General features: G+C 47.2%; 1 protein-coding gene and 1 pseudogene across 1 annotated transcript; both read left to right on the top strand.

Annotated features, from left to right (window-relative positions):
* The first annotated feature begins 12,273 nt into the window (after positions 1-12,273).
* On the top strand, positions 12,274-12,712 carry LOC132218041 (large ribosomal subunit protein uL23-like; annotated as a pseudogene).
* Positions 12,713-17,102: 4,390 nt separating this feature from the next.
* Positions 17,103-58,238, top strand: NOX5 (NADPH oxidase 5). Its single transcript, XM_059668607.1, has 17 exons — positions 17,103-17,237; positions 24,672-24,795; positions 26,332-26,482; positions 30,261-30,471; positions 31,822-32,056; positions 33,321-33,474; positions 33,698-33,876; positions 35,170-35,352; positions 36,889-37,021; positions 40,369-40,511; positions 43,294-43,458; positions 45,066-45,110; positions 45,421-45,545; positions 45,815-45,899; positions 47,003-47,102; positions 56,867-57,033; positions 58,049-58,238. The coding sequence occupies exons 1-17, from the start codon at positions 17,188-17,190 to the stop codon at positions 58,178-58,180; spliced, it is 2,382 nt and encodes a 793-aa protein (XP_059524590.1). The 5' UTR covers positions 17,103-17,187; the 3' UTR covers positions 58,181-58,238.
* The last annotated feature ends 13,165 nt before the right edge of the window (positions 58,239-71,403 follow it).

Genomic DNA, 71,403 nt, shown 5'->3' with positions numbered 1-71,403 from the left:
CTATATATCTATACTTGATTTCAGAGAGGAAGGGAAAGGAAGAGAGAGAAACATCAATGATGAGAGAGAATCATTGATCAGCTGCTTCCTCCATGCCCCCTACTGGAGACCGAGCCCGCAACCCAGGCATGTGCCCTGACATGGAATCAAACCATGACCTCCTGGTTCATAGGTCAACACAACCACTGAGCCACACCGGCTGGGCCAATGTTGCTTATTTTTAAAAATAATTTTGCTATGGAAAATTTCAAACGTGCAAAACTAAACAGTTTCAACAATTATCTATTAATGACCAGTCTTATTTCCCTAAACCCCTACCCCTTCCCCTCTTCCATATTTTATGTTGAAATAAATATTTGATAACCTTTTCATCTGTAAACATAACTGTGAAGCTCTATAAGCTTTATTAAAAACCACTTCTACAATATCATTACATAAAAATTTAATAATTCTTTAATATCATCAAATATCCAGTCAATGTTAACATTTCTAATTTTCTAATTTTTTAAATTTAGAATTTGTATGAATCAAGATCCAAATAAAGTGCACACACTGAGACTGGTTGATTTGACTCATAAATCTCTTTTAATCTAAAGATTTTCCTCCACCTCTGTTCTCCTTGAAATTTATTTATCAAAGAAATTTGTCATTTGACCTATGGTTTTATACAGTATGAGTTTTGCTGATTGTATCCCTATAATGCCATTTAGTATATATTTTCCTGTCCTCTGTATTTTCTATAAATTGGTAGTTGGATCTAGAAACTTTGTCAGACTTGGTTTGTCTTTCTTCTTTTTCTTTGTTCCTTTTTTTTTTTCTTGTCAAGATTGTGTTACGTTTTATCATTTGGTTGTGGCCCCTTTTGAATTTTTTTCAACCTTGGGTCATCATTACCTAGATATATTAGTTGTGCAGTCATTTCTGCACAGAGGCCTCTCACACAAACTGCTTTTCACAGACAAGCCTGCACTGAATTGCCTACCTGCACTGTATTTCTTTCATCTAGTCAGCCCTTATAAAGGAGTTCCTGGAATCCTATTAGAACTAATAGGACTGAGGCTTTCCCCATCCAATCAGAGCTGTGCAGCCCTGGCCAATCAGAGGGGCTCTGTTCTGACCAATCAAAACAGTGCCTTTTGGACCAATCAAGTTGTGAGGATTTGGATTCCTCGGTTGCATTAGGATGGACCAGTTATGGAGCAGGGGTGGGGATTCCTGTCCATATACACTGAGTGGCCAGATTATTATGACCACCTGACGTTTGTAGGCAAATTAGCCGGACACTGCATTGTATGGGATATGGAAGCCAAAGGCCTGTTCGAACACCTTTGCTGTCTGCAGTTACCAAGATAAAACATCTCCAATTCGCACAGGAACACAAGGATTGGACAGTCGAGCATTGGAAAAAAGTCATGTGGTCTGATGAATCACATTTCCAGTTGCATCATGCAGATGGCAAAGTGAGAATTTGGCGGAAACAGCATGAAAGCATGCACCCCACATGCATGAGTACAACCCTTCAAGCTGGTGGGGGCAGTGTTATGGTTTGGGGCATGTTTTCCTGGCATGATTTGGGCCCTTTAATTCATGTGGAACAACGTCTGAATAGCACAATATACCTAAGTATCGTTGCTGATCAAGTTCATCCTATCATGTTGATAGCATATCCCAATGGAGATGGCTTCTTCCAACAAGACAATGCACCATGCCAAGGTGCTCGTATTGTGCAGGAGTGGTTTCAAGAACATGAGGGAGACTTTGCCTTGCTTAGGTGGCCCCACAATCACCAGATCTCAATCCAATTGAGCATTTGTGGGACGAAGTTAAAAGAGCCATCAGGCAGCTGGTTCCACAACCATCAAATCTCACAGAACTGGACAGTGCTATTCATCAGGCATGGTGTCAGATTCCTCGCATCACCTTTCAACATCTCGTGGAGTCAATGCCAAGAATGATCGCTGCAGTATTGAAGGCAAAAGATGGCCCAACGAAGTATTGATGGGGTGGTCATAATAATCTGGCCACTCAGTAATCTGGTGGCTTTTCTTTACAAAACCCTAGGCACAGAGAGGATTCCTCACCATCACTCAGCCCTGTTCTTTGGTTACACCCTTGAGTGGGGGTGAGCTACAGCAGTAGTTGGCTCATACCAATATACCAACCTGACCCATCCATAAATCAGACCCAAGTTTTCCTTCTGCCTTTATCAGGTTGTGTGGACCCCATGAAGTTTGAGGTAAAGTGTTGCTGCAAAAGATGTGGCCGTCTTAGAGGTTTTGCTCACTTGTTTATGTAGCTTATCTGTGCCTTCTGTGTCTACTTGAGCTCAATCCTGAATATATCATTTCCATGATACAAAGGATTACTGCTGCTTTGGTCCATTTCTTGACATGGTGGATCTGAAAATATGTATAACTCCAGTTTCATAGTTGCTTATGTTCCACAGTTAGGTGCTCATTCTTTATTAAGATTCACTTCAGAAAAAAAAATTCACTTCAGGATCTCCTTTTCAAACAGGACCTCCTTTCGGAACAGGACCTCCTTTTCTGCTGCAGCAGATAGGGCTTTGCTCTGGAAGCTGAGGTCTGAATTACAGAAGTTTTGTTGGGATTTGCCAGAGACTCTTCATAGTGTGCTTATCTACCATGGATATCTCTAGCACCTTGGCGAGGCTGGATTATAGCATCTAAATGTCAGGGCTGCTCAAAACCTGGACTTGCAATAGAGCTCTCTCTTAATCAGAGCCTCACTCAAAACTGATAGCCTTCTAAGGTACCCAATAAATGGGTTGTAGCAATAGTCCCCAAAGAAGTACATGTTGTCTACAAAATCCAGAAGCCAATTAGGTGCTGTGTTTGTTTCTAAGTATTAAGGGGTGAGAGATACAAAGAGTTGATCTTATGGAAGGATGAATTGGCATGATCAGACTATTCACCTGATCTGACCGACTCCTGAATCGTGATAGAATAAACCTCCTACCCTCTGGCACATTTCCTTAGACCATCTCACTTCTTGTTTACCAAATATAATTAACATGACATTTTATCAGTATAGACCAGCAAGATATAGTGTGGAATGTTAAAATGATCAAAGTCTCTCTGGACTGTATTGTGACAGGGAACAGGAGCGTTAACATAGCCTGGGGCAATGCCATGAGCACATCTGTACACACTTCTGTTCTTTCCATGTAAATATTATTGTAATTTGCTCTTTTATATTGATGGAGATAGAAAATACTGCATTTCCCAAAACATTAGTCACATACTAAGTATTATATCTGTTTTAGTAAACCTTTAACACCTGGCACAATAGCTGTAATTAGAGATAGCACTTGGTTGAGTTTTCAGTTAGTACACCATTATCCGCCACAATCAGCGGATCATTGATCAGCTGCTTCCTGCACTGGGAATCAAGCCTAAAACCTGGGCATGTGCCCTGACCAGGAATTGAACCGTGACCTCCTGGTTCATGGGTCGACCCTCAACCACTGAGTCACACTGGCCGGGTTGTTTTGCTTTGTTTTTAATATAAATGTTTTTTAGGCAAGGTACCTGTCCTACTCTATGGGAAGATTTTCCTTCTCTGTGGAAAGAGTTACGAGGTGGACCTGGTTGCCAAGCTGCATCCTTAGCTGTAGCAGAGGTGAGAGTCCACCATCTCAATGTTAGCTGGACAGCTAATACTAAATTACTCAGGAGCAAAAGCAGTGCTTATTGCCAAGTAATCTGGCTGCTGTGAGCATCTCTGTGCTCTTGCTTTGAAGAAAGGACTAGGAGTCTGGAGGCAGGATTCTGGATTTGCCTCTCCAACAGTGGTTGGAGGCTCCTTCCCTCTCTCCCCAGCTATGCAGAAGCTAGCTGAAGAGGCAACCAGCCTGGGAGGCCCTTTCCTTTGACTGGGAGTCCTCAATCCTGGATACTTGGTGGCAGGAGATCGGGAAAGGACCAACTTTTTGCATTTATTTTTCTTTCATAACTTCTCAGAGGCCATGCTGACATTCTTGAAGTGAGGACTAGGTGTTGGGTGAGATGAGTTTTCTGATGCTCCAACTAAGGATCTGAAGAGAATGTGTCAACCAGGAGCCTTTAGGTTTCATTTTTAGGCACAAAAGGCCCTTCCCTGCCCAGGTTCCATAGATCTGTGCCAGTGTGGTGCTGAAAATCAATATATCCTCGGAAAGCCTAGAATATGACAACTTGGGAATACAGGAGAATGCCCCAACTCACCAGCAAATAAGGGATTTTAAAAAAAAAACATCAGTATGAAATCTCTTAGACTCTCAGTGTATTAAAACTGAGGATCCACCAGGTAGGCTGATCTATGACCCTCAGTTTATAGATGATAAGACAGGTCAGAAGAGGGGTGGGCCTTGCTCAGGATCACCCTGACTAGCCCCAAGTTCACGCACTGCCCTCACCACCAAATGTTTGGATAAAGGTCAACAAACTCTCCTTTTCTTGTTCTTGCTGCCCCTCAGAACTCATCTTTTAAATGTTGTGCCTGTATTCTTTTTCATCTAGTCCTACTGCCACTGCCCTAGTTAAAGTCTTTTTCTTTTGCCAAGATGGTGATGATGATAATAACAGCAGCAGCTACCATCGATTGAGTCCTTCCTCTTCATCAGACCCTATTCTAAACGTTGTAAGTATGGACACTTAAATGTAGCCCTTTGAGGGAGATACTAGTATCACTTCCATTTTATAGATGAAGAAACTGAGGCACAGAAGTTAAGCACAAGGTCATAGAGCTGGTAAGTAGTGGAGCAGATTTGAATTTGGGCAATGTGACTCTGAAGTGCATGCTCTCAACTATTTTATTATACTTTTTAGTGTATATTAACATAGTGGATGACATTATTTCCCCATTTTACAGACCAAGAAACTGAGTTTTGGTAAGATTAAGGTAGTTCATAAGGCTAGTAAGGAGCAGAGTTGGTTCTCAAACCAAAGTACTTGCTCTTAAATACTTGTGATACATTCTCCTTGTCATAATAATTTCCACACATCAAATCGACTAAACCTAAATTTCCAACAGGAGAGACAAATAAGCTGTATTTTTAACAAGTCTAAGGACCACTGCTATGTTGATGTCCAAACCTTTAACACAGACAGCTGGGGGATGAGGACATGTGCTGGGGGGTGGGAGCAGTCAGGGAGAGGTCAATTGGGGAAAAAGGAGACATGTAATACTTTAAACAATAAATAGTTTGATTTAAACACATGTATATATTTATTATTATTGATTTCAGGAAGAGGGAGAGAGATAGAAACATCAGTGATGAGAGAGAATCATTGATTGACTGCCTCCTGCATGCCCTCTACTGGGAATTGGCCCAGCAACCCAGGCATGTGCCCTTTACCAGAATCGAACCCAAGACCCTTAAGTCTGAGGCTGACGCTCTATCCACTGAGCCAAAGTGGCTAAGGCACCTGTAAAGAATTTTTATAAGAATTTATTTGAGTCAAAAAGAGGATACACCTGAAAGCAAGATCAACAGCCTGAGCTCCATGCTTCCAAGAATAGCAGTGTGCAGCCCCTCTTTATGAAGGTAAGGAAGACTTCGTAAGGGTGGGAGGAAGCCCTGCAGGAATGGGATTACAGGGTAGTTGAGATTATGTACTTAAGGGCCTGACAGGGGGTATTTCAAAGGTGTGTGAGCCTAGATGCACAGAAACAGTGGATGGGGCTTGCTTATGAGAAGTTATATGCTTGGAGTGAGTCTGAAAAGGGGGGTGGGGCAGCCTCTAGTTGCCATGGCAGCTATTGCTCTTGGTGATACAAGAGGCAGGCCTGGCTTGCCCAGCCTTCCAGACAACAGCATTTCCACATCAACCTGAGTCCTGAATATTTAAAAACTGTCTGTAACACTAGTGTAAGTCAGCAGTGTTCCTTCTGGAAAACACTGCATTCAGTGCTTTGTGCTGCAAGGTGTCCACTCTCTACAGACAAATGTTCTTTATCTAAAACATCTTTACCCTCTGCCTTGGAGCACCAAGTGCCCATTCTACTCCCCATGGGATAATCTGGCTTAACTGCCTCCATTGCTTTCTAGACACAAAGTCCCATTCAGAGGTTATCTTAGGGGCAGCCTCCTTCTCACACCAGGCTCCCTCCTGGCCCACTCAGCCTCCTCTCTCAGACCCCGAAACAGGAAGAACTGTTTATTGCTCCGTATGGGCTAGAGAACCCATATTGTCTGTAAGAAGAAAATTAGGCTACCCTCCAAGGAGGTGGCCTCCAGAAAGCTTTGATTTCCCCTGGTGAGTCAACACAAACAATAAATGTCATAAATTAGTTTCTCCATAAATTATTGTGCTACATTCAATGCCCATAAGTTCTCTTTCAGTTCAAGTATCTTTTGCTAGAGTAAAAGTTAAGTGGAGTGAGAACTGGAGAACTAAATTAGTCTCTTGAGGAGGAGTGTGCTGGGAAGGGAACATCTGTGGTGGCCCCTGACGGTTAGGGAGTTCACCTGGTGAAGAAATGAGGCGGCTATGATATGCTCGGTGCTAAAACCCAGGGCCTGAGTCTGGCCAGAGATTTCCCAAACCGTACCATGCTGCTGTGGCCCTAACCCTCCGCATCGCCAGGATTTAAGAAGCAGTTTCCGGTGAGCTCAGAGCCTGGAGGGACCAATGCCCTCTTGTCAGCCGGGTGGAACGTTTGGTCGAGATGGAACCTGCAAGATGACAATATGATACACTGAGCCACCAGATGTCCCCCTGCTTCTCTGGGGGAACCCATGTTCTGGGAGTAGGGCTGGGGCCACTACCCTACAGTAAGACCTTGTCATTCATGTTGTGATTTCTGTGGCTATAAACTATATCGAGTTAAAGGAAGAAAAGGAAAGGGGATGGGAAAGACATGGCAATGTAGAGGAAGGCAGGGAAAGGCGAGTCTGCTTTGGAGAAGATCTTCCGCCATGACCTGCCCGTTTAGGAATGCACGGTCAGATCACCCTGTGAGGTCACTTTTTTGTCCACAAAGCTCATATGTTCTTCCTCTGGGACTCCCAAAGCCTGATGATTCTTGGCACCTCTATAAAGCAAAGGGCCAGAATAACATTTTTATTTCGTCCAATGAAAAGTCTGAATTTATAGCCTTATTCCCAGAACCAATTTGTAGGAAACCAAATTAAGATAAACGGACAGCATTCCTGACTCAGTCTAATAATTTCTTCCACTTATACTGCAAATACTCCTCCCAGCCTTTTTCCTCCTTATCTCTCGGATGCAGAGCCGGGGCTCACATCCTATAGTCACCGCCTCAGAGTGGAGGCTGGTGCAAAAAGCCCTGAATTAGGGAACCAGGGCTCTAGTCCCAGATCGGCCACCTCCTGGGTTACCTCCAGGAAACAGAACCACTTGTGGGCCCGAGTTTCCCCATCTAGGAAGGAAACGTTGCACTGAATATTTCACAGGAAAAAAATCAGCACACACATTTTGGGGAGGGGGCCAATTAAAATCCTACCCACACAACTAAAATTAGTTTTAAGTGTTCAGAAGCGACTGGAGTAAGTAATTTCCAAGACTGTACTCGGACCTCATTTCCATAATTTCTAGACTTGAAGAGTGAAAGTGGAGGTAGAGTGGGAGGATGGCAGTGGACTTCTTTTTGCAACGGGGTCCCCACAGCAGCCCTCTCCCATCCGCTGCCCTTTTTGACGAAAAGGAGTGCGTCTCACACATGTCTCCTGAGCTGTTTCTGATGGCTGCAGAGGAAGTGGGGCCCCTTGCTAAGGATGCAGAAGGCTAGGAGGGGAGTGGGCAGCCTCAGAACTCGTCCCCACACTATTGGAGCCAACTCCTCCAGGAAGGAGAAGGAAAGGGGTAAGGAGCTAGCATGGATCCAGTGCCACCTGCTAGAGGTGCACTTATGGCAGTGATGGTGACCCTATGACACGCGTGTCAGAGGTGACATGCGAACTCATTTTTTTGGTTGATTTTTCTTTGTTAAATAGCATTTAAATATATAAAATAAATATTAAAAATATAAGTCTTTGTTTTACTATGGTTGCAAAGATCAAAAAATTTCTATATGTGACACGGCACCAGAGTTAAGTTAGGGTTTTTCAAAATGCTGACACGCCGAGCTCAAAAGGTTCGCCATCACTGACTTGAGGTGTCTCCAAGGAGCCCCTATTACAGAGCAGGAACATTTTGAGGTCTGCGTCATGGCCTAGCCGCCTCAGCCGCTGACAGCCTGTCAAAGTCTCTAGGAACTGAGCTCCCACACCTGAGCCACGGCCCACAGAGAACAGATCAACACTCCTGGGCAACAGGCCCACAAAGAGCAGACGGATCACAATTAAGAACAGTCCTGGCCTTCAAGTGACCCAGAAACGAGTAGCAGGAGGATGCTGAGTAGCTTGGCTAAAACTGCGCAATGAGCTTTTGTCCCTTGGCTTTGCTTGCTGTGGGCACCTGAGCACGGATGTAGTTGTCCCCTTTGAACATTGGACTCTGCAGATGGTCGTGGCCGCTTCTCTCTTGGGCTTCCTGAGTGGAGGAGCGGACACTGGCCAGTCAATAAAGGCTCTCTAAATTTTAATCAGTCTGGAGTTCTGGTCATGCTGTCGCTCGCACTCCACAACACCCCACGACTTCGTAGATAGGTCTAAGCGACCCTTCAGGTAAGAAAAATTCAGAACAGAGAAAGGAAGCAAGTTGGTCCCAGGCATCAAATGGTGGATCCAAGAGCCACTCTGTGGGTGGTTAGTGAGCTGGGTGTCGGGATCATAGCCCCTGTGTGGGCAGTCGGGGTCATGTGCACTCAGTTATTTCTGCTTCAATAGGACTAACCAGGGTTCTCTTTCTGGAACTTGGGAAGCAAAGAATGTGGTTGAGAATAATCAGAACAACCTTCGGAATGAGTGAGAGTGAACTGAGTGTCAGTTCTGGGCCAGCTATTTCCTCCTCTAGTATTTCACCGAATCCTCGCAGCTGTGTGGCCTGGTAGGCAGGACAGACGTGACTCCCATCCTACACGGAGCTCAGGCTTAGCGAGGGTCAGCGGTCCATTCAGGGCCAGCCCTTCTCACTCGCTCGCTGGCCCCACTCCCATCATGGGGCCTTCTGGTCACACTTGCCAAACAGCTCACTGTCTCACGTGAGTTCCTTGAGCATAGGACCCTGTGTAAGTCCTCCCCCTCCTGCATCTGGCCCAGCGTGGGTGCAGGGGTGATGATCAGAGCCAGAGCACGAGTGTTTTCCAAACGATTGTAAAATATTTGAAGTTGTGAACTTCCCCCACCCCAGCCAAAGCCTCTCCCTTTTCCATGTGTATGTGCCCGTGTACCAGAGTTGCTCCCGACAGCTAAGTGGGAAAACAAGTCTTTCCCTTTAGCAGGAAATCATACCTCAGTGGGGTGCTAGACAAGAGCACTGTGCTAGGAGTCCAGTACCAGAACAACCACAACCCTCTGGATGCCTCCGTTTCCCCATCTGTGCCATGAAAGGTTCCCCTAGTAAGCTGCAGGCCTCTACAGGGCCTAAGGGCTCCAACCCTTTTATGGGTGGGGCTCCCAATACATCCCAGAGTCAGGCCCAGAAGGAATTCTTGTTTAGCCTTGTCATCCACAAGCTGCCCCACACAGGCCCTGTCTCTGTGGTCTTTCCTGCTTTTCTACTTAAAAATGGTCCTCACTCAGCTTTGATCAGATCAAAGGGACACATGCTGCTGCAACTTGCTGGTCAGAGGCTGTCACTGCAAACTCTTGCCTGCTGGTCACAGTTGAGTTTTACCCAGTCCTGTGGGGGTACCTACAGAATGTAAACTCCATGAAAGCAGGAACGATGCCGCCCTTGATCATTAATTTATCTCTTGAATGGCATTGAATGTTTCTGGAAGGAAGGAAAGGAAGGAAGGAAGGAAAGGAAGGAAGGAAGGAAGGAAGGGAGGGAGGGAGGGAGGGAGGGAGGGAGGGAGGGAGGGAGGGAGGGAGGAAGGAAGGAAGGAAGGAAGGAAGGAAGGAAGGAAGGAAGGAAGGAAGGAAGGAAGGAGGGAAGGAAGGAAGGAAGGAAGGAAATCGGGAATGAGTGGAGATGGTTCCTGCCATCTAGAGCCAACAGGCTAGTTGAGGAGAAAGGCACACACAAAGGTTAATAACTGAAGGACCAGGTTACCATACAGAGCAAAAGTATAAGGTGTTGCAAGACAGCATGTGTTCAGGCCAAATTTGTGTGTAGACAGTAAGGGCTGCAGGAACACAGTGTGACTCTGGGGACAGCAGAAAGGCACTGCAGGTAAAGGCGGAGGCAGACTCCATCCGTGCAGTCTCAGTGTTGGAAATGAGCAAGGCACGCTCAAGCTCTCCAACAGAGAAAAGGGAGCCTGGGCAGGACTAGCTCGACTCAGAGAGTCTGATAAACAGAGGTTCAGAAGTCCATCCTGTCGGCTCCGGTTGGGAGTTCCTGGGATGTGTCTGCGGAAGCATCTTGACGGAGAGGTTTGCAAATGCTGATGCTCACCTTGACCCCACAGCTCCCAGAGAAACCTGCTCCCGGAGGCAGGCACAGTGTTTGCTCTCCACGCTTTTCTCCAGCCAAGGGACAGTGACTCAGGACCCGGGAAACCGACGAGGACCAACTCAGCACCCACTGGTGGAGTAGCCCCCACTGGTGGGCCGAGCCCCAAAGGAAATGTAGGAGGAGGAAGACGGGCCCCAGCCTTCCGGGGCTTAAGTAGGAGACACAAAAAACCGGTGAAACTTCATGTCCTCTGACATTTTATGTACCAGTCAGAATACTAATGGGACTTGGAATGATGTTAGGTGACCTAACTGCCCTGTTTTCATGAGGAGTTCATTTCAACCCAGAGGGGTGGGGAATAACAGTATTTCATCTCATTAGAATCAACTGTAGTTACATTAGGGCTCTGCTTATTTTGTTTCTTCTTTTTTATATATAGATAATTTTTTATTGCTGAAAGTTTTACATGTCTCCTTTTCCCCTCATTGACCCCCATCTCCAACCCGCCTGCTTATTTTTCTTCTCCTTTCTTTCTTCTTTCTTCTTTCTTCTTCTTCTCCTCCTCCTCCTCCTCCTTCTTCTATTTTTGTTAATCTCACCCAAGAATATTTTTCCCATTGGTTTTAGAGAGAGTAAAAGGGAGTAAGAAAGAGAAAAACAGTGAGAGAGAGAAACATCAATGCGAGAGAGACACATCGTTTGGTTGCCTACTGCACATGCCCGGACCAGGCAGGGGATCAAACCTGCAACCGAGATACGTGCCTTTGACTGGGAATTGAACCCAAGACCCTTCAGTGCGAGGGTCGACACTCCAGCCAGGGCCTGCTTATTTTTCTTGACCCCAGGGATACCAAACTGTTGGATAGGCCTCCAGGGGGAAAGTTATCCTCAGCAAGTGGCCTGTAAACAGCTCCTCGTGAGCCTCTCTCCTAGACATGAGTTGCATAGTGTGGAGAAGGCCAGCTCATTGGCTTTAAAAATATCTGTCCCTGTTTGCTCGGACACAGAATCTCCACTGAGCAGGCGAGGGACTGGGTCCTGGAGAGAGGAGGTGACTTTCCCAGGCCATGCAGTGAGTTAGGCTAGGCGTAGAGGCCACCCTTCCTGACTAATGCCTGGAGCTGATTGGTCCTCTCTTCCTGCTGATACCCCTTAGAACAGAAGTCGGACCTTGTGAGTTGGTGACTGGGGTACAGAGTTTCCTCTGCAGCGGTTCTCAACCTGTGGGTCGCAAACAATGAAAATACATCCTGCATATCAGATATTTACATTACGATTCATAACAGTAGCAAAATTACAGTTATGAACTAACAACGAAAATAATTTTATGGTTGGGGGTCACCACAACACGAGGAACTGTATTAAAGGGTCGTGGCATTAGGAAGGTTGAGAACCACTGGCTTATGGGATGCTAATGTAGCCAGCCCACTTCAGCCATTTACTACATATTGATTGTGGGACTATTATGGTCTGGGCACTCTTCTAGTCTCTTGAGATTAATTTGCAAACAAAACAGACACAAGTGCCTACCTTCATGGTGCTGACATTCTAGTGTGTGTGTGTTGGGGGTGGGGGAAGGCAGATATACAGCAATAAACATAATAAAGAAGCATGTGATATAGCATGTGAGAAGATGATATATGTCTGGAAAGAAGAGAGGAGAGCAGGGTAATGAGGACCAGAAGCTTGGGGTAGGAGTCATGTTCTTGTTGATGCTCTTGAAAACCATGAAACTAAATTAGCTAATTGAGGGAGTTAACGTAGATGGGGGAGGGGGAGGAGAATGAGGCCTTTTTTCACAAAGATGGCACTGAAAGTGAAGAAGGAAGTTCCTCTCCCTCCCAAAGCCAAAGCCAAAAAGCAAAGGCTTTGAAGGCAAAGAAAGCAGTGTTGAAAGGCGTCACAGCCACACAAAAACGAAAATCTGCACGTCACCCCCCTTCCAAATATCCTCGGAAGAGTGCCCCCAGGAGAAACAAGCTTGACCACTGGGCCATCATTGAGTTCCCCTGACCACCGACCGAGTCAGCCATGAAGAGGATAGAGGACAACAAACCACTGGTGTTCATTGTGGATGTCAAGGCCAACGAGCACCAGATCGAACCGGCTGTGAAGAAGCTCTATGACACTGACGTGGCCAAGGTCAACACCCTCATCAGGCCTGATGGCGAGAAGAAGGCATATTTTGACTGGTTCCTGACTATGATGCCTTGGATGTTGCTAACAAAATTGGGATCATCTAAATTAAGTCCAGCTGGCTAATTCTAACTATAAAAATTTTAGGCTAAAAAAAAAAATAGAGGTCTGAAGACTGAGCCCAACTTTCAAAGGTCAGATAAAAGGACAGCAGGCTGCATCAATGAGGCAGGACACTGAGAAGGAGTCAGTGAGTTAGAAAGGAAACCAGGACAGGGCAGGATTCTGGAAATCAAATACAGAGGATTGAGAAGGAAAGAGTTCTCACCTTTGACCAATGCCGCTGAGGACTGAGAATGACCACTGGAGTTGGCCATGAGGAGGTTATTGGTAATCTTATTGAGAAGGGTTTCTTAAGGACATGGAGTCTGATTGGAGTAGGTTCCTCCCACACAGAAAGAGAAATGAATAAGTAGAGACTGAGTATAGGTAACTTCTTCAGGGAATTTTACTCTTCAGAAGAAATTGGTCAATAACTGGAGGAAGAATGATTGAGCAGAGAAGGGGGAAATGATGCAGGAAGCAAGGAGATAATTGCTGGTCACGATCTTTGAGTGGGTCAGGGGATGAGGGGGCTCCAGGGCACAGGTGATGGGCAGCCACACGCAGGAGCACAGGCAGGTGACCCATCGTCTCCCCTGCCTTTGACCACACCTCAGTTGCTTTTCCTGGCTCATTCTGCCATAGTATCTACACCTACAGAAAACAGGGAAAACCCATGAGCTACAGACTTGGGACTTAAAATGAGGCCTAAGAATAAAAGAATAATCTGAGATAGGACTTGAGCAAAATATGTAATGCCATTGACCAAAAAATAAAAGTACTTTATTTTAAAAATCAACCTATTGGGAGCATGGCTATCTAAAAGACGCTCTGTATCATCAGTGTAGAAAATATGCTCCACTTCACCCAAGAAATGAGGAAAAGATGCTTTCATGATTTTTCCTTTGACAATGATGCTTCTAATCAAGAAAGGCAAATAAAATCTGCAAGATATCCCTCTTTTTGTGTGTGTGTGTCTAGTTGACAAATAAGAGATAATAAGTATTCATAGTGTTTGGTGAAACAGGCATTCTCTTCAAACAAGGGGGAGGGTGAAAATTGGTTCAAGATTTTTGGGACACAATCTGGCTATATTGAAAGTACAACAGCTCTCTTCCCACTGTCTGTAGCTGGTGTCTTTTTGGAAAGTACTTCCTAGTACAGGGTTGATCTCCTGGGCCTCCAAATATGCAAGACCACAGAGTCCAAACAGTACCAGCCATCTGAATTCCCTGCAAAAGAGGGAGAGCAACCTGTGAGAGAAACAGCAAAATGGGGGTAATATCGTCAAGAGAACAATCTAGAATGGAATCGAGAGGCCTCTAGGGAGCTGAGCTCACACCCTCCATAGGGAACCGAGATAAATTATAAATGGCTACCTCCTGATACAATTCCTGGAACTGGCTCTGCGTCACCGAACTCTCTACTGACAAATAAAATTTTCACCTAGCAATAGTCATAAGCCATCAATCATATATAGTACAGAGTAAGTGAGCTTGCCAGCACTAATCACAGCTCTTTCAAAACAACTTGTATAACTCTCCCTTTGGGAGTCCCCCTTTTTCTGTCTTTATACATTCTGTCTCTCTTTCCTCCTTGGAACACAGCTGGAACAAATCTGTGTCACCCAATTGCAATTCCTAAGACCCCCCCCCCCCAAAGCTTTTGTTTGCCTTGAGTTCTTGGTCAAAATTGATTGACAACTCCTTCTCTCGTCAGATACCTCAGACCAGAGGTCAAGGGCAGGCTGAAGAATAGAACCATGCTTTCCTCTCCCTCCTCTCCGGTGCCGCTCCGAACGCTCCACTTACACCGTTCTCTTCACTGGCCCCCTTGCTACGAGCAAAGCAGCTCTTGTGAATGAGTTCATCAGACACAGCCCCACTCTGAATTCTATACTGTGTTACCTTCTGCCTGTAACAACAGAGAAACACTCAATTTTAGCGGTGATTTTATCTGGGTGGGTGGAATTTTTAAAATATCCTTTTGTGTTTTTAGGTATTTTTCTAATTTTTTTATAATTAATGTTTATAATTTTTGTAACCATATAAAAATGTTATTGGGGAGAAACTTCTGTCCTTTCAGTGTGTTTGTTAAAAGATGCTTTTAAAAATAAAATTTCAGCTCGGCCGCCATGGCTCAGTGATTGAGTGCCAACCTATGACCCAGGAGGATACAATTTGATTCCCTGTCAGGGCACATCCCCAGGTTTTGGGCTTGATCCCCAGTGTGGGGTGTGCAGGAGGTGCAATGATTCTCATCATTGATGTTTCTATCTTGCCCCCCTCTCCTTTCTCTCTGAAATAAATTAAAAAATAAAAATAAAATAATTTTTCACAATTTTAACATCTTCCTTTTAAAAACTTGCATTTTGTCCAGATACTAGGATATGAAGTAGTTTTTCATCTGTCTGAACTTTGGCAAGCATCTGATCATGTTGCTCCATTGCTTAACATTTAAAAAAAAATTTAAAAAAATATAGTTTCATTGATTTCAGAGAGGAAGGAAAAGGTAGAGAGAGATAGAAACATCAATGCTTAGAGAGAATCATTGATCGGCTGCCTCCTACATGCCCCACACTGAGGATCGAGCCTACAACCCAGGCACGTGCCCTGGTGCAGAATCAAACCCAGGACTCTTCAGTCCTCAGGCTGAGACTCTATCCACTGAGCCAAACCAGCTAGGGCTAAAACACACACACACACACACACACACACACACACACACACACACACACCATCACCACCACCACTACCACCACCACCACCACCACCATCACCACCAAAAAACAAAACCTTTTAACTGATTTTTTTGAAAGAGGAAAGCAGAGAGAGAGAAAAACATCAATCAGCTACCTCCTGCATGCCCCCTACCTGCCTCCTGCATGCCCCCTACTGGGGATGGAGTCCACAATCTGGGCATGTGCCCCAAGAGGGAATTGAATCTGCAACCTTTCAGTGCACAGGACGATGTCCAACCAACTGAGCAACACATGCCAAGGCCATTGCTTAACATTTTTACTGCTTCACCAGCTCCCAGAGAGAATCCTAGTTCTTTAACTTGCCTCATTCCAGACCCTTCATGATCTGACTGCTGCTTCCCGCTCCAGTTCTGCTTGCAAGCTTTTCCCCTCCCATAGGATTTGGTTATACCTGAACTGCTTCGGTTCCCTAAACACAGAATGCACTCGCAACTTCACGCCTTTGTCTTCCAGCTGCTCAGAATTTTCTCTCCCTTTTCCACCTGGCAAACTCCTATTCACACTCTAAAACTCATTTCAGATCAGTCACTTCCACTGGAAAGTGCTATTCCTCTCTTTTTGGCACACTTCTGTATCCGCCTCTGTCGTGTTGGATTATTTTGCTCATTTTTGTGTACTCAGACAGGACCTGCACATGGTAAGTATTTTGTAAGTATTAGTTGAATGGCGGCTGGTTTGTTCATTCCACACATGCACTTGGAGTCCCCACTATGTGCTGAGCACAGTGCTAGTTTCCTGAGATTCTACATTAACAAGGCACAGACCTTGCTCATAATCCAGTGGGGTAGTCAGAGAGGAGCACATAATATTACAATGACAATGATATACTGGCAACTCTTTCACCTTTTCTCATTCTTCCTTTTCTCCCTTAATTGGCCATAACTTGAAAGCATAATTCATATTTACCGCTTGGCTCAATTGTTTTTCAAAAGAATTTTCCATTTACTACACTTCATTTCTGAAAGTGTTTAATAGAATTTTTTCCTATTTCTGTCTTTACTCTAGTATGAGGAAGAATATTTGAACAGTCAAAGTAGCCTTTCCCCCGCCCCTCTCCTCCCCCCTCCATCCCCACACAAACACATTGTTGCTTCTCAAGCCAGTGAGCACGCTATGACTGGAGGCATGCATGTCAGGACCAGTGACCACAGGTGTGCTTGGGGAAGGGTGGAAGAGAGATGGAAGTGAAAAAAGGATTGGTTGAAGTCTATGACCTTGAAGGGCTTTCCAATCCTGATTCTAAGACAAGGCAAACTTAAGCTCAGATCATGAGTCCGAACTCCTAACATGCTGTCATCACAGTGCAAACCCTTGTGGGAGAAAAACAAGATGCTCTTCATTTCCTCCTGGCACCGAGTAGGGCCTCCCTTGAGTTGTGGGTGATTTTTTCCATGGTATGTTTCTAGTTCTCACATCTGTACACTCTCCTTGAGGGAGGGAAAGTGGAAGATATTGGACCAGGAGAAAGATAGCCAAAATTCCTCCCAGTGAATGTCTTGCCCCACCTCTGCACCGGCCTTCACTGTTGGAATTTCTCTGGACCAAGCCAGCCACTAGCCATCACATGAATGACAGATGAGCTATGGGTGTGGCCAACTATTTAGGAAGTCAGGAAAAGGAGGAGTTGGGGGAGAGGTGAGTTGTGGGATCCAACACCCAGGCTGCTGTATGGACAGCAGCTTCTCTGGGACCTGTGTTCTCTAGAAGACAGGAGAAAGGATGAGCATACCAGGAGACCCAGCCCAGCCAGACCCTGAAGGCTGCAGAAGGTGAGTGGCTCTTTGTCAAGCTTTCCATGTCAGGGACAAGGGAAAGCAAGGGTTCTTGGCCTTTTGGGGCATCTACAAAGAGTGACTGTGTCTGCCTGGGACAGGAAGGAAACCCGAGCTCTGCTCTTGCCAGGTTACTACCAAACTGTGCGATCTTGGGTAAGTCACCAGTCTTTTCTGGGCCTGTTTTTTTCACCTGTAAAATAAGGAATTGGCCAAGGCAGAATAATAACAAGAGCTAGCCTTTATATAGTGCTTGCCAGTTGAACTTTCCTGAATAGCATCTCATTTGGTCCTCAGGGCAGTCCTTAGTTGGAGGGATGCTTGTCGCATTTTATAAATGGGGAATCTAGAGTGCAGTGGGTGAGCAACTCAGTTGGTGTGAAGCCAGGCTGGACCTGTAATCCTGGTCTCCTGGGGACAGTTCTGACCTCTGTGAACATGTTATTCCCTGGAGGTCTGGACTCTGAAGAGCCCCAGCTCTTGTCAGGACTTCATCTCCGTCGGTGCTGCCCTCCCCGCCCCCCATGCCCTCATCCACTACCTGTCACCAGCTGTTTCAGTCTCTTCTCCGTCCCTTTCCCAGTTACCTTTCTCATTCTGCAGGCTGACACTAACATTTCTGAGAAGAGGGAGGTGAACCCCAGATACGCCACCTCCACCCTCCTGAGTTAATTAGCACTTTTACGCAGTGAATTTTCCAGGGTTCTCTCTGCTTTCTGGAATGTCTTCCTGTGAGGTCTTGCGAGGTCAAGAAAGAGTGAGAACTGATGAACCCTCAGGGCAGCGGTTCATTTCTGCAGATGTGACCCAGTACTGTGGGTCCAGGGTGTTGGTTAAATGTGGAGATTCTTGGGCCCCACCCCAAAGTTGCATTTTAGCAAACTTTCCCTGTTTCTGACAAGCACACATCAGGCAGTTTGGGAACAACTATTCTTTGTTATTGTTTTCTTTTTTTACTTTTTTTTTGGGAGGGTGGCAGGGGTGGTGGGACCACTATTCTCTAGCAGACCACTGCTCTGCTGCAGAGGCTGTGGAGAGATTTCCTAATAGTCGCTCAGTATCCTTATTTTACTGGAGTAAGCCTTTCCTGATGACGGTGGATTATTAATTTTAAATTAGAGTTCAGGATTTAGGTTGGTTATATTTTAGTTTGAGTTTTGCATCTCTATAAGTTAAATTTGTCTAGAATTTTTTTTTGTACACTAGCTTTGCAAAATAAGTTGGAAATCTTACTATTATTTTCTACTAGAGGCCCAGTGTACGAATTCGTGCACAGGTGGGGTCCCTCTGGGTGGCCTGCAGGGATCAGGCCAAAACCCTCATTCCAATGCCACCTGCAGCTCCTACCTGCTGTTCCTGCTCATCCCAGCCCCATTTGCCTGCCGCAGGCTTGCACCCAATCAGTCCCATGAGCCCTGTGTCTGGCACCCTCCCAAGGGGAGTGGCCTGTGGAATTGGGCCGGGGAGAAACCACAGGAGGGCTCCAGGGCATGTCTGGCCCATCTCGCTCAGTCCCGATCAGCCAGACCCCAGATGCTCCCACCAGTCAGAGCATCGGCTCCCTGGTGGTCAGTGCACTTCATAGCGACTAGTCGATCAGTTGACTGCCTGCCCCTGGTGGTCAGTGCACGTCAGAGTGAGCAGTTGAGCAGCCTTAGCAAATCATTAGCAATTATGCTTTGATTGGTTGTTCAATTTTTCTGCCATTTGGTCTATTTGTCTTTTATTATATAAGACTAGAGGCCCAGTATATGAAATTCATGCACTGTAGTGGGGGTCCCTCAGTCTGGTCTGCCCCCTCTCACAGTCTGAGAGCCCTCAGGGGTGGGAGGCAACCCGGCAATCAGGGGGAGGCGATGCCCCCATCAGACCTCTGCTGCTGCCACTGCCAGCAGCACAAGCCTTGGGCCGCCCTAGGTGGCTGGGCAGCTGACAGCCGAGGCTTGCCTGTGCCTTGGGCCAGCTCTGAGCGACTGGGCAGCCACCATCTGAGGCTTGCCTGCGCCTCAGGCTGGCCCTGGGCAGCTGGGGGACTGAGGGGACTGGGGGACTCCGGAGGCAGGTGCGTGGCAAAGCCAGGCCCGTCTAGGGGCAGGCCTGGCCTTGCCGCATGCCTGCCACCCTGGCAGGGCTGAGGGGACTGGGTGTCACCATCTTGTGGTTGTGGGCCCTGCCATCTTTGAAGGTATGGCAGTCAATTAGCATATTCCCTCCTTATTGGCTGTGGGCACCCCCATCTTTTGCAATGGTGTGAGGGTCAATTAGCATATTCCCTCTTTATTAGATAGGATAGTCTGAGATAGTTTGATATTGGACTTATTCTTTGAAGATTAGATTGAACTCAGTTATAAAAACAAGGTAGGTCTAACATTATTTTAAGTGATTGGCATTTAACTGCCTTTCTAATTTCTTAAATGATTATTGGTAAGTTCAGGTTGTTACTTCTTGAGATTAATTCATTCCTCTAAATTCACCCACATTTGCACTTGATACACTTATATTTCTGTAGCCCTACTTTTTCTTGAGTTCTATAGTCTTTGTTAATGATAATGTTTTTGTTTTGTTTGTTTTACTTTCTTTCTTTAATCATGATTTTCCATTTAGTCTTTTCAAAGAACCAATTTGTAGTTTTCCAAGTACAAGTCTTTTACCTCTTTGGTTGAGTTTATTTCTAAATATCTTAATTTTTTTGTAAATGCAATTATTTGTTTAGTTTATCTTTCTGACCATTCATTATTGGTGTATAAAAATGCCTTTGATTTCTGGGTGTTGAGTTTGTATCCTGCTACATGTGCTGAATTCCTTTATTAAATCTAGTAGTTTTTTTGGTGGAGTCTTTAGGGTTTTCTATGTACTATAACATATCATCTGCAAATAATGAGAGTTTTACTTCCTCCTTTCCAATTTGGATGCCTTTTATTTTTTTCTTGTCTGATCTCTGTGGTTAGGACTTTCAGTACTATGTTGATTAAGAGTGGTGAAAGTGGGCACCCCTGTCTTGTTCTTGCTCTTAGGGGAAATGGTTTTAGTTTTTGCCCATTGAATATGATGTTGGCTGTAGGTTTGTCATATATGGACTTTATCCTGTTGAGATATGATCCCTCTATTCTCACTTTGCTAGGAGTTTGTGTTTTTTTTAAAAAAAAATAAAAAATGGGTGTTAGATTTTGTAGAATGCTTTTTCTGTGTCTATTGATATGATTATGTGATTTTTGTCTTTCAATTTGTTTATGTGATGCATCATGTTTATTGATTTGCAAATATTGTATCAGTCTTCCATCCCTGGAATAAATCCCACTTGATCATGGTGCATGATCTTTTTAATATATTGCTGGATCTGATTTGCTAATATTTTGTTGAGGATTTTAGCATCTATGTTCATTAGGGATATTGGCCTGTAATTCTCTTTCTTTGAAGTGTCTTTATCTGGTTCTGGAATTAGAATAATGCTGGCCTCATAAAAAGAGCTTGGAAGTGTTCCTTCCCCTTGGATTTTTTTGAATAGTTTGAGGAAGATAGGTGTTAATTGTTCTTTGAAGGTTTGGCAAAACTCCCCTGTGAAGAAATCCAGACCAGGGCTTTTGTTTGCTGGGAGTTTTTTGGTTTTTTAATTACTGCTTGTATTTCATCAGTTGTTATTGGCCTATTCAGGTTTTCTGATTCTTCCTGATTCAGTTTTGGGAGATAGTATTTTTTTAGGAATTTGTCCATTTCATCCACATTGTCCAGCTTACTGGCATATAGTTGTTCATAGTATTTTCTTATAATCCTTTGTATTTCTGTGGTGTCAGGTGTTACTTTACCGCTCTCATTTCTGATTTTATTTGAATCCTCCTCTTTGTTTCTTGATGAATCTGGCTAAAGGTTTATCAATCTTGTTTATCTTTTCCAAGAACCAGCTCTTTATTTCATTGATTTTTTTGGTATTTTTTTTAGCCTCTTTGTCATTAATTTCTGTCATTAATTTATTATTTCCTTCCTTATACTTACTCTGGGCTTTTCTTATTGTTCTCTTTCTAATTCTTTAAGTTGTAGGATTAAATCGTTTATTATTAATTTTTCTTATTTTTTGAGATAGGCCTTAGTTCTATGATCTTCCCTCTCAGGACTGCGTTTACTGTGTCTAATAGATTTTGGGTTGTTGTGTGTTCATTTTCATTTGTTTCCAGGAAGTTTTTTATTTATTTCTTATTCTCATTGGTAACCCATTCATTGTTTAGTAACATGCTATTTAGCCTCCATGTGTTTGAATGTTTTTCAGTGTTTTTACCTGTAGTTGATTTCTAAATTATTCCATTGTGATCTGAGAAGATGCTTGATATGATTTCAATCTTCTTGAATTTGTAGAGACTGACTTTGTGACCCAACATGTGGTCTATCTTTGTGAATGACCCATGTGCACTTGAGAAGAATGTATATTCTGCTGCTTTGGGGTGAAATGTTCTATAAATGTCAATTAAATCCATCTGATCCAGTGAGTCATTTAGAGTCTCTGTTTCCTTGTTAAGTTTTTGTCTGGAAGATCTATCCAGTGAAGTCACCTACTATGACTGTATTGCTGTCAATCTCTCCCTTAAAGTCATCTAGCAGTTTTTATATATATTTAGGTGCTCCTGTATTGTGCATATATGTTTACCAGGGTTTACCTTTATTGGATCGATCCCTTTAGTATTATGTAGTGACCTTTGTTGTTTCTTGTAATGGCCTTCATTTTGAAGTCTATTTTGTCAACTATGAGTATTGCTACCCCAGCTATTTTTCATTTCCATTTGCATGGAAAAATTTTTCCATCCCTTTACTCTCATCCTGTGTGAGTCTTTTGTTCTGAGGTGGGTCTTATACACAGCATATAATTGACTCATTGTTTTGTATCCACTTAGCTACCCTATTTTTTTTATTGGAGCATTTAATCCATTTACATTTAAGGTTATTATTAACTAGAGGCCTGATGCACGAAATTCATACAAGAGTAGGCCTTCCTTCCCCTGGCTGCTGGCACCAGCTTCCCCCTGGGACCCGAGACTCCAGCCTCCCTTGTAATCCTGACTTTGTCCAGAATGTCGCCTGGAAAGACGTCTGGAAGGATGGCTGGTCTAATTAGCATATTATACTTTTATTATTATAGATAGGTGCTTATTTATTGTCATTTTAATTCTTTTTTTAAAAAAATATTTTTATTTATTTCAGAGAAGAAGGGAGAGGGAGAGAGACAAACATCAATGATGAGAGAGAATCATCTATTGGTGCCTCCTGTATGCCCCCTACTGGGGATCAAGCCTGCAACTCAGGCATGTGCCCTGATCAGGATTGAACTGTGACCTCCTGGTTCATAGGTCAATGCTCAACCTCTGAGCCACACCAGCTGGGCCCATTTTAATTCTTTATGCCTATGTTTCTCCCTCTATATATATTTCTTCTCATTACAGCAGTTCCTTTATTTTTTTATTTTTTGTGTGCGTGTTTCTCTTTTTTTTATAATTGTTTTATTGCTTAAAGTGTTACAAAGAGTATTACATATGTCTCCTTTTTTTTCCCCCCGCCCTTGACAATCCCCTGGCCTCCCCTACCCCCCAGTGTCTTATGTCCATTGGTTATGCTTATATGCATGCATACAAGTCCTTTGGTTGGTCTCTTACCCACCCCTTCCTGCCCCGCAACCCTCCCCGGCCTTCCCGCTGCAGTTTGACAGTCTGTTTGAGGCTGCTCTGCCTCTGTATCTATTTTTGTTCATAAATTTATAATGGTCTTTATTACCCATAAATGAGTGAGATCATGTGGTATTTCTCCTTCATTGACTGGCTTATTTCACTTAGCATAATGCTCTCCAGTTCCATCCATGCTGTTGCAAATGGTAAGAATTCCTTCTTTTTTACAGCAGCATAGTATTCCATTGTGTAGATGTACCATAGTTTTCTAATCCATTCATCTACTGATGGGCACTTAGGCTATTTCCAGATCTTAGCTATGGTGAATTGCGCTGTACAGCAGTTCCTTTAGCATTTCTTGCAGTGTTGGTTTGATGGTGATAAACACCTTTAGCCATTTTTTGTCTAGGGAGCTCTTTATTTCATCCTCTATTTTGAATGATAGCCTTGTTGGAAACGTCACTATCATTCTGTTAACTAAGTTCCCCAGTTAATCTCTCCCCACCCATCCTCCTCCCCTGCATTCCCCCTGAGATTCATCAGTCTGTTCCATATTTCAATGTCTCTGGATCTATTTTATTCATCAGCTTATTTTGTTCATTAGATTCCACATGAATGAGACCATGTGATACTTATCTTGCTCTGACTGGCTTATTTCACTTAGCATAATACTCCCCAGGTTCCTTCATGCTATCTCAAAGAGTAAGAGATCCTTCTTTTTTACCTCTGTTCAGATCACTGGATAGCTAGCCCACCTCTGAGGGTTTTAAACAGGTGATACCCTTGGGTTATTGTAGAATAAGTCTTGGACCTAGAGTGTCAAAACCTGAGGTCTGAGTCTTGGTGTGGCTTGTATTAGAAGTTTTCAAGCAGAGTGTGGAGGCGCTGGCCTTGGATTTGAACTCTGTAAATAACTTTTGTTGAATTACTCAACTGCTCTGAGCTTATTTCCTCCTTATAAAACGGCATAGTCCAACAGATTGTCATGTTATATTGTAAATCAGAAGATGCCTTAATCAATAAGCCAAATTTATTTGGAGTATTTTTCATTTCGCTAGTGCTAGCAGGCCCAGAGGAAATATTGCTTCTCAAATTCTGGGGCCCAATATGGTGGAAGTCTTTCTTATTTATATGTTTTTCCATTCTTTGTTTTCCAAATTTGGAATGAGACTTCCGGACCTTCTGAGAAAGAAGAGGTCCTGCGTGCTGGGAAAGGGCCGTGAGACCACATCTCAAGGCCCGGCCTGGCGCCAGCACTGACAACTCTGTCTGGGACATAGTTTATGGCCTTTCTGGAATGGGAGTAGTCTTATTTTTCCCTATTATTTAATCAAGCAAACATTTACAGAAGCCAGAATAGCAGGGTTAAAATTTTAAACAGCAGTTTTTACCCAAGATGGAGGTTACTCTGCTTCAGTCACCAAAATAAGTAGTGGGTGGGAAGTATTTGGAAGACAGTATAGAGCTGAAAGTCATCATCATCCTCTTAACAGCACTCTGGGAGCATGCCATTCTCCAACCTTATACCTATAGTTTAGGGTTCATTTCACTGGGGCCCTATCATTCCAGAACCTGAAAAGACACAAGCCTGGGCCAAATGATGCTAGATGGAAGGAAGAGACAGGGTCTTAAAGACACACCTGTGTGAAGGATCCTCTTCCATGGCCCAAGTTGATTCAACTCCTTGGGAGACCCATGGCCCTAGTTAGAGGAAGGCAGAGGTCCTGGGACCACTGTAAGCCCGAGACCATCCCAAACTCATAAACCTGTCTCCTTTGTCTCTCAGTATCATGAGTGCCAAGGAGGATGCTAAGTGGCTTCAGTGGGTGACACACCAGTTTGAGACCATTGCCGGAGAAGACCGGGAGATCAACCTGCAAGAATTCAAAACAGCCCTGAATGTGAAAGAGGCAAGTGTCCATTCCAGAAGTGGGGACTGTGTTTACAGAGGAAGACAATCTGGTTCCCAGGACACAATGCCTCACAAGGAGGGAAAGGTCCCCTCTGGGTTCTCTGGGCTTGAGGCTTCACTTCTGAGCAGGGTTTGGTGGGGGGGAGAGTTGATGTTATGATGTAAGCCTCCTTCTAGGAAATGAGCTTCTCCCGCTGCCACATCATTCCCAGTCTTCCTTCGATTTTGGGGATCCTCTGCCCATCCCCATAACAACCTGCATACCTGACAAACAGTGGTGACACTAGCAGAGAAAACAGCAGGACTGAGCCTGCAAATGCCAACTTCTCCTCAATTGTCCTCTGGGCTGGCATTCAGATGATGGCCTCTGTCCTTGATAAGGGGGAGCCAATGGGCATTTGAATGTCCCTTTTTGGATCAGAAGGTACCTCACTTGCTGGTACCTGGGATACTGCAGAGAACTGTAAATGCTCTGCCTCCTTCCCATTGTAATTATGGGGAAGAAAAAAAGACCTTCTGCCTAACAATACATTACCATGATAACAGGAGGCTGTAAAATGTACTAAGATAAAGGCCATTCAGGAAGGTAGAGAGTGATAAGGCATTACTCAATGGATCCAGGGGGGAAAGAGTACCAATAAAGCCAAGGCAGGCTTGACTGTTCATAACTGACTTCATGCTTCATGCGAACTCAGTTTCTTTAGGTCAGATACAGGAGCCCTGCAGGCTTCTCTCTCTGCCTTGAGGGAAGCATCCAGAGCACAGCATACTGGTAGCTGGGACACTGTATCCAGCCCAGGTCTTCTTAATACCTGTCTTTCCCAGTGTCTAACACCAGGCCTGGCAAGCAGGGGCTATGCAGGACATGACTGTTGGATGGATGGATGGGTGGGTGGGTGGATGGATGTATGGATGGATGGATGGATGGATGGGTGGATGGATGGATGGATGGAGTGAATTGGCACTTAAGAACAATTCTTAAGTGTAGGCCATAGGCAGCCAAAACAAGCAAAGGAAAAGGCAGGTGACATCTACTCTATAAGTTCTTCCTGGGTTCACTTATCCCTGGTGGTGACCCCAAAGGGGATGGAGAGGACCCAGGGGAGCCTGTAGGAGGACCCTAATTTGACCCTTTCCCTATGTGAAGTAAGAGGACACCAGAGGTCTGGACTGCAAGGCTGATGGGGGTGATGGCAGAGAGCCTACACAAATGACCAGTCCCAGAGGCTAGAAGGGGGCCTGAGCCCCATACACAAGGTCATCCTTGCTGCAGGGCTCCAAACAGTTCTTCCACTAGAGCCCAACCTTGCTCTCAGCAGGCAGGATGGGCCATGGACACTGCACCCTGGTGTGGCCTCATGGGCAGATATAAATTGGGTCCTGACTGAATCCCATCACCCCAAGGTGTACACACACACACACACACACACACACACACACACACACACACACACACGGTGAATGAATTCAAAGCCCAGGCCCTGCAGCCACACTTGCCACACTTGTGTCTGTCTCTGCCCTTCTATGGCCACAGTCCTTCTTTGCTGAGCGGTTCTTCGCCCTGTTTGACTCGGATGGAAGTGGCACCATCACCCTGCAGGAGCTGCAGGAGGCACTGACCCTGCTCATCCACGGCAACCCCATGGACAAACTCAAATTCCTCTTCCAGGTGTATGACGTCGATGGTAAGGGCTCTTTGTAGGGGTCAGGGGGACTCCATGGGAGGGAGGCGGGGGGGGGGGGGGACGGGGGGAGGGAATCAGCCCATCTCAGTGCTGTGCCCAACACAGGGCTGTTTTCTCCAGGCGAGGCTGATGGTTCTCCCTCTGTGGGTCCCCCTCCCCTATCGTTCTGTCAGGTCCCTGCCTCCTTTTTGTGGGTGGAGAGAAGGGGAGACTGGCCCAGGAGACAAATGCCCTTGATTCAACTCACCTGAGACCAGAGTTGTCCTCTGTCTTTTTCTCTGATTGGAAAAAAAAAAATCTTTGTTACTTTTTTCTTGTAACAATAATAACACAAGCCTGCTATGAACATTTGAGATAGTACAAAATAGTTTAAAGAAAAAAGCAAAAATTACCCAGAACATTTTTCTATACTGTCTTCTAACTGATCACACACACACACACACACACACACACACACACACACACACATTTTTAACTAGTTAGGATTATACTATACGTGCTACCTTTTATCACTATTTAACAATATGAACATTTGGTTCATGTGAGACTATATTGTTTTATAACATCATTTTTCATTGTAGTAAATATGCATAACATTAAATTTATCACTTTAACCATTTTAAGTGTACAATTCAGCAGCATTAAGTATATTCACGTTGTTGGGCAAGCATTGCCACCATCCATCTCCAGAACTTTTAATTTTTCCCAACTGAAACCCTGGACCCATTAAACACTAACTCCCATCCTCTCCCTCCACCTGCCCTCATCCTTGGCAACCACCATTCTACTTTCTATCTTTAAAAATTTGACTATTCTAAGTATCTCATATAAGAGGAATCACATAATATTTGCCCTTTTGTGATTGGCTTATTTCATTTAGCATCATGATTTCAAGGTTTATCCATGTACTAGGTGACAAGATTTCATTTTTTAAAAAAAAACTAAACAATATTCTATTGTCTGTATATACCACACTTTGTTTATTCATTCATCCATCAATGGTTTCTTGAGTTGTTTTTACCTCTCAAATATTGTGAACAATGCTGCAATGAACATGAGTGTACAAATATCTCTTTGACATTCCAATTTCAATTCTTTTGGCATATACTCAGAGATGGAATTGCTGGATCATAAGGAAATCCTATTTTTAATTTTTTGAGGAACCATACTCTTATCCATAGCAGTTGCACCCTTTTACATACCCACTAGCACAAGGATTCTAATTTCTTCACAGCCTTGCCAGCATTTTTTATTTTCATTATAATAGCCATCCTGGTGAGTGTGAAGTGGTAACTCAGTGTAGTGATAGCATCATTTTAAGTGGCTGTGTCATATGCCACTGTACATATGTGGTCCTATGTTCCATATAGCATAGCCCAGTACATAGTTAAGATCTCTGACTCTGAGGCCAGATTACTTAGGTTCAAATCTCAGCTCCACCAATAATTTGACCTTGAGCAAGTTACTTCACTTCTCTATGCCTCAATTTCTTCACCTATCACATGAGAATAATGATAATAATAATAATAATACATTTCATGAAGTTGATCTGAGGATTAAATTAGTTAACTTAGCTAACAGTACCTAGCATAGGATACACTCTGTTATTTATTATTATTTATTCAAACCCTATTATTGAAATTGTCTTCCCCCCTTCTTTTTGTGGGCGGCATTATAAATGAACATCCTGGTTTTTACATATTTGGTGACTTTGTAACCTAAAGGGCTTCTGAAGGACTGGAATCATCAGGGTAAAGGAAACTGGAATGAGAAAGAAGCATCCAGTGAGACTGGAATGGTGGGTGAGGTCATACTGTGCAGGCCCTGGGGGCCATGTTTTGGAGTCTCAGTAGAATGAGTAATGGGAAACCATCAAACAGTGCTGAGCAGGGCAGTCACAGGGCTAGATTTCTATCCTGTAAAGCTCAACCTACCTACAAATCTGCTGCTGGGCAAGGTTCTCTGGCCTGTGGGGTTTCTCTAGCTCCCATGCCCACCTGACTCAATCTAGCCAGACCTCATTCCTGGAACCCACTCCCCAAGCTGACTGGCCTGCCCACTCCATGGGCAGTTGACCACACTGCTTCCTGGGCATCTTCCTCAGACCCCACTCCAGTCATCACAGGGCCCTCTTTACTGACTGCTTTCTGACCACCAAGCTGTGCTCATGCCTGGGGATTTTCAGAAGACTTGAGGATGGAGAGGTTGGCTTGTAACAGGAAGAACACAGGCCTACATCATACTCAAGGTCTCTTGCAGAGAGAGGTGGGGAGGAAGACTGAGGGCAGAGCAGGTGTAAGGAGGCTTGTAGTTTCACAGAAAGAGCTAGAGGGCATTCTCTTCCAGTGGCCCAAGTTTTCACTGAGAGCCAGGGAGGGATTGATTGGATGGGCACGGAGGTGAGAAGTGGTCTTTGCAGACAGAGGGAGCGTGGTCTTACGAGAGGTGCAGGAGAGGACTGTGGGCAAGTTGCAGGCCTTGTTATGGCTGGGGATCAAACAATTCCTGCCTTCCCGGGTGATTGTCTTCAGCAATGTTCACTTAGCTGCCCTGGTACAGGAAAGAAGAAAACAGGTGGTTGGATTCACCCAGGGATGGGATATTCTTAGGGTCAGTGGAATAGGACAGAGGGATGAGGAAGAAGAGTGTGTGCATGAGAATAATTGTGAAGGTGGATAGACTCTGGATTTGCAAATGCCCAAGGAGAGAATAGAGCTGGGTGGAGGAGAGGGTGTGAAGGGGCAGGGGAGGGACTGGTGCTCTGGATGTAGTCTGAAACCTGTTGCACAGTGGCTCTTGACTAGGAAAGCTGAGGACAGGAGGTGTGGCTGGAGAGTGATATGTTAGAATCTGCTCTGTAATGTGATTACAGACTTTGGCTTTGGCCCAAATGATGATCACAAAGCCAGTAAGACTTTCCATTTATATGCAACCACCTTCTTTTACTGTGTTAAGTGCTTTATAGTTAATTATCTCTCATCCTTGAAGAGAATTAATTCTGAAAAGGAGGATTTATTATCCCCATTTCCAAGATGAGCAAAATAGCATTTACTACTGTAAAGGTCTTAAACAGCTCACCATCACTCAGATAGTAAGGGACAGAGCTTGTTGCTACATGTGTGTCTGTATCCAAAGCAGGCCAAGAAATCAGCAATCAAGGGTCTTGCTGTTTCTGAAGAATGAAAATACATATGAAAAAAAAATGCTCCAAATACTCATCTCAGTTGATAGTTTTGGCTTCCTTTTCACATCACTTTTAGCCACTCATGTTCACGTAAGTCCACGTGCTGTGGCCTCTCAGGACGACATGGCTGAGCAGAGCCTGCTGCAAGTTAGGGAACTCCCCCCTCACCACCACCGCATACACAGTTTGCCCGTGGATAATTGAGACTCTGCGCATGTAGCTTCTTATAGATTAAGCAAGTGAGTGTGTCTTCTGGACAGTTGGTCTTGGTCATCGAGTGACACTTAACGAGGCGGCTGCAGATTCTTCAGCCAGGCAGGCACCGAGGCCAAAGCTTCTCCATGCTGGGGGCGGGTTTGTCTCTGTTGAGCTTGGCAATAGGAAGCCATGGAGGGTTTGTCAGCCGAGGTGACACGTGTCCTTTGACTGTCTGGTCTGTACCCCGAAAGGAAATTGGTTGGAGGAAGACTGAGGTAGGCGAGCAGGAAAAGTTCACTACTCTACGCAATGACTGAGCAGGGCAGAGGTGTCTGCAGGTACAGAGTGGGGTCCGGGCGCAGGCCCCCGACTTGGCCTCATCCCCTCCTGGGACAGGCAATGGCTCCATCGATGCCGACGAGCTGCGCACCGTGCTGCAGTCCTGCCTGCTGGAGAGCGCCATCTCGCTGTCGGAGGAGAAGCTGGACCAGCTGACGCTGGCGCTCTTCGAGTCTGCGGACAAGGACTGCAGCGGCGACATCACCTTTGAGGAGCTCCGAGATGAGCTGCAGCACTTCCCCGGAGTCATGGAGAACCTGACCATCAGGTACGCACAGCCCTTCTCCGACGTGGGCACTGCCTGTGTCCGGTTTAGACTCCGGGAGCGAAGAGCGGCCTGAACTCACTCACCAGCCATTCCCCAGTCCCGCCTCCGCTGCCTTGGGTCAGCCCCTCCCCGCCCCAGGTCAGCCCCGCCCCACCCCAGGTCAGCCCCGCCCCGCCTCGGGTCAGCCCCGCCCCACCCCAAGTCAGCCCGCCCCGCCCCAGGTCAGCCCCTCCCCGCCCCAGCTCAGCCCCGCCCCACCCCAGGTCAGCCCGCCCCGCCCCAGGTCAGCCCCTCCCCGCCCCAGGTCAGCCCCGCCCCGCCCCAGGTCAGCCCCGCCCCGCCCCACCCCAGCTCAGCCCCGCCCCATCCCAGGTCAGTCCCGACCCACCCTAATTCAGCCCCGACCCACCTAGGTCAGCCCCGCCCCAGGTCAGCTCCGCCCTGCCTCACCCCAGTTCAGCCCCGACCCAACCTGGCTTAGCCCAGTTCTGCCCACTTTTTCCGCAGGGGACAGCTATAGTCATGCTTCCATTTCCTACTGTGTCTCTTCAGAATCTACTCACAGAAGTAAGCACCTACTAAGTGCTGGGCATTATTACAAATATACCAGTGCATTTTATAGCACTGGTATATTTGTAAAAGGAAATTAAAGTTGTAAAAAGATTAAAGTTACAAAAAAAAAAAAATTAAAGGTATTTCACCTGAAGTAACATGCCTAGGACCACACAAGTGATTAGCAAAGGCAGTCAGGTAATCAACTTGGTTGAACAGCTACTATGTACCAGACACTGTTCTGGAAAAAGGCAGTGAGTGCCCTGCTGGGCTGCATCCCAGAGGGAGAGAGCGTCATGTATACTAATAAACAAACACATAAAGTAGAGAAGCAGAAATGTAATAAGGGCTGTGAAAAAATAATATACATCTGGTGTAGACCCAAGTTGGTCCCAAGCTCTGAATAAATAGTGCCCGTTTTTAGTTTATTCTTTTTGTGTATTAACTTTTTTGTGGGTTATTTACTACAGCACATCTCAGAGTCTTCCATCCTTTTCAATTGCTGGGTTTTCTTTTTTTCAATTGGGAAGTAAGGAGAGGTAATAAAAAGTCACAGATGTGGCATCAGACAGAGTGAAGCTCCATCCCAGCTCCACCTCGCTGTGTGTCCGAAGCAGTCGCCTGTGTTTCTTACAGTAAAAGGAAGCTTGCTTGTCGCCAGGCTCCAGAGAGTTGGTGGGCTGCAGCGGGAGTGGGGTCTCTAGATTCAGATCCCGGGTCCCCATCACAACCCCGGAGGTTTCCTCCCTCCCCAGCCTGCACGACTTCGTCCTTCTGAGTGGAGCCCCTCTCTTGCAGTGCTGCCCACTGGCTGAAGCCCCCTGCCACCAAACAGCACCCACCCCGTCCTCGCCCACTGACCTCTGCCTACTGGCACAATCACCGCAGCCAGCTCCTCTGCCTGGCCGCCTACGCGGGCCTCCATGTGCTGCTCTTCGCCCTGGCAGCTAGTGCACACCGGGCCCTCGGCGTCAGCGTCATGGTGGCCAAGGGCTGCGGCCAGTGCCTCAACTTCGACTGCAGCTTCATCGCGGTAGGAATCCGAGGGTACAATGCAGGGAAGCGGGCAGGGGCACCGATGCAGGCTCCTCATAGACAACCCACATGGTGGACATAGAGTGCCAGGGCAGGATGGCACCTTTGAAATCAGGGTCATTACTCAGTGGTGGAGCCTGAAGCCCAGAGAGGGGCAGTGACTTGTCCATAGTCACACAGCACATAAATAACATAGCTGGCATTTCTGTGCCCTTTACTGGGTACCCATCAGGGTGCTAAGCATTTTCCATTGGATGGGCACAACAAAACTATAGTGGATCTGGAGGAGGTGGGGCTGGCTCCTGGGCAGGGTCCCACCAGAGAGAACCGTTCAAGAGGCCTTGCTTGCCAGGCTAAGGAGTCGATGTAATGAACCCTGGGCCAGGGAATTCGGTCACCGAGCATTTTTGCCTACTCCTACCATTAAAACAAAACAGAAGACCCTTCCAACAGCCCAATACATGTGTATTTACTTAAAATTATATGCATGCCCTATTATCATTAGCCAATCGACTTATACCACAATATAGCTGTAAGGCAAGGTTCGTTTTTAATGGTCAGGGATGTATATCTCTAGTTCAAACACTCTTCTTGATCATATCAGCTTCTTAAGAGTGGCTTGTATTTTTAACCTCATAACTGCCTACAAAGAGTTCATTCCAGGAGTGGGAGACATATGGCGCATTTTCTTAGTAACTTGCTATTGCATTATCAACACTGTTTTCAATCTTCACTTTCTTTGCTGTGAGTCTTTTTAAGCTACTTGCCACTTCTGTGAGGCGTGGTTAGTTTACGTTAAAGCCGGACAATGTAATCTGCAAGTCCACATATCTGTGTCCGGTAATTGCATTGAAAGCAAATGAGCAAGTGAGGGAGCCCTCTTCAGGTGCCCCTCGGAAAGCCAGATCTTTCCTAAGACACCTCAAGAATCACATGTGACGTGTGCCCATCTAACATACAGAATAAATAGGGCATCGTGACAATCCAGGTATTAAATGTTAGTGCTTCTCGTATGTTTAGATAGAAGCAATACCAGCAGGCATTCTATAACATTTTCTCTTCCCACCCCCATTCCGGAGACCCTACTTCAGAGACCCCAGCTGTGGACCCAGGAGAGCAGCGAAGGCTTGGGGCGGGGGGGTGGTGATGGGGCCCTGCAGGAAGCACAGCTAGCTCGGAGGGAGGCAGAGAGACCGCTGCTGGGGAAGGAGGACAGGGCAGAGCGAGAGTCAGGTGGGGATCTCGGCCCCTTTGTCCTGCAGGTGCTGATGCTTAGGCGCTGCCTCACGTGGCTGCGGGCCACGTGGCTGGCTCAGGTCCTGCCCCTGGACCAGAACATACAGTTTCACCAGCTTATGGGCTATGTGGTGGTCGGGCTCTCCCTTGTGCACACTGTGGCCCACGTTGTGAACTTTGGTGAGTGGCCTGGGGCGGGGGGGATGGTGGGACCTGAGCCTTTCACAACCACTCAGTTATCCAGTCCCTGTGTGTCCTGCCTGCCTAATGAGTGGAGAAGTGGTGCCCCCGATAAGCCAGCACTCTGGACAAAAGTCCCCGCCCTCCTGGGGATCTGGTGGGGAGAGATGGGGACCACAAAGGAAAGCGGAGTGGGAAGAGCTTTTCTTGTGCTTGTCTCCAGTGCTCCAGGCCCAGTCTGAGTCCAGCCCCTTCCAGTTTTGGGAACTGCTGCTCACCACGAGGCCTGGCATTGGCTGGGCCCATGGCTTGGCCTCCCCGACCGGCGTGGCTCTCCTCTTGCTGCTGCTCCTCATGTTCGCCTGCTCCAGCTCCTGCATCCGCAGGAGCGGCCACTTTGAGGTGCCCAGCCCTTGCCCCTTTGCCTCTCCCAGGCTGGGCTCCCATCTCATTTCATGCCGTGCCCCTCTAACGTACTCCCAGAGCCCATGAAGGTCCCAGGCTACTATGCATATTATGTGCATGTGATTGGGGTTCTGCCATTGGGCTGTTGTTAATGTCTGCCAAGTGCAAGTGTTTTGCTCTAGAACAGTGGTTCTCAACCTTGGCTGCACATTAGAATCACCTGGGATTCTTTTTAAAATCCTGATTTCTGGGCCTCATCCTCCGGAAATTCTGTTTCTTTGTTATGGGGTGGGGCCACAACATTAGTAACAAAGAAACAGAATTTCCGGAGGATGAGGCCCAGAAATCAGGATTTTAAAAAGATTCCCAGGTGATTCTAATGTGCAGCCAAGGTTGAGAACCACTGCTCTAGAAGATACTGCCTTTTCTCTGGCTCATCCCCTAGTTTGATTAAACTGGGCTCAAGATGGCATAGGGAGGTGAAGGAACACAGGCCCCCAGGGTTCTAATCCTCACCCCTCGATTTACGGGTCACTCAGCTTCCTCATCTGCAAAATAAAGCTGTAATCTTCTACTTTTGATGTTATTTTAGTAATTAAACTAGAAAATGTATGTGAAGCCAGTAACTACCTACTTGGAACAGAAGTGCTTCAAAAATGTTAGTTTTATCTTTGCTTCCCTCTCTCTAACCTCCTCAAGACACAGGAGGTCACAGAGGATTTAGTTTGGAGACGCTGGCTGTCCCTGGACTGAACTGGTCACATCAGAAATAGACATACACAGAGCACCTACTCTGGGCCAGCAACAGCCCTTTGAAGTAGGAATCAGCATCCTCATTTAACAATGAGGAATCTAAAGCTCAGAGATGTCATGTACTAAGCCGATGTCCCAAGAGAGTAGCAGAGCGCGTATTAAAACTCAGTCCTCAGCCTTTTTCTTTTCCGTTCCCAGAAAACCATTGTTGTCGTGCCTTTCTTTCCCCGGAGAGTGGGTCCGTGTGATGGGACATCGGTGCTACGAGGCCTTTGGGGGTGCTCCACTCTGCCCCGAGCACCCCCAGGAGGATGTTTCAGATGTTTGCCTGCTGGCACCAGGAAACTTCCCTTACAGGCTCCGTGGGCCAAGCCCCCAGAACAAAGAAGCGAGGAAGCTTTCCAGCCTCTTACCCAGCCCAGTCCCCAGGAGAGAGTGTGTATGGCCAAGACTCTGGGCACCATCCTGGCTTTAAGGATGGCCCTGAGCCCTGGCCTTGCCTTGAACTCTAGCGGCTTATGCCCCCCACCCCCACAGGTGTTCTACTGGACCCACCTGTCCTACCTTCCCATGTGGCTCCTGCTCATCCTGCATGGGCCCAACTTCTGGAAGTGGCTGCTGGTCCCTGGCATCTTGTTCTTCCTGGAGAAGGCCGTCGGGCTGGCGGTGTCCCGCATGGCAGCCCTGAGCATCGTGGAAGTCAATCTGCTCCCCTCCAAGGTGCAAAGAGGGCCTGGGGGGGCCACGGGGAGATGCAGATGGTGGTAGGGCACAGCAGCTGGATATCCTATTTGGTCCCCAAGGAGAAAGGGAGCCCCAGCCCAGTGGAGGAGACAAGCAACATGCAAGACCCAGTCCAGCCCTTCAGGAGTGACACTATAGGTGGGGAATGACGGGCTACCACTAGAAGCCAGGTCTGCAAAGAACATGCTCAGTTACCATATAGTGAATGGCTATGAGGTGGAGGCCCTGTGCTAGGTGACAGACACAGAAAAGGCTCAGGCACTGTCATGCTCTCCACGGCTCCCGAGGCTAATAGAGGATTGGTCCTTTCATTATAGTGCAGGGCTGTGATGGTAAGAGAGGTACAGTTCCAGGAGGGATCAAACTCTTCGTCTTTGAGAGGCCAGAGAAGACTTCAGAATGAGGGCTCTGGCACAAAGCCTATATCAGGGCTTTGAGAGATGAGTAGGAGTTTGTAGGATTGACAGTACATGGAAGGGCATTGCTGAAGGGGTGGGCAGGGCCTAGCGGTGAATGTAGCCTCCCTCTGCAGGCCCCAGGGAACCCCTGAGCAGGGTGGGGGAGAGAGTGTGGTATTAAGCTGATATCTGTTCCAGCTAAATGTTTTAGTTGCTCTGTGGAAAGTGGCTTGTAGGGGACCATTTGGGAACTTGTTGCACAAATGCAGATAAGAGCTCATCAGGGCCTTGACCCTGAACTGGGGCAGTGACTGTGGGATGAGGAGAGGGAATATCACAGAAGGACTCAAAAGGCAACTAGATGCATTTCAGGGTAGAGAGAGAAAGGAGGCTAGGACATCTCCCCGGTGTCTGAGCGACTCGGGCCATTTGCGGAGAAAGGGAAGGCAGGTTAGGGTGGGCAGGGCTCTGGACAACTTAAGTGTGAGGTTATGGAGGTTAAATAATGAGGCTGTGGTTTATGTCCTGGTTCTGGCATCAGACAGTAATTATTGGATTCAAATGCCATGGTTTCCTGGCTGATGGCCTTGAGCAAGCTATTTAACCTCTTTGTACCTCAGCTTTCCATCCAGAACATGGAGAAAGTACGACAAGTTACTGTGAGGACTAGAGAGAACACTTAAAGTGCGCCTTAGAGCTCTGGCACACAGGAAAGTGCTCAGTAAACTGACGCTATTATACAGGATGATGTTATTATCCCAAAGGTTGAAATGCTGGCCAAGTGCTACAGGAGTTCCAAGAAAGAGGCTAGAACAGTCATGGAGGGCTTCACAGAGGAGGGGGCCACTTATAAAGCAGCATTTACACCATAAGAAGTAGAATCAAGCCATGAACCCCACTTCAGACACAGCCTGACTCCTCCCTTCTCTGATAGTTGCCCGTCCCTGGTTAGCGGATGTGCTGCAGGGGTGGTCCCCACTCATGGGCACAGAAAGGTCTCAGGTCACCTCAAGAACCACATGTGACATGTGCCCATCTAACATACAGAATAAAGAGGGCACCTGCCATAGTTCTGATTTATGGCAGAGGAATGATGCTGATCTTCTTTCCCCAGGTGACTCATCTCCTCATCAGGAGGCCCCCTCTTTTCAACTACAGGCCTGGCGACTACTTGTATCTGAACATCCCCACCATCGCGCGCTACGAGTGGCACCCCTTCACCATCAGCAGTGCTCCGGAGCAGAAAGGTACGCCAAGTCCTCCCATCGTTCCGATGTTTACTGAGTTCCACTGTGCACCAAGCGCAGCCTGGAACCGGTCACACGGAGGTGAAAAAACCAGGCGTGCAAAGTCCACCTCCAAAAGCTCCCTGTGAAACAAGGAGGCGGATGGGTAGACACGGTGAATGGCCTGGCCAGGGCTGTCCCAGCTACTGCGCAGCTCACAGGGGTGGGCCTGACATGATGGGATAAGTAGTGAAGGCTTCTCAGGCATGTGGCATTTCAGCTGAGCTTTGAAAGGTTAGTAGGAGTTTAGTAGACAGGGAAGGAGATGGGGGAGGAGGCAGAGGGGAGAAGCATAGGCAAAAGCATGAAAATCTAGAAACATGGAGCATCTGATGTTGTTAGAGCTAAGGGTCGGGGTGGGGTAGGGAGGAAAGAAGGGAGGGACACAGAGAGAGAGAGAGAGAATGGGGGGACAGGAGCGAGGGTCAGAGAGGGATGAAAGGCAGACAGTGTGGCTGGCCAAGCCAGTTAGAGCCGGGTGGGACCAAGGAGGCCTTTGAATGCAGAGCTGGAAGCTGGATGGCCCAGCAGTCGGGAGCCCACGAAGGTCTTCAGCAGAGAAGCAGCCGGCTCATAGGAAGGGGTACCAGGGGGCTGTGCCAAGAAGCCAGGCTTCCCCACTCCCTGTGGGCATGAGCCGGTGGACCCCCAGGCAGCAGGCTCCCTCACACCCTTTGCCCCAGCCCTGCACTACCCCATTTCTCTGTGGGTCCCCAGCACCCATAGGGCCGTTCAGCTGGCCCTTCCTTCACCCAGCTGTTCTCAGACCCCCCCCCCCCCCCCCGCCATGCGTGTGCCTTCCTTCTGGTCCTGGGCTGTTGTAGGAGCCAGCACTCAGACCTCTGCCCTCCTGCCAGGCCAGAGACTGGCCTTCCCACCTCAAGTAGTGCTTCTGACAGGACAGGCCTTGCCTGGCCTGTTACACTGAGACGCTTGCTTGGCTTCATGAGGGGTAAAGGGGTTCTCTGACTCATCCCTATGAGAAGATTTAGCTTCACTTAGGACGCCTCCTCACCAGAGCCCACAGGACCCAGCCCCTGAGCTCAGGGTGCAGATGCAAGGCCAGGGTTCCCCCCACATGAGGCTGCTCAGCAACCCCTCCTTGAATGACTTGATTGGTGGCCTGGATGTAGAATGGGATGAAGACAGGGATGGAGGTTGGAGAGGGTGCGTTATTTTCTTTCTATTTTTCTTCCCTTTTCTGTTTTCTAAAGAAGATATATGCTCTCAGAAAATTCAGACAATATAGAAATCTGTACAGAAGAAAATTAAAGGCCCTGGCTGGGTAGCTCAGTTGGTTAGCATGTCATCCCAATACACCAAGGTTGTGGGTCAGAGCCTCTGGTTAGGGCACATACAAGAAGCAACCAATGAATGCATAAAAGTAAATGGAACGAGTCAATGTTTCTCCCTCACCCTTCCCCCTTTCTTCTCTCTCTCCCCCTTCCTCTCTCTCTCTCAAATCAGTAAATAGAAATAAAATATCATAGTTAAAAAATTAAAATCCCTCAAATAATTCCATTTAAAGAAAAGTATTGTCAATCTTTTGGTGAACAGCCTTCCAGCCGGTACATCTACATGGATAATCAGATGCAGGGACAACTTTGCGTATGTGGGATCACACTGTTCCCACTGTTTTGCAGCCAACTTTTCCTCAGTGAATAGTGTGTCATGAAAATCTCTGCATGCCAGTTTTTCAAAAAGAACATTTCCTTTTCGTGGCTGCATAGTATTTCAGTTTATCGCTACTACTCTGGTTATAATGACTATGTTTATTATGTTGATGGGTCATTTATTCGACCAGTTCTTAAAGGAGCTTCTTCAGGGTCTCAGCGTGGAATCCACCTCTCTCTTGGGCCGTGAGTCTCCTGCAGTGAGCTGAGTCCTCATGGGAGCTGGAAAATACTCTGGCTTTGTTTACGAAGCTGTTTACAGAAATCAGGAGTGGGACTCAGGTTGGCAGCTGTGGCTTTTTTAATGCAACTAACATTTAGGGGGGCCTCCTACGTGTGAGTCACTGTGTGAGGCACTTCAGGGTGCATTTGTGTAGAGAGGCATAGCTACCCCCCACCCATGCACACGCACATGCACACGCACATGCACACGCACATGCACATGCACACGCACACGCACACGCACTTATAGCCTGAAGGGGGAGGAAGCCTGAGAGAGGAGCATGGGAGGAGGTGTCTGAGGACCTGAGCTCCAGTCCTGACTTTGCAGGTCACTCCTCACAAAGCTGTGAGGACATGCCGGCCCCAGGCCTCTGTAAACACAGGGTTGAACCAGTTTATCTGTGAACTTGGAAGGGGTGGGGGGTGGGGAGTGACATCTTTATTTTCAATAACCTCTAATTGAAATGTAGCCTTTTCTTCATTTAGGAATGCAGATAACCCACAATAGTGTTAATAATAACCTGTGACTTTTTCTAAATAAAAGCCATAGATTCCTTTATATCACACGGCAATTGTGGCTGATACCTCATCATTACTTCAGATTTCAGTGGCCATGCAACTCCCCAGCGGGAGTTATTTCATGTGTTAACAAAGAAGCGCATCCATTCCTAAATCACACATTTGGTATTTTTTTTAAAAAATTTTGATAACTTTCTCATCATAACTGGTTTCATTTGTAATGCCTACATATGTTACTTTATGTATTTAAGAACCTTACTGTGAGGAGCCTATCCACTGCCTTCACAGAGCTGCCCAAACAGTCCCTGGGTTAAAAGAATAGAAAAAGGAGGTCTCGTAGGGGCCTCCTCAGTCTAATGCTGTGGATTCTCTCTGGTGCCCCTCAGCAGAAGGGTGGCCACCCACACTACCTTTCCGCCAGTCATCCACTCAACAGAGAACCTTAGAAAGCACCTGCTACATCCCAGGCTCAAGATGCAATTAAAATCATTGGTCCCACCACCAGTTAAACACCTACTATGTGCAGAGCCATTGACAGGCACCTGTCTGAATGTGGGAGGGAGATGGTCTCCACCTTAGTGAGACCCTGGCCTGATGGAGGAGGCAGGGACTCCACCCCAGGGAGCTCCTGGTGTGCTCAGGGCAGCTCTGACCCCTGCCTTGGCAGAGGAGACGGAGCCTTTACTGTGTAGGCTTAGATTGACTTCATTGAGAAAATTTGCAAGGGGGAGATCAGATCTCCATGTCCTATGTCTGTGGCTCTAGTTTAGATCTGAGGAAGGACATTCAACCCAGGACTTGAGCAGCGGACACCCAGCCCCAATTTCTCAGGTGAGCCGGGCCTGCTCATCTCTGGATTCCAGCATTGATCCTCTCCCCGCATCTCTTGTTCAGACACCATCTGGCTACACATCCGCTCAGAAGGCCAGTGGACAAACAGGCTCTATGAGTCCTTCAAGGCATCAGACCCAGTGGACTGTGACTCCAAGAGACTGTCGAGGAGTTTGAGAATGAGAAGGAGCCAGAGGAGGCCCCAGGTAGGTGCTATGGGGAAGGAAGGGTCCACCATGGAGGCCAATCCATGGGGACCAAGTTGCCTTCTGCCCGGTTGGTGGCACCAGCCGTTGAGCAGCAGCGTGCACACTGGCCGAGAGGCAGTGTGAGGACCAAGGCAGCTCAGCATTGTGTGGTCTAAGAGCCTTCTCAAATCTTGATCCCCACAGCCCTCCCCAGTCTGTGCCCTCCATTAAAAGGTGGGGGACAATGAAAAGAGAGGGAAAACTGAGATCAGAAAAACTCACCTCTACGTCTGCTCCAGCACTTGCTAACTGTATGGCCATGGGCTCATCCTTCAACCTTGCTGAGTCCTAGGTTGTTCACTTACGAATTGACTTCCCTTTCTCACATGGTTCTTTTAAAGGGCCAGTGGAATGAATGCCTGTAAAGTATTGAGTGACCTGGGCAGCATGGTCCAGATGGACCATTCATCATCACCATCAACACCACCCACATTAGCATCAGCGTTGTTTTCATTTTTTGTTTGTTTTGTTTTTTATTTTAATATATTTCTTTATTGATTTCAGAGAGGAAGGAAGAGGGAGAGAGAGATAGAAACATCAATGATAAGAGAATCATTGATTAGCTGCCTCCTGCATGCCCTACTGGGGATCGAGCCCGCAACCCAGGCATGTGACCTTGGCCAGAATCGAACCTGGGACCCTTCAGTCCACAGGCTGACTGACGCTCTATCCACTGAGCCAAACTGGCTAGGGCATCAGTGCTGTTTTTTGAACCTGGATAAAATCCATAAGCCTTCTGAGTTGCCAGTGCCTGGGGCGCATACAGGCTCGGTGGGGTTTGGCAGGAATACATAGAGATCAGAGCGGCACCTGAGGAAGAATAGATGGAGACGGAGGGCGCCTGAACACTTAGTGGGCTGTACCGCCAGGCTGCAAACCCTGTGGAAGGTCAAAAGGAGAGAAGCCCCCAGGCCTGGCCCTGCCCTGCCTGGCCCTGTAAGGATTTGAAGTCCAGGGGAAACCAGGGGGAATCCTGCCGGGTCAGACCAGAGAGCCCTCCTGGAATGGTGCCCAGAGCAACGGTTTGGGAAATGGAGGGGCAGGTAGAAATGAGAGAGCATTGTCTACTGTTAACCAGGGGAAACTTCCTGAAGGAGGAAGCTGCCTTTTGAAGCTAGGTGAGTTATGGCACACCGGGAATTGTTAAAAGCTGTGTTTCCTTTGGGACCTGGCACACCTCTGACAAAAAATACATCGGCACAATCTTTTTGGCGGGCAGTCTGGCCATAAGTGGCAGCATTTTAAATATCTATACCCACTGGCCCAGCAATTCCATTTTTAGGGATTTATCCTAAAAAGCTAGTTGGACAGGTGCACAAGAATACCTTAAGCACCTTGTTCATTCATTTAGCAAACATTTATTGAGCATAGCACCTACTGTTTCCTAAGTACTGTACTAGATGCTGGAGACATATCAGTGAGCAAGACAGATACATTCACTGCTTATGTTCTGAAGAGACAGCCAATAAACAAATAAAATAGAAACAGTGTCAAGTGATAATAAATGCTATGAAAACAAATCAAGATAAAGTAGCAATTTTCAACCTTTTTCATAGCATGTCACACATAAGCTAATTACTAAAATGCTGTGGCACACAAAAAATGTATTATGCCCTAACCGGTTTGACTCAGTGGATAGAGTGTCGTCCTGCAGACTCAAGGGTCCCAGGTTTGATTCTGGTCAAGGGGCATGTACCTTTGTTGTGGGCACATACCCAGTAGGGAGTGTGCAGGAGGTGGCTGATCGATGTTTCTCTCTCATCGATGTTTCTAACTCTCTATCCCTCTCCCTTCCTCTCTGTAAAAAATCAATAAAATATATTTTTTAAAAAATGCAACACTATTATATGTTCTATATATTTGTTTTAAAATATATTTTTATTGATTCAGAGAGGAAGCAAGACAGAGAGAGATAGAAACATCAATGATGAGAGTGAATCATTGATTTGCTGCCTCCTGCACGCCCCACACTAGGGATCAAGCCCACAACCCAGGCATGTGCTCTTGACTGGAATTGAACCCGGGACCATTCAGTTCACAAACCAGCTAGGCTATGATCTATATATTTATGGTTCAAGACAGGGCATTCACATCTGACTGCTATTGTTGTGTTAGCTATTGTCATTTTTTCATTCAGCAATCTAAGAGAAAAGAGGTCTGTGCCCTAACTAAATACTCAGGTATTGCATATTTTAAAAATTCTTGCGGCACACGGGCTGAAAATCGCTGGAGTAAAGGACAGAGATGAAAAAGGTGCTATTTTGTATATGGTAGTTGTTAACAATAATGAGGAAATAAGGATAATCAAAATTCCACAATAGGAAAGTAGCAAAATAAGTTACCCATCACCCTTATAATGGAATATAGGTCCCTAAAAAAAGATATGCACTGGAAAGCATGGAAACCTAGTTAAGATATAATAAAGTGGAAAAGCCAGATTACAAAGCAATATGTTCCATTTATATAAGAGAGAGAGAGAGAGAGAGAGAGAGAGAGAGAGAGAGAGAGAGAGAATGTGAGAGAGAGGGGGGTGGTGGAGAGAGAGGAAGTCTAGAAGGACATAGAGAAAATGCTTAAAGAAGTCATATTACCTGATTCAGGTCCCTTTTCACTCTATTCGTTAACATTCTGTAATATCTGAATCTTTAAAACTAATGTATTACTTTTGTGATTTAAATAATAAAACAATTCCCATTTTGAAACCAAGAAGGATTTGCAATCCCAGCCCATTTATTCCAAGGCCGTGGCACAGGGAGCAGCGGCGTCCAACAGGGACGTCAGTGTGGAGCTGATAGCCTACAAATGCGAGGGAGCCCCGTGGCTGGGGGGCGCAGGCCCGGGGCACGCAGGGACACAGGCCGGGACCCAGGCGCGGTGCGGAGCCCCGGCCAGCAACCGGGTTCTGGTAAGTGGTCGGGCTGAGGAAGCCGGGCTGGAGGCTGGGGAGCCAGTGGTTTGTCCCCCCGGGGTGGCGGGTCCTTGGAACTTGGAAGAGAGGGCCTTAAGGGCAGCCACCTGCAGGAAGACCTCACATTTCCCGGTGTTTCTGCACAGTCATCTCCCTCCCACCCTCATCACTTTTGCCAGATTCACTTCCCACCATAATATTTCCTACCTCACATTTCCCTTTGTGTCCCAACATTACTTTACACTTACTTGTATTTAAAAAGGACGCTCCTGGTGGCTACTGTTAGTGGGAAAGCGATATCCTCTGCCAGAAACAGACAGTAGCTCTAAGAGTAAAAACAATGAAAACCAATGTTATTAGACTCTTATCAGATGTTTCTGCCTGCCAAGGTTCAGAGCCTGAAGCTGCACTCCACTGCTCTGCCCATTCTCTCTCTCTCTCTCTCTCTCTCTCTCTCTCTCTCTCTCTCTCTCTCTCTCTCTCTCTTTGTTAAAAGAAAACAAAAGAGGAGGGATTAGTAAATGCTAAAGACGTAGAAATGATAATGTAGGGCTTTCTCTTTGCAATCAGAGGGATTAAAAAACATAGAAAGATCTAGGTCCCTCACAGTGTATCTCCCAAAGTCACCAGAAGTACTTCACATCCCACACATTGGGAACACAGCAGTCCGTCTCCTCAGACAAAGGTGCCATGTGAAGAACACTGGCCAGGCCCCAGGACACTCGGCTCTGCCCCAGCTGGTGGGGGGCGGGGGGAGGGGGGCGGCTGGGTGGGTCACTGGTGCGCTCTCAGACGCAGCTTCCCTTCTGTGAAATGAGGGTTTGGCCAGGATGACAGCGAAGGTCCCTCCTAACTCTGCCTTCTGGTGCCAGAGAGGGAGTTAGCGCAGGACCCTGTAGCCTGCTGGGGGTCTGCTTCCTTCACCTCCAGAATTTGACCTCAACAAATCCAGTCTGTCTGCGGCTGTTGCTCAGGCCCCGAGGAGTCAGGCAGGCCCGCTCCCTGTCCCAGGGGCTCCGGTCGGCCAGCCACTGGCTTTCTGCCTGGGTCAGCTGGGCAGAGCTTCAGGGAGGAGCGACCACTTCACAGCAGCTGCACACTGAAGGATGCACAGGAATTGGCCAGCTGGGTCAGGGGAAAGGGTGTTCTGGGCTGAGGGGAAGGAACGTTCAAGGGCAGGGAATTGTCTAGAGACGTGACAGTTCTTGGGAGGGGCTGGAGACAGAGTGGAACATGTGTCTGGTCACACCCTGAAGCTGACTGGTAATGGCCCGCAAGAGCTGATGGTTAAGTTCCCAGGAATTCTGAGAGCCAGTTATTAAATGCAGACCTTGGTGGGAGCCATCACAGCGCTATTCACACCAGAAATCAGCAAACTTAACATGCAGGAGTTTTGTTGCTGTTGCTGAAGAGTGAGTGATTTTTCCAGAATACCACTGATGTTCTCTCCCAGAAGGGCGCCATGCTCCCTGGAATGGTGGGGGCAGAAAAGGCAATGCCCTTTTAGTGAAGTCGCTCAGGCTGGCAAGCGCTCGGAAGCCTCTGAGAAACGCCTGCCATGCCCACTCCCAGAGACCCACAGCTCACTGCTGTACTCCTTGCAGGTCTCTGAGATGCCCCCTGAGAACCACCAACTCTGTAACATCAAGGTGAGTGGCTCCGGGATCCCCTGCCCCAGGCCCTCCATTCTCCCCGGGCTGATTTCCAGATGTCCAGAGGATGGAACCAAACCCCCCAGGCCCAGGGGCACGCAGGGGTGCTGGGGGAGCCCTGTTCCCATCAGCTCTGCATTCTGAGATTCTAGGGCTCGCCCAGAAGTGAACTCAGAGCACAGAGCTTAGACCTGGTTCCAGGCCAGGAGACAGCTGCCTGTGTAGAAAGGGAGTCCTAAGGCCTTGGGGTCCAGCTCTCCCCGCACCCACTCACCTCTCTCTTCCCTGCAACCTCTCCGGTGCACAGTGCTACATCGATGGCCCTTATGGAACCCCCACCCGCAGGATCTTCGCCTCTGAGCATGCCGTGCTCATCGGGGCGGGCATTGGCATCACGCCCTTTGCTTCCATCCTGCAGAGCATCATGTACAGGTGGGTGGCCTGCAGCAGAGTCCTGAGAGAGCCCTCCCCTCTTCTCTTTCCCTCCCCGCTCCCTTCTCTCCTTTCAGTATCTCCTTCCCCTTTTCTTTCTTTCCTCCCCTGCACATACAGCCTCTTTTTTCAGGGTCTCATCCCTCTCCTTTCTCATAGGGTCGGTTCTGTCACCCCATCCTCCTTCCCTGGCCCCTGCACTGTACTCTGAGGTCCTAAAGCCTCCTACTCATCACAAATTCAAAACCCCCGCTCCTGCCTCCCCTAAGGTACCAGAAGAGAAAGCACATTTGCCCCAACTGCCAGCACTGCTGGATGGAGGGCATCCAGGACGAAGACATGAAGCTCCACAAGGTGAGCATGGCCCTCGCAGCAGGCCGGGGCCCCTCCCCTGGGAGACCATCCGGAACAGGAGCCAGGCCCTCCTGCTGGGTCTGCTGGCCCCTACACTTCCCCCAGTGCCCTGCATTTCCTGGAGCCTCCTGAGTGTCTAGGCCTCCCCCCTTCCATCACCCCTCTTCACCCCTGAGAGATGTTCTGAGGACAGCATCTCATTAAAGACCAAGGAGCTTGAAAGTGAGGCAGTCTGGATCCAGTTATAGCATGATGCTTACTAGCCACCACCTGGTGGTTTTAAAAATGAAAACATTTGCCTTTTCAAAATTTATTATTTTGACTAGGCCACTTCAAAGAATTTCTTTTTTAAAAATATTTTTATTGATTTCAGAGAAGAAGGGAGAGGGAGAGGGAGATAGAAACATCAATGATGAGGGAGATTCATTGACCGCCTGCCTCCTGCATGCCCCCTTCCTGAAAATCAAGCCCGAAACCTGGACATGTGCCATGACCTAGAACCGAACTGTGAACTCCTGGTTCATAGGTCAATGCTCAACCACTGAGCCATGCTGGCCAGGCAAGAATTTCTTAAAAAATAAGTACTGTGGCCCTAGCCGGTGTGGCTCAGTTGGTTGGAGCATTATCCCATACACCAAAAGGTGGCATTCTCAGTCAGGGCACATACCTAGGTTGCAGGTTCGATCCCCGTCACTGTGTGTTACAGGAGGCAACAGATTGATGTTTCTCTCTCCCTCTGTTCCTTCCCCTCTCTCTAAAAATCAATAAAAACATATCCTTGGGTGAGGATTTTTTTAAATAAATAAATAAGTAATGTTTTTCTGGCTGTCCTATGCTTAAGATCCCAGTACATTGCTTGCTTTAACAATAGATTATTAAAGAAAATCCTGACCCAACAGTTAGGAACCTGGGTTCTGGCTCCATGCTGCTCTGTGGCCTGGTCAAGGCTCCTCACCTCTGTGAGCCTCAGCTTCCCCCTCCTTAAATGGGGATGATAATGTGTACCCTGATCATGCCAGGGTCATCATACAGGCCTTGGGGAGCAGACATGAGCTGTGAACTTGGTAGGCCCCACCTCAGAACTGAAGGGCCCCTCTCTCTAGGTGGACTTCATCTGGATCAACCGAGACCAGCGGTCCTTCGAGTGGTTTGTGAGCCTGCTGACCAAACTGGAGATGGACCAGGCCGAGGAGCCTCTAGAGGGTAGGAGAGGGACAGGGCCTGAGGAGGGTGGGAGTGGGGCCGGGTCTTTGTGAGAAGGTGTTTAGATTATTCTATTTCTATAAAAAATGTGGGAGAGAGAGGATTGCTTTTATTTTCCACTTAAATGCAACATTTTGTGAAACCAAACATAAAGGAGAAAAAAATCATTCATAATCCATCCAGCTATCTTGTCTATTCCCGGCATTTTAAAAGATTTCCTTCTGGTATTTTTTCTTATTCACATTTTATAAAAATGTATGCTCTTCTTTTTTCTAATTTCTCTTATTTCTCTTTTTCATGACATTTCTTTTCATTCAAAGTGAACACTTGTTGAAAATTTAGATTTCAAGGCCTCACCTGAGACCTTTCAAAGCAAATTCTCTGGGGGGAGGCCCAAGAGCAAACATTTTAACATCCTTCTCAGGTGATTCTTATTCATACCTTTTTTAAAAATTTATTTTATTCCCACAGATTGCTAGTCCTTTATTTATTTACTAGAGGCCCAATGCACGAAATTCACGCAAGAGCCTTGGCCTCAGCCCCCACCCGCCATCGCTGTGGCCAGGGGCCTCTGCCGCCTCTGCCTCAGCCCCCCAGCCCCCACCCCCACAGCAACTTTGTCTGGAATGAAAGACATCTGGTCTAATTAGCATATTACACTTTCATTATTATAGATTTTTATTAAACGTATAGGGGTGACATTGGTTAATAAGATTATCTAGGTTTCAAGTGTGCATTTCTATGACACATGATCTGTAGATGGCATTGTGTGCACACCACTCAAAGTCAAATCATCTTCCGTCACCATATATTTGGCCCCCTTTACACTTTACTACCCACCACCACCTTCCCTTTGGTAACTGCCATACTATTGTCTTTTGTCTATGCGTTTCAGTTTTATGTCCTGCGTATGAGTGAAATCATGGTTCTTAGCTTTTTCTGACTGACTTATTTCGCTTAGCATAATGTTCTCAAAGTCCATCCATGTTGTCACAAATGGCAGTATTTCATCTTTTCTTATGGCTGAGTAGTATTCCATAGTATATACGAACCACATCTCCTTTATCTAACCATCTATCAAAGGACATTTTGGTTGTTCTATGTACTGGCCACCATGAATAGTGCTGCAACGAACATAGAGGTGCATATAACTTTTCAAATAAATGTTTTCAAGTTTTTCCAGGAGATACCCAGAAGATTGGCTGGGTCATATGGTAACTCTATTCGTAAGTTTTTTGAGGAAGCACCATACTGTTTTCCATAGTGGTTGTAGCAGTTTACATTCCCACCAGCAGTGAATGAGGGTTCCCTTTTCTCCACAACCTCTCTAACACTTGTTATTTCTTGTCTTGTTGATAATAGCCATCCTAATAGGTATGAGCTGGTATCTCATTGTAGTTTTGATTTGCATTTCCCTAAGAGCTAGTGAAGTTGACATATATCTGTTGGCCATTTGAATATCTTCTCAGGAGAAGTGTCTGTTCAGGTCCTCTGCCCATTTTTTTTAATTGGATTGTTTGGTGTTGAGATGTATGAGTTCTTTATATAGTTTGAATATTAACCCGTTGTCGGAGCTGTTGTTTGCAAATATCATCTCCCATTTGGTTGATACCTTTCTGTTTTATTGGTAGTTTCTTTTGCTGTGCAGAAGCTTTTTAGTTTGATATAGTCCCATTCATTTAATTTTGCCCTTACTTCCCTTGACCTTTGGGGTCAAATTCATAAAATCTTCTCTAAGACCAAGATCCATGAGTTTAGTACCTACTTTTTCTTCTTTGTAATTTATTGTTTCAGATCTATAATTAGGTCTTCAATCCATTTTGAATTAATTTTGTATATGAGGACAAACTGTAGTCTAGTTTCATTCTTTTGCAGGTGGCTTTCCAATTTTCCTAGCACCATTTATTGAAGAGACTTTCTTTTCTCCATTATGTGTTTTTGGCTCCTTTGTCAAAAATTATTTGCCCAAATACACGTGGTTTTATTTATGGGCTTGCAATTCTTTTCCATTGGTCTGTGTGTCTGTTTTTCTGCCAATACCATGCTGTTTTGATTATTGTTACTCTGTATAAATTTGAAATTGGGTAGTGTGATAACTCTGGCTTCATTCTTTTTTCTCAGGATTGCTTTGGCTATTCAGGATCATACAAATCTGATAATTTTTTTGTTCTATCTCTTTAAAAAGTGACATTTGGCCCTAGATGGCTTGGCTCAGTGGATAGAGCATTGGCCTGCAAACTGAAGGGTCCAGGGTTCAATCCCAGTCAAGGGCATGTACCTGTATCTCAGTTGCAGGTTTGATCCCCAACCCTGGTTGGGGCCTATGTGGGAGGCTACCAATCAATGTTTCTATTTCTCTGTCTCTTCTTCTCCCTTCCACTTTCTCTAAAAAGCAATGGAAAAATATCGTCTGGTGAAGACTGACCAAAAAAAAAAAAAAATGACATTGAGAGTTTGATTTTAACATACTTCTCAGATGATTCTTATTCATGCCCTTTAGAAAAAAGTTGTTTAGGGATAATTTACAGACAATAAAACTCACAATGAACACAATGACATCTAGACAAATGCGTACAGTTGTGTAACCATCAGCACAATCAAAATGGGGAGCATTTCTATTATCCCCCCCAAAAGTTCCCTCATCACATTTTGCATCAACATCCTCCCCTCAACTTGTAATCCTTGGCAACCACTGATCTGCTTTCTATCACTGTAGTTTCTGGAATTTCATAAAAGGAATAATATAATCCATAGTCTTTTCTATGTTACTTCTTTCACTTAACGTAATATCTTTGAGATTTATCCATGCTGTTGTATGTAAATTCCTTTTAGCACTGAATAGTTTTCTATTTTACAATATATCACAGTCTGTTTTTCCATTCACTTGTTGATGGATATTAGAGTTGCTTTTAACTTTTTTAGCTATTTTGAATAAAACTACTATACATACGTGCATACAAGTCCTTGTGTGAACATATGTTTTTATCTCTTTGGGGTAAATATTTAAAATTTTTAAAAATATTTTAAAATATTTAAAATTGCTGGGTATGTGTTAAGTTTAAATTTATTAACAAACTGCCAAATTGTTTTCCAAAGTAGCTGTATCATTTTGCATTACCATCAGCAATGGATGAGAGTTCCAGTTGCTCCACAAGTTCACCAAGATTTGATATTGGTGTCTTTTTAATTTTAGCTGTTCTAGTGGGTGTATGGGGATATTTTAATCTGCTCTTAATTTGCATTTCTTTAATGATTAATGATATTGAACATTTTTTCATGTTCTTATTTGTTGTTTATACATCTTAGTAAAGTTTCAAATATTTAGTCCACTTTTTAAATCCAGATGTTTGTCTTCTTCTTTATTAAGTTGTAAGAGTAATATACATATTCCGGAAACAGGTCTACTGTCAGGTGTGCTTTGTACAGATACATTCCCCCAGTCTGTGGTTTGTGTTTTCATTTTGTTAAACTGTCTTTTGAAGCACAAATTTTTAAATTTTGATGATATTCAAATTATCATTTTTTTCTTTTATTATTCATGCTTTTTGTTTCCTATCTAATATCTTTACTTTACCAAAGTCATGAGTTTTTTCTCCTATGTTGCCTTTTAAAAGTTTTGTAATTTTATCTCATTTAGATCAGTCTCATAGCGAGTTCAACAAGGTCAGGATGTAAAGTCAATATGCAAAAATCAATTGTATTATTATTTACTAACAACAAATAATTTGTAATTGAAAAAATTTTAAAACATGAAACACTTAAGGATAAATATAGCAAAATATGGGCAAGCTCTGTGCACTGAAAACTACAAAACATTTCTGGCAAGTGGTTTTCTTTATATTTCTTGTACTTGGAGTTCATTAAACTTCTTGGATATATGAACTTGGAGTTCCCATCAAATTTGGATAAACTTCAGCCACTCTTTCTTTACATGTTTTTCTCTCTCCTCTTTCCCTCCTGTCACTTCAATTATGAAGATGTTAGACAGCGTGATATTCCACAGGTCACTGAGACTCTGTTTTTGTTTTTTCCCCCCTTTCTCTCAACCTGTGTGCATTTTGGGTAGTTTCTATCGCTGTCTCTTCAAGATCACTGATCTTCCCTTCTGCAGTACCTTATCTGTCATTCCCACCCTAATCAAAATTTGACCAGGTTTTTAAAAAAAGGTTATTGAGAAGCTGATTCTAAAATTTATTTGAAAAACCAACGGGCCTAAAATAGCTGTTAATCCTACCCATTGTATTTTTCATTCTGTCATTATATTTTTCTTCTCTAGAAGGTCCACTTGGGTCTCTTTTATGTCTTTCACTTCTCTCCTCATCCTACCTGCTTTGTTTTGATTTGATATTCTCAAGCACATTTATAAATTTGTGTAATATGTCTCAGTCCATCATATCTACTATTTCTGGGTCTGTTTCTAATTACTAATTTTCTCCTAGTTATGAATCGTGTTCTCCTGCTTCTTTTCATGCTGGATAACTTTTTTTTTCTTTTTTTTAACCCCTCCCCCAGACAGAAGGCCGGTGCTGACCCTGCCCCCTACGCCCTTTCCGTGATCCTTAGGGGGCTCCATCCTATCCATTTGGGAAGGGCACCCCCTTCCACACTACCCAGGGAATCCTAATCCCAAAGGAGGTGCCCTCCTGCACCCTTTGGAAGCTCAGGAGATAGGCCAAGGAGCAGGTGAAAGGCTCAGGGAGAGATCTGGTCCCAGGGAGGGGGAGAGCACCAGCTCAGAGTGGCAGCCAAGGGCTGAGGGACCTGGAGGCAGGGCACAGGCTCTTATGGCTCCTGGAGGCTCCTCTCAGTGTCTATGGCCGTACCACCCTGAACATGCCTAATCTCAGCTGATCTTGGAATGGGCGGCTGCCTGGGAATACCAGGTGCTGTAGGCTTTTTGGCTCCCCCAGGTGCCCACCCCCTACAGGCACACAAGCGCACAGGCCTAGCCTGCCCATTAACTTTTTCTTTTATTCTTTATTGTTTAAAGTATTACATATAGTATTACATATGTCTCCTTTTTCCCCCCATTGACCTCTCCCTGGCCACCCCCACCCCACCCCCCCAGCACATGCCCTCACCCTGCTAGTGTCTGTGTCCATTGGTTATGCTTATATGCTTGCATACAAGTCCTTTGGTTGATCTCTTACTCCCCCTCCCCTGCTTTCCCTCTGAAGTTTGACAGTCTGTTCGATGCTTCCTGGTCTCTGGATCTATTTTTGTTCATCAGTTTATGTTGTTCATTATATTCTACAAATGAGTGAGATCATGTGATATTTATCTTTCTCTGACTGGCTTATTTCGCTTAGCATAATGCTCTCCAGGTCCATCCATGCTGTTGTGAATGGTAAGAGTTCCTTCTTTTTTATAGCGTAGTCTTCCATTGTGTAGATGTACCACAGCTTTTTAATCCACTCACCTGCTGATGGGCACTTAGGCTGTTTCCAAATCTTAGCTATGGGAAATTGTGCTGCTATGAACATAGGGATGCATATGTCCTTTCTGATTGGTGTTTCTGATTTCTTGGGATATGTTCCTAGGAGTGGGATTACTCTGCCCATTAACTTTTTACTGGCTGTTGGGCATTATGAATTGCATGTTGTTGTGTTCTGGATTTTGTGGCATTTCTTTAACTTTATTCTGGTGCACAGCTGCATTATTTCGGATAATTTGAATCCTTTCAGGAATTGCTTCAACTTCTGGTACGGTGAGTCCAGGGCAGACTTTATTATGGGACTAATGTAGCCCCAGTACTAAGAGATTATACTTCTGAGGATTCTACCTACTGGCCTGTGTATTACCAGATCTGCCTACTCTTTCTGGTGGAAGCACAAATTATTCCCAGCTCCTTTTCAGCTCCAGGTACTGTTCAGCCTAGTGTTCTCCAGGAAGTTTCTTTCAGACATGTACAGATTAATGCTTTGCCAAAGGCTTGGGGGAACCTTTATGCAGATTTCCAGAGCTAGCGTCCTCCCTCCCTCCTCCCTGACTCCCTCACTTCCTCCCTTCCTCTTTCTCGTCTTCCTTCCCTCTCTCTCTGTGGTTCCCTTTTGCCAGTATTGTGCTGTATATTCTAGTTGTCTTGGCCTCCTTGAACCCCGATTTCTGTCCTCTCGCTCAGTGAGAGCAGCTCCAGGCTGGGACAATTGCAAGGCTCACTTCATTTGCTTTCCTTTCTTGGCAATTACAGTCTTGCACTACCTGTTGACCATTGTTTTATGTATTTTGTCCATTTTTCTAGTTGCTTAAGGTGAGAAAGTAAATATGGTTCTTTTTCTCCAACATACATTTTTAATGTACATAGCCAGTTAGTTGAAATGAACATGTGAATAAGCACACATATGTATTGGGGTTGAATGCTCGGTATTTTTCCTGATGCGGTGGCAATAAAAACATTTTAAGAGTGGCCTAAGATAAAGATTCACCACCTTCGCACATATGAGCTCTTTTACTGTTTGGGCCCTTCTTTTATACTTTCATCAAACATGTCCTCCTCCCGCCCCTGCAGTGCCCCCCCCACACACACACACACGTACATTCTGCATTATTCGCTAAGCCAGTGCTTCGTGTGTACGATGACATGCTTTCCTGGGTTATATCATAGCCTTCATGGGACACCTTTGTGGGATACTGATGTTTTGACCGGTGTCCTAAAGTTAATCTGTTAGCTTCATTATTATTTTTTAAAATATATTTTTATTGATATCTGAGAGGAAGGGAGAGAGAGAGAGAGAGAAACATCAACGATGAGAGAGAATCATTGATCGGCTGCTTCCTGCACACTCCGCACTGGGGATTGAGCCCACAACCCGGGCAGGTGCTCTGACTGGGAATCGAACCATGACCTTCTCCTGGTTCGTAGGGCGATGCTCAGCCACTGGCCATGCTGGCTGGGCAGCTTCATCGTGTCTGCTTCATTCTGTTTTACTTGTGGGATAACTTACACAAGGAGAAATATCTTTAGATCTGTTCCTAACTTCAAGAGAATTACGTGTGTGTGTTTTTAAAAAAATACTGGTTGAGTTCATTGGAATTAGATCTTATTTGGCTGCTTAACTGTCACAAGGATGCCATGAGTACATTCAAATTTCAATAATAAACATAGTTTATAAGTTCAAGTAATCAAACACTGTTTTCTGCAGGAAACATCCAAACAGATGTAGCTTACTGTAGCAAACAGCTAAAGCCTTAAAGCCACGCCGCCAGTCTTTGGAAGATAACTATTAAACCTCGGAAGGTCGCAATAAAGCTCCTTGCCCTTTCTTGTAAATAACAATTGTAGCAAATATTTACATAGCACCCACTTTGTTTTGAACGCTTTTGTGCACATCAATTCATTAGAAACTGGATTTTTATGATGTTAGTAAGCAGGGGAAAAGTTTAGATTTAATTTAAATTTCTAGTTACTGGTACATAAATATTTACTGTTTGCTTCTTCCTGATCCATGTAAACAAAGGGCACCAGCTCACCCAGTGCTTTCCGTTCTCAAGGCCACTTGAGTCAGCACCTTTATTACCTCAAATTACGGTCTCTGATTTTAATTTCATACTGAGGTTTGAGTTACAGAATTTGTAATTTGTCATTTTTCAATTTCTGTAGCTTAAGCTTCCATCATTCTGTTTGGTTTGCATCTCTATCCCATAGTAGCTATAGAAGCTTGGGCACATTATTTAACTGCTTTGCTTCAAAGTCCTCATCTGAAAAATATGGATACAAAGGGATTGTTGTGAGGATTAAGTGAGATATCATAGTGCAGCACTTACAACAGTGAGTGGAGCTTAATAACTGCTCAGTAAATATAGTAGTAATGGTAGTAGAAATAGTAGCTGCTCAATTAATTTAATAGTAGTAGAAGTAGTAAAACTACGCAATAAATTTAGCAATCGCAGTAGTCGTATTTAATGGCTATTAATAAATGATATAGTTAGTGACTTGCCACAAATTATTTAACCAAGCTTTTACTACTGGACATTTTGTTTATTCCTAGTTCTCCACCACCATAAGTAAAGCTACAATTAATATATCTGTGCACATAGTGGGGGTTTTCTCCTTCCTTTGGATGATTTCCTTAGGAGAGTGTCCCAAAAATGGGATGACTGTCTCAAACTCAGCTGTTTTGAAGAGGGAGAAACTATGTCAGGTCTGATCTTTCTCCTCCCTCCCACACGGGGTCTCCTTCTCTCTTCTCCTACCCCTCTCTGGGGTGTGGTGACCGTAGGAGGGTGCGGAGGGTCAGGGCTCTCCCAGATGGGCATCCTTTGTAGTACATCGCCCTCCCTCACCACCCAGCACTACTCACGTTCACCGATATGTGACATAAAAAGTGGTGTCCCTTCTAAGGCCATTTGCATTTTAACAGTGGCTGAGACCTTAAGCCAGGGGTCCTCAAACTACGGCCCGCGGGCCACATGCAAATACAAATATTGTATTTGTTCCTGTTTTTTTACTTCAAAATAAGATATGTGCAGTGTGCATAGGAATTTGTTCATAGTTTTTTTTTTAAACTATAGTCCGGCCCTCCAACGGTCTGAGGGACAGTGAACTGGCGCCCTGTTTAAAAAGTTTGAGGACCCCTGCCTTAAGCCAAAGGGAAACTGGGCTAATGGTGCCAGATGAAACCATCGAGAGCGAGTTGAGAACGGCACAATCCTTTAGACTGGGGGGAGGAGAAGGATGCGTGATCATCAGCCCATGGATCCAACAGCCTGGAGCAGGCCCTGCCACTGCTGACTGTGCATGGGTGCACGGGCCATCGTGGCACCATGGAAAACGGTACCATTTGTATGCCGTGTCTGGGAAAACGGAGGAAGGAGCCCGAACACAGAGCTGCCCACCTGAGCTCCCGCTGCCCTGAGGGCCGAGAAGGGGTCAGCACCTCAGCTAACCTGTCCCATTGCAGGCATCTAACTGAGGCTGCTCAGACCTAATGGCCTCCCTGATGTCAGCCTGTGCCCTTTCCCTTTGGCCCCTGACCCTCCTTTCTGAAACGCTGTTTCCATCCTGCCATGCTCTGCTCAGATGCCCTCCGCCGGCCCCCTTTCCTAGCTGGGCACTCAGACCTTTTGCGTTCTAGCCTCAGAGTGTCCAGTCCCCCGCCTGCTGCTCCTGTTCAAGGATCCTCCGCTCCGGCCAGGCAGTCACTTCATGCCCCACCATCACCATGTTCGTTCCAGCCTCTTGCCCTGGGCGCAGGCTAGCTCCCCTTCTCGGGATGCCTTCCTTTCATCTCCTCTTTGAGTCTTGCCCCTCTTCCAAGACCTCACCCAATCCCCACCTCCAGGGGAGCAGCTCTATGCCAGCCCTTCCCTGCGTAGCAGTAGCCTTGGCCATCATCCTCTCACTCAACCCCTGGCCCTTTGGTCTCAGTTACCATTTCGTGTGCGCATGGCTGGTGTCCCCCACCTGCCAGAGCAGCCACCACGTGGAATGGAAGGGCACACGCTTCGGAGCCCAAGGACTGCCACAATGCCCTGGGATTAATTTCCTTCTAGAAACAGAACCCCTGGTGGTGGTGAGGCTCACATTAGACACTGGATATGAACCAACTCATGTATGCGGAGCGCAGAGCAGGCCCAGCTCAAGCAGTGGGCTCCTTCCTGTCCACAGCACGTGGGGGAGGGGAGTCCTGGGCGAACACGGTGGCTGCAGGTGTGAGTTCCAAGCCCTCTTGGTGTCCCTCCAAGCCCCAGGGCGAGGTGGCTGACGTTCTGTGTCCATCACAGCTGCTGGCCCTTCAGTGCCACCCTCTCCTCCCGCCACGTAGGCCGCTTCCTAGAGCTGCACATGTACATGACCTCTGCGCTGGGCAAGAACGACATGAAGGCCATCGGCCTGCAGATGGCTCTCGACCTCGTGGCCAAGAAGGAGAAGAAGGACTCCATCACGGGCCTCCAGACGCGCACCCAGCCGGGGCGGCCTGACTGGAGCAAGGTAAAGCCTGGCTGGAGTCCCAGCCCCAGGGACCCGTGTGGCTGAGAGCCTGAGCGGTGGCCGGGTAGATTAGGGCCCAGCAGCCAGGGCAACGCGTGAGGCTGGCATCGGGGTCCAGCCAGGATCGCAGGGCTGGATCCGAGGCAGGGGACCTACTTCTGGATCCGTCACTCGCTCACTGTATTCCATGATGAGCCTCCGTGTCCCCATCTGTTTAGAGAGGAAGTTAGCCCATATGACTTCCAGGGTCTCCCCCTGACCCCCTATGAACCAGAGCCAGAGGCCCAAGTGGACGGCATCCTTGTCTTATCCCTTCCTGGTACAGACGGGGGAATGAGACCCAGGGACGTAAGGTAGTTGGCAGCCTTCCTATTTTATTTCTCAGGTTGGTTTTATTTTTCTTCCCCGAGTGCTTACCACCTGGGGGCTAGGGTTTCACCAACGGACCCAGGAAGTAGGGCTTTTCCAACTGCTGCCCATACTCCAGGCCCCGGGAGTGAGAGCTGAGGGGGAACGGCGGCCAGGGGTGCTCGGGCACCAAAGAGGACTTTCAGCAAAGGCAGCTCTGAAGCAGCACCTGGGGTGGAAAGGGGTCCCCACTGGGGGAAGAAGCCCGCCTTCAGGAAAGACCTTTCAGTGGAGGCGCGTGGCCGGCTGGAGGACAGCACGAGGTTCCGGGCAGTTGGGGTCAGCATGCCGCTCAGGGCTCCGTCACTGTCCTCCAACAGGGCAGTCAGTGGGGTGTGCGTCTCCCCCTCACACCAGCTCCTTAGGCGAGGGCCCATCCCCTCCCTGGGGTGGGGGTCAGGCAATGGCTCCTACAGGAATGGCTGCATGGTACACTCTCCGCTCTGAAGACAGGCAGCTGAGCCTTGGCATTCCTCCTGGGGGCAGACAAATGGCCATGGCTGCCACCGCCAACCCCTGGCATTGCCAGCTTCAGGTGGGTGTGCCGCGGGGTGGGCCCACAGTCCACCTCTCCTCCCTCTGTTCTCCCCCACCCCGCGGACTCCAGGTGTTCCAGAAAGTGGCCGCCGAGAAGAAGGGCAAGGTGCAGGTCTTCTTCTGCGGCTCCCCGGCCCTGGCCAAGGTGCTCAGGGTCCACTGCGAGCAGTTCAGCTTCAGATTCTTCCAAGAGAACTTCTAGCCCCGCCTCTCCGAGCTCCGCCCACCCCACCAGCCGGTGGGTCGCCTTGCCCAGTGCCCCTCAGGGGCCCGCGGGCAGGGGGACTTCCTTCATGAGGGGGTGGGATGGGAGGTTTCCAGGGCAACTGCTCCTCCAAAGTACAACCAACAGGGGTCCTTCCTGGACCTGCCTAATGATCACAATCCTTCAGGAAATCCACCCCCCCCCACCACTTTATTATGAAATTTTTCAAATATACAGAAAATTAAGGGAATTGTACCGTGAACAGTGTTATCTACTTTCTAGATCCCTCAGTTAACATTTTGCTGTATTTGCTTTATGACATAGTATCCACCCATCGCTTCCTCTATCCACCCATCAATGTACCTTCCTTTCCGGATGCGTTTCAAAGCCCACTCTGCCACTTAGAGGACATTTCGTTAAATGTAGATTCCTGGGTCCCACTCCCAGAAACTCTGATTCTGAAGATCTGGGGATGAGACCTGGAATGTGTATTTTATCCAAAATTTATGCCTGTAGGGAGAGATAAGAGGCATCTTTTTTTTTTACCTTTCTCTCTGTCACTGTCTTCCCATCATCTCTCTATCTGTGCCCCTTGTCCTCTCTCTCTCTCTCTCTCTCTCTCTCTCTCTCTCTCTCCCCCCCCCCCCCCCCCATTGCTCGGCATGTGGGTCTCTCCCTTCTCTCCAAGCACCGAGTCATTAGAGAAACGGGATGGAGATGGTGCCCGTGTGTCTGCGGGGTCACAGAAAGGCCATGTGCTGGACATCAAGCGGGTTGTGACCTGAAGCGGAGCTCAGCCACACCCAGCTGTACAGCCCTGGCAACCTCTCCGAGTCTGTGTCTTCATCTGAAAAACGGGACTGACGACATGGCCCCGTCACAACTGCAAGTGAAATGAGACACCACCGTCCGTGCTCAGGACATTGGCCTTCCATCCCTGTGGGTCCTTATCGCTCCGGACGTCGTTGTCTCTGCATCTTCAGGCTGTGTTGCGGCTCCCTCTCTCACGCCCTCCAGCCTCTGCTTGCACCTGTCCCTGTCTGGGCAGGAGTGGATGTCAGAGACAGCAGATGCATAAGCTCTCCGAGGAGACACTTTGGGGAGGAGAGGCCCTGGGCTTCGGGCAGGAGTGGGAGGGCCGGCCTCACCTCCTTGGATCGGAGCTGCCCCGCACTGCAAACCCCGGGGAACCCCGCGGTTCCTGGGCACCCTCCACCTTGCAGCTGGTCTTGCCAGGTCCTGTCTTTTCTGTGACAGACTAAGACACTCATCCCCCAAACTGCCTTCATGGGGCTGGGATCAGGCACTTCCCGATGGGGTGTAGCTTGTGCCTTTCTTTTCCACGGGTCGGGTTGGAGGAGAACAGGAAAAGCATTAAGGTTCTAAAATCCACGCGTTTGACTTGGGACCAAGTGTGCTGGAAGGCTTTCTCTCCAGATATATTCCAGTTTCCCACTGGAGGGCGATGCAGAACCAGGGATCCCAGGAGGAGCTGTTTGCTGGGAAGGAGACTGCTTCCTGAGCGGCAGTGCATCAAAGGCAGGCAGAGAAGACCGCCCCTCGCTCCAAAGCTCCCAGCGGGAGACAGCACCTCCAGGCCCAGTCTCAGGCGGAACTGCGATGTCAGGAGAGTTCAGTTTCAAGGTCAGAGTTTCTCTAGCTGCCAGCTCCTCATCCCAACCTACAAATGCATGCACACACACACACACACACACACACACACCCCTCCCTTGCCCACACCCAGTGACCAGGTTCTGGCCTTCCCTCTTTCCCATCTGCAAGTCAGGACAGGCCTGGCTGGGGAGAGTTGTAAGCCCAGGCTCTGCCATTTCGTATCATCATAGGGGGCGGGATCAAATATGTGGTGTACAGGTGACACCGTCTGTCCAACTGGATGGTTCCCAGATGTCCAGATGGTGCCATCCTACTGTCAGCAAGAAACAAATGCATCCGTATGGCTGGCTGACTTTTCTCCTTTCACCCAGATGTTGGCAATGCTGTAGACACATCTGGGCCCAAGATGGCTAAGGCTGACACACACAGGCTAGCTGCAGACACAGGTGTGTGCTGTGAGTCCCGCAGGGTCAGGCCTGTGGCCCCAGGATCTAGCACAGAGGGCGGGGCAATAGGCCTAATGCAGACATCGGTTCCCACCAGGCCAAGGGGTTGCTTAAATGGAATTACCTTTGGGAAGGGTCCTCTGCATACAACCGTCAGGTGTGATCTGGGAACAAAGGTGCAAACACAGCTCCCTGAATGAATGTCTTTGCCGGGTTCCAAGACGCCGGTCTGCTGCTAGGACAGCTCTGACAGACACAGCAGGCATTCGTGAAACAAACAGTTAGGCAGGTCCCCGGACAAGCGGCACAAGTATAGTCTGAATACACTGAGAACCTACAGCATTCGGGGGGGGGGGGGGGGTGACAAGGGCAACAGTGAGAAGTGTCATCGCCTTGCAGACCAGGCTGAGGTTAGGAAGGGATTAGAGACACCAGCCGAGGCTGGCTGTGGGCAAACGCCTGGGAGATGTACAGCGGAAAGCTCTTTGCCCTCTGAGGCAGGGCACCGGCTCCACATATGCCTCTGCCCCAGGCAGCTGTGTGACCTCTCTGAGCTCTCACTTCCTCATCCATACAATGAACAGAGGAAGGATGTGTGTGTTTACATGCTAGTATATGCATAATCATTTCTTAAAAGATACACAAAAATATGTGTATTTTATCTCTTTGCTCTGAGAGTGGGAATTGGAGGGACAGGAAGAAAATAGGTGGTTTTTTTTGTTTTTGGTGCTTATTTTACTTTTATTTTCTTCCTCTCTTTAAAGTTTGAAGTTTTTATAATAAACATGTATTAGTTTTATACTTTTATTTTTAAAAGAAACCCAAATAGAATGTTAGGTTAAAAAAAGTACCCAATGTTGCTATGATCCTATTCACATAACAAAATATAAACTGTATGCGTATTGTGTCTGGGATAAATAGGGAGAAATGCAGTGGAAGAGAGTGAGAAGGAGACACATCAAATAGTTCACGGTGGTCAACAGTGGAGGCGGTAAAGGAGGACTTTAGCGCTTTTCTCTTTTCTATTTCATATACATATGTACTTCTCATGTAATGTTTCATGGTATAGAATTTTTACACCACGCACTTCATGTATTACTCATGTGGTATTTTACTCTTTTATCTGTGTACTTAGGTTATGGCCTGTGTACATTTCTTAAAAGAATAAAACAAAATGGAGAGATGGTCTGAGGTGTCGTCTAAAATTCCCTCATATTCATTAGTTCTCAAATGAAAGTGTTTCAGACACATCTGGGGCCGTGGGTCTGCCCCCTCCAGCTGGGGGCCTCTTCTGAAATGTGAGGCTGTCACAGCGCCCTACTCAGTGTACAAAGCAGCCCGCTTTTGAAGGTCTGAATATTAAAACAAAGGCCCCTTCCAGGCCTGGGACTGGTCCAGACGCGGGGCCATCGGCATTCAGGCCTGGGCCAAGCACCTGCCCAGCCTCACAGTGCAGCCGCCTCGGGGCACACGCTCTCTGCTAAACAAATACTCATAGTAACCAGCCTTCCTGACAGATTGATGCATCTTTTTACAATCTGTCTTTACCATATGATGACTCTCTCCTTTTGAAAATAAGATGAATTCAGACAAGACATTTATTTATGGGGAAATCCATCCGAGGGTAGAAGGGGGAATTCCCAATTCCAGCAGAGGTGTCTGGAAGGAGACTTGCTTCTCAAGGAAGTTCCCAGCCTCCTAACCTTAGCCAGGCGACCAATGGGCTGCCTGCCTACTCCTCCCCCCGGACAAATGGGCCATCTTGAATCATCCCAATGTGAGGGAGGAAAGGGTGTATTTTTTGGTAAAAAGAAAAAAGCTCTGAGACTCACCCCAACTTGGCTGGATGAGTTTATACACACATGAAGCTTGTCTTTAACGCCGAAGAAGCTTCAAAGGAAATTAATTATTTGTTTCTGCGTCTCTGTGACTAGAACAGTGCTACTACCCCGTAGGCGCTTGGCAGTGTTTCACAACTGTTTCTGCACCCATGAGCCTGTTCAGCTGGTGGCACAGGAGGTACCCTTGCCTCCTCTACTCCCCCATTCTCCTCCCACAGTCAGTCACCGAGCCCCCTCAATGGGACATTCTACATACTTCTCAAATACAGTCTCCTTCCTATTGGCCCTGCCTTGGTTGGGTCCATAACTTGCCTTTTGCCTGGACTATTGCATCCATCTCCTGACCGGTCTTCCTTTCCCAGCCTCTTTCAGCTCCAATCCACCCTCCACACTGATGATCACACACTTCCTGTTGGGTGACTGTCCCATTGCTGTCATCCAACTCCTGAGGCTGGCCCACGGCCTCTCCCATATAAGCACTCCATTCAGATCTGCTGTTACTTATTATTCAAACCATTATTCTCCTCGGTGTCTATCCCTTGTGTCCTGCCCATGTCCCTCTCACTCTCCAGGCTCTAAAATACCACATAGCGTAGAGTTCCCCATGCAGGTCATGCGTCCCAGCCGTCGCTCTGCCGAGCCTGGCATTTGGATGACATTTGGAGCACCTTCCCCACCTGCAGATTGAGATTTCAGAGCATTCTATCATTGACCCAACTGTGAAGACTTCCTTGCAGGCCATTCTCTTCACAGAATAAACTGTCTCCCCCAGGACTGCATGGGACCCCCTTTGGAGCGAGAGCATCTACCGCAGGTATTGTATTTACCCAGTTACTTGGAGATGAACTTCTTGAGAGCAGGACCAGTGTCTGTTCGTCTCAGTCTCCCCAGTGTCTGGCGCGTAGAAGGAGATCAATGAAAGCGTTGGTGAGCTGACACGACTCATTTAAACCCCATCTCACCTTCCCTCCCCGCCCTTCTCTGCTTCTCCCTTTCAAGGAGAAAATGCCAGCATCCTGCAGGCAGGCAAGACCAGCTTTACCCGTGACAGCGTGAGTCCAGGTGTAACCTCAGGGGCCCTAGGATGAGTCCTGCCTCCCCCGACCTCCCATACCTCCCACACTCGCCTTTTTTCTTCGAGCAGAGGTCGGATTTAATGTAGAGCTGCTGGTGGCCGCGGTGCAGTCCGTCTGCAGCGCCCTCTGTGAAATGAGGAGGTGGGGCTCACGGTTCCTGTACCCCTGTGACACCTCTTTCTCCTCTTCCTCATTCCTCTTCCTCAAACTCATAAGAGATGAATGACTTAGAAAGAGCAAATGAATCAGAAATAGGGAAAGCAAAAATAGAGAGTAATTTTGCCAAGTTATTATTCAAAGGCGCTCTCTGGGACCCAGAGCAAGAGCAGCCCCATCAATCACCCCACCGAGCTCTGGGGGCAGGCGGGTGGGAGCGGCCAGGCGCTGTCTGCAGACAGCTCTGTGCGTGAGAGACAGGCCAGGAGCCTGGGGCCCTCTGCCAGCCACCGTGCAGAGAGGGAGGGAGGGAAGAGGGAGACACTGAAAGGGGACAGTCAGCCCAAAGGCCAGGGGCAAGGCTCTCTGACCTGCTTTCTTGACAGGCCAGAGTCCCTGGAGGCCCCCCTCTGGCCTGGCCAGCTCTGGGGAAAGCACCCCTCAGAGAGGAGAGGGGTTGGGAGCAGGCCTCAGGCCTGGAGTGCGCTGTCTGTTCTGTTCCTCCTCAAAGCCTCTGCTAGGCCGAGGGAGGCAGCCACTGCCTCATTCCACCAGAAGGGGGCCTAAGCCACATGCATCCCCGCAGCCCAGGGCTTAGCCAGGGATGCTCCTTGAATGAGGGACTGAGTGGATGGATGGATGGATGGATGGATGGATGGATGGATGGACGACAAAATTATTACAGCACATTGTCTGCTTCTTTTTTTGTGTTTTATTACTTTACCAGAATTTTTATTCATACTTATCCCTCCTTATTAAATTCTAATTGTAATCTGCTTGGAGGCAGGAACTAAATATGATGCCTCTTGCGCACAAGTTCCGCACCTAGGAGGCCCTTAAAAAATAAGTATGTGAGGGAAGAGTGCTGGAGGGAGGGTCAAGTCTCTTAAACAGTTCAGAGCCTCAGTCCATCTCCAGGCGACACTATGCCATTTCCTGGGAGACTGTTGGGCCCCAGGCTCCACACCAGAACACGTGATGTTAAGTAGATGAGCTCGTTGAATTCCTACCATTCTGGGTGCTGGAGTTCAACAGCGGATGGAAGAGTCATGGTTCCTGCTGTTTCCTCATCTGTAAAATGGGGACAATAATAAAATGGCACCTATTAGGTGGTTTAATGAGGAGGAGTAAATGAGTTAATGTGTGAGAGAGGCTTCAAACGGAGCTTGGCATGTAGTAAGTTTCAGTAGATGTTGGTTATTTCTGTCTCAGTCCATTTGGATTACTATAACAAAATACCATAGGCTAGTGGAGTTATAAACAACAGAATTCATCTCTCGCGGTTCCGGAGGCTGGAGTTTGAGGAGATCAGGGTGCCCGCGAGGTGGAGTTCCGGTGAGGACCCTCCTCCTGGTGGCCCCACTGCTGCCGGAAGCACCTGCAGCCCCTTGTCTTCCAGTTCCCCATGGCCAGCTGCATTTGGGGGCCAATAAATGCCTTCCCCGGGGTCAGCAAACACCACCCCCCACTCCCTCACATCCCAGGGGAAGCCTGGCCTTGCTGTGTAGAGCACAAACAGCCCTCCAGGCATCTCTCCCAAACCCGCTAATCCTGGGCTGCAGGAGGCAGGAGAAGATCAAATCACAGCTCCCCCAGCTCATTAGCGCTGCATTGTGAATTCCGGGGATAATGTATGTTCTTTTCTTCCCTGATTGCTTCTGAAATCTCCTGCCTGTTTATCAAATCTGAGCCACGCTTCCCCACCCTCTGGCTTTGGCTCTGAGCTCCCCTCCTCCAGAAGGGAAAAAACAGGGAAATGCTCCAGGGGGAGGAGGGGTCGGTGCTGGTGCTGAGGAGGGAAAGGCCATTTCCATGGGCCCATCTCCAGTGGAGCAGGGAGATGGGGGCTTTAGGGAAGGAGGCAGGGCCTCAAAAAGCACCTGCCCCCTCCCCCTCTCCCAGGCTGGACTAAGGCTGGTCTCCCAGAAAGGAAAGCCCCCCTTCTCATGCCCCCACTATGCCCAGCAAACCCTATCAGGTCAGCTGAGGCCCACTAGTTCACCGTTAAATCACTCATTCATTTACTCACCCCACAGCATTTGTTGACTGCCTGCCTTATGCCAGGCACTGTGCCAGGTGACAAAGACACCAAGTGTAGTGCCAATACAATCAGGTACATGCCAGTGCAGGGCCTCATGAAGTGTGATGGCAGCTGAAGAATGGGGGAGTCAAGGTCAGAGCGAGATGAGATGACCCCGGACCCTGGTCTAGAAGGAATGTAGGAAGCAGGGGTATGGTTGTGCATACTGTTAGGTTAGGTGGCTCAGGAGGCGGCGCAAGAAATAGAGTCCAGTGAATCAGAAAAGAAAGGAAAGGAAAAGGTTTATTCTGCGTCCCCGGGAGACCCACGTACCCCAAAGACAGGGCACGTGGATTCACGCCAACAGGGAGGGGGGCGCTTTTTTTATGCTGCGGTTGGGTGAGGGGCGGGGACATGAGCTGAGGTATTCAGTTGAGGAAGTTTCAGCTGCAGGGGGTCGTGGAGAAGCCAGTATCTGTGTCTGGCATGTTGATCTGTGAGAAATTCCAGGGGAAGTCCATTGTCTCATCGCATGTATCTGATCCTGGGCTCTCTCCGACCTAACACATACAAGTCTGTACACCATGTGCATGGGCACAGAGGTACGACTGTTTATCTTGGGGTAGCTGGAGGGAGGCGGGGAGGAGGGGAGGAGTGCAGGGGCAGGGATGGGCCTGGAGGCTGAGCTATGAAGAGCCACTCAAAGGTTTAAAGCAAGGGTGTGACAGATCATGTTAGAAAGATATGGAAAATGAAATGGAGAGGGGAGAGCACATGTAGGGAGAGCACCTGGGGGAAGACCTGGCCTGAGGCAGAGGCGGGGATGGCCTGGGGAAGGGATAAGAGGTAGGTGAAGGGGAGAGGGAGGAGGGGTGAAGGGTGAGGATGAAGCCTTCCCACACCAAGACTATTCAAGCTACAACACAAAATCCCTTCAAACCAGCCCTAATAAAAGGAAAGTTGATGGTCAGGATGGAAAAGGCAACCCCGAACCCTGGGATAGGATGGGCCCAGGTCAGGAGTGAGGACCTGTGTGGCCTCTTGACATAGCCCCACATGATACCAGGACTACCCCTTAGAAGCTGTGACATATCCTCCAGAAGCAGCGTGGACAGGACAGGCTGGGCGAGTGCCTCTCAAACAGCCCTCACCTGGGCTCTCCTCCATACCCATGCACTCAGGTCCTACAAAGCCTTTCTCACTCTCTCATGGTCACAGGTTGGGGTGTGTGTGTGTGTGTGTGTGTGTGTGTGTGTGTGTGTGTGTGACTTCCAGCTGGTCTGGAAGTTCCCTGAAGCTGGGGTGTGTGTGTGTGTGTGTGTGTGTGTGTGTGTGACTTCCAGCTGGTCTGGAAGTTCCCTGAAGCTGGGTCCTTTCTCCCACCTGCACATTCCCTACAGAGCACTTGAAAAAGAGTAAACAGCAGGCACTCAATAAGGCTTTTTGCCTGATCTTGGATTCCCCCCTCCGACTTCCTCTTGCACTCCTCCCTGTTCCTGAAGGGCAGGGCGGAGTTACTGTGTCTGGGGCTGGCCCTCTGGCCTGGCTCTGACTCCCAGAGCTGAGGAGGCCAACAGGGCCCAGCTCTTCCCAGGGAGGAGACTGTCAAAGCCCGCCCCCTCCCCCCCACCCCCAAACACCAGGAGGGGGAGGGAAGCACCGAGGGGGCACTTTAAAGTCATTTCCTGCCACTTGGCTCCAGCCTTGCATTATCCCTGATGTGAGCCATTAACCTGCTAATTACCAACCAATTAGCTCTGGTTGAGGCTGCTGCTTTCACAGTCTTTTAAGTCTCTGCTCTAGGGCAACGTGGAGGGGCCCGGCCAACCTCACACCCCCCCCCCCCCCCCCCCGCTGCCCTTGGGGGAGACCTACAGGGCTCTCTGCGCTGGTTCTGCACATCCTCCTGAGTTCGCTCCGGTGGGTGCTGAGAAGGAACTTTCCCTCAGGAGACTCACAGTCACAAGCCGGAGACGTATAATTCAGCAGGAAGAGATGCTGCCATTCGCAAGTTATATTTTTACCAGATGGGAAGGAGACAGTGAAGATCTTGAAATAACCAACTTTCCTAAGGTCCCCACTGCAGGCCTACATCCTGACGTGGCAAGATCTCTTTTTAGCCCCATTTTTTGATATCCAGGCTAATATCAAACTTGAAGTTTCTCCGCTCCTTTTCTCCATGCTTTTAATGTTCTTGCCATGTTGCTACCAATGCCTCACCCCCCATTCTCAGAAATGTCAGGTGCCTCTTCCTTCAAAATCCAGGTCAAAACCCTTTTTCTCTAGCAAGTGCTCCCTGCCTCATCCTTCCCAGCCCATCACTAAACAATCTGTTTGCATTGTGCTTCTAGGCACACACTGGAGTGTGGGTTAGTAAATGCCTCGAATCTTTATACTTGCCTACGTACAATCCCTTTGCCCAAACTAAGTTCCAGAAGGCAGTTCCTCTGTATCTCGCATAACGAGAGCTCATGGTTTGGTACACAGTGAAAGCTGAAGGTATTGCTCTTTCAGTTCTCTATTGCTGTGTAATATATCACTCAGAAAGTGAAGGGTTTGCCCCGACTGGTGTGGCTCAGTTGGTTGGGCGTCATCCCATGCACAGAAGGTTGCCAGTTAGATTCCTGGCACAGGCTCAGTCCCCAGTAGGGGGCATGGAGAAGGCAGCTGATTGATGTTTTGCTCTCACATGGATGTTTCCCTCTCTCATGCTTCATTGCTCTCTCTCTAAAAATCAATTAAAAATATTTTTAAAAAGTCGCCCTGACCGGTTTGGCTCAGTGGATAGAGCGTCGGCCTGGGGACTGAAAGGTCCCAGGTTCAATTCTGGTCAAGGGCATGTGCCTTGGTTGCGGGCACATCCCCCGTGGGGGGGGTGTGCAGGAGGCAACTGATCGATGTTTCTCTCTCATCGATGTTTCTAACTCTCTGTCCCTCTCCCTTCCTCTCTGTAAAAAATCAATAAAATATATTTTTAAAAAATATATTTTTAAAAAGTTAATGGTTTAAGACAGTGGTCGGCAAACTGCGGCTCGCGAGCCACATGCAACTCTTTGGCCCCTTGAGTGTGGCTCTTCCACAAAATACTGACTTCTGCACATGGGCCACGAAGTTTCAATTGCACTGTACTTGCGCACCCGCACGTGGTATTTTGTGGAAGAGCCACACTCAAGGGGCCAAAGAGTCGCATGTGGCTCGCGAGCCGCAGTTTGCCGACCATAGGTTTAAGAGAACCATTCTAAGACTCATATGAGCCTGCAGGCTGATGGGGATCAGCTGGGCAGTTCTCAGGTTGCACCTCATATTGGCTGGGGCCACAGCCATCTGGGGGCTGGATTGGGCTGGAGACTCCAGGATGGGTCACACCTCTGCCTGGGGCCTTGGAGGGGTGGTTGGAAGGCTGGGCTCAGTTGGGAATTGGGACTAGTGGGACTCTCTTTCTCCAGATAGTCTCTTTTTCCACATGTTTTGTCTAGAACAGCCGTGGGCAAACTACGGCCCAACGGGCCGGATCCGGCCCATTTGAAATGAATAAAACTAAAAAAAAAAAAAAAAAAAAAAAGACCGTACCCTTTTATGTAATGATGTTTACTTTGAATTTATATTAGTTCACACAAACATTCCATCCATGCTTTTGTTCCGGCCCTCTGGTCCAGTTTAAGAACCCATTGTGGCCCTCGAGTCAAAAAGTTTGCCCACCCCTGGTCTAGAAGGTCTTTCTAACACAGAGAGACCAACTTCCCCTTGGCTCAAGAGCCAGCCCAATAGCACGAAAGTGTCAACTTCTAGGCCTTCTTAAGGCTGAATCCCAGAGCTGTCCCAGGGCCATTTCTGCCCACATTAGTGGTTAAAACAAGTTACAGGCCAGCCCGATCCAATGTGGAAGGAGGCCACACAGTGTGGGGCTATGGAGTGGCTGGTTTGCTGGGAGGTGTCTTTGATACTCACTCCCCTCTGACTGGCTCCCAACAGCATTTTATTGGGGCCAGGGACTGGTTTTCTGAAGGGCTAAGATTTCTACAAAAGACTTGGTTCTCTCCCTCCCAGACTGTTTTGATCAAGAATAGGACACAGAGCCCTAGCCTGTGTGGCTCAGTGGATAGAGTATCGGCCTACAGACAGACGGGTCCTGGGTTCAATTCCAGTCAAGGGCACATGCCTGGGTTTCGGGCTTGATCCCCTGCAGGGGGTGTGTAGGAGGCAGCCAATTCATGATTCTCTGTCATCATTGATACTGTTATCTCTCCCTCTCCCTTCCTCTCTGAAATCAATAAAAATATATTTAAAGAAAAAAAGACTAGGACATACACACACACACACACACACACACACACACACACACACACACACATACACACACCCTCCTGGAACACTGCCACCCCAACCTATAAAAATTACAAAATCTTTATGAGGGTGAAGTTGTGTGTATGTTATGAAGGGGAGATTAAACGGGTTTTGGGGGTTTTTTTTTAGCTGCTTATTTATAAGGTGTCTTAGATGCATTTTCTCATTTGATCCTGATCTCCACCCCCATTTTAGAGATGAAGAAACTGGGGCTCAGAGACATTAAGTAATCTGCCCACAGCGGTGGACAGATCTGTCTAACACCATGACTTTTTCATCATACTGAAAGGAATTATTAGAGAACAATGTAATGTGTGTAGTCTAAAGAAATAAGACTCCAAAGGCAAAATTGCCCAGGGTCCCTCAGCCCGGGTCCTGATCCCCTTTAGAAGGGAAGAGAAGCAAAAGTAAGCACAGGGCCTGGCACACAGTAGGTGTTCAGTAAACACAGCCTCGCCTCTCTTCCCAAACCTTATTCTTCCACAGCTCACTGTCATTGGTCTCAAAAATGCAGCTTGATGTTGTGTGATTGGCATCGTGGGCATGACTGATTCTCTTTCTGATTGGTGGGAAGTCTGAAGGGCAAGCTTGGAGCGACTCTATTCACTCCATCTCACTTCTTTTCCTGCTCACATTTCACCCAACAGTCGTTTGCTTTTTGAGCAATCTGTTCCTGGAAAGCAGAGGAAAATAACAGATTGATGCATCGACTGTGTGTGGCCAAGTGATTTATTTTTAATGTGCCTAAACAAGACACACACCTGCCTATGGAAACGTACTCACATTGAATCATCGGGGACTCAGATGGCTATTTAGGCAAGGATAGACAGACAACAGCGGAGAGGGGAGAGGAGAGAAGAAAGTGGGGTTGAGGAGAAGGGGAAATTGGGACCAGCTCCCTAAAAATTATTATTTCAGCAGCTTCAGTGAAACATCCTCAGTTAGGCCTCTCATTTAGTTTTGCTGATGCCTGAAAATTCAGCAGTAAATAACAGTGGCTTAAACAGACAGAAGTTTTATTTTTCTCTCATACAAAAGTCTGAGTTGAGCCCTAACTGGTTTGGCTCAGTGGATAGAGCGTAGGCCTGCGGACTGAAAGGTTCCAGGTTCGATCCCGGCCAAGGGCATGTACGTTGGTTGCGGGCACATCCTCGGTGGGAGGTGTGCAGGAGGCAGCTGATCGATGTTTCTCTCTCATCAATGTTTCTAACTCTCTATCCCTCTCCATTCCTCTCTGTGAAAAATCAGTAAAATATATATTTTTTAAAAAGTCTGAGTTGGTAGAAAGCCCTGAGAAGAAGGGTGGCTCACCTCCACAAGGTCATCCAGGGTCCCAGGTTCTTTCTATGGTCATCCCACCATCCCCAAGGGTGCTGTCTTCATCACCTGGTAGAAGCTGGCTCTCACCACAGCTGTTCTCCCGACAACATTCTTCAGGGGGAAAGGGGAGGAGGCTAGCAGCCTCTTTAAGGGCGTTACAGAAGTTTCATAAAATACTTCCCATTGGCAGTTACATGTCCCGGGGCAGCAGCAAAGGAGCCTGGGAAATGTAACTCAAAATGTTCAGTGAAAATTTCAGGAGATCTATTGTGAAAAGGAAGAAGAGAGACAATGGAGAATTGGGGGACAATTAAGAGTTTCTGGTACAAACAGGAATTATCAAAATTAAAGGCACATATATCAGTTGACCCAGCAATCCTAGTTCTAAAAATCCATTCATACA

The sequence above is a fragment of the Myotis daubentonii genome, chromosome 1, assembly GCF_963259705.1.
Source record: "Myotis daubentonii chromosome 1, mMyoDau2.1, whole genome shotgun sequence".
Lineage (NCBI taxonomy): Eukaryota > Metazoa > Chordata > Mammalia > Chiroptera > Vespertilionidae > Myotis > Myotis daubentonii.
This window is presented reverse-complemented; position numbering and strand designations above follow the sequence as displayed.

Excerpts from the sequence above, each read along its gene's own strand:
- NOX5 (XM_059668607.1), top strand. The coding sequence starts at position 17,188 with ATGAGCATACCAGGAGACCCAGCCCAGCCAGACCCTGAAGGCTGCAGA. Across the intron at positions 26,483-30,260 it reads CCAGGTGTATGACGTCGATG|GCAATGGCTCCATCGATGCC; the intron begins GTAAGGGCTCTT and ends CTCCTGGGACAG. Across the intron at positions 45,900-47,002 it reads AAGACATGAAGCTCCACAAG|GTGGACTTCATCTGGATCAA; the intron begins GTGAGCATGGCC and ends CCCTCTCTCTAG.